General features: G+C 44.5%; 3 protein-coding genes and 1 pseudogene across 3 annotated transcripts; 2 read left to right on the top strand and 2 right to left on the bottom strand.

The window, feature by feature from the left end:
• Positions 1–18,645: 18,645 nt before the first annotated feature.
• LOC142433248 (melanoma-associated antigen B1-like) lies at positions 18,646–19,347 on the bottom strand. Its single transcript, XM_075538333.1, has one exon. It carries the CDS (start codon positions 19,345–19,347, stop codon positions 18,646–18,648), a length of 702 nt encoding a protein of 233 aa, XP_075394448.1.
• Positions 19,348–29,438: 10,091 nt separating this feature from the next.
• LOC142433247 (melanoma-associated antigen B4-like) lies at positions 29,439–30,140 on the top strand. Its single transcript, XM_075538332.1, has one exon. The coding sequence runs from the start codon at positions 29,439–29,441 to the stop codon at positions 30,138–30,140; it is 702 nt and encodes a 233-aa protein (XP_075394447.1).
• Positions 30,141–49,511: 19,371 nt separating this feature from the next.
• LOC142433246 (melanoma-associated antigen B1-like) lies at positions 49,512–50,510 on the bottom strand. The gene has a single exon (XM_075538331.1). It carries the CDS (start codon positions 50,508–50,510, stop codon positions 49,512–49,514), a length of 999 nt encoding a protein of 332 aa, XP_075394446.1.
• Positions 50,511–70,032: 19,522 nt separating this feature from the next.
• Positions 70,033–70,760, top strand: LOC142433245 (melanoma-associated antigen B3-like; annotated as a pseudogene).
• The last annotated feature ends 1,329 nt before the right edge of the window (positions 70,761–72,089 follow it).

Raw genomic sequence — 72,089 nt, 5'->3', positions numbered from 1 at the left:
ATGTAAGGTAGACTTGGGATCATGACAGTGGAGGAGAGGAATCATTCAACAATTAGAGGAAAATTGTATATTTTATCGTTGCTACACCGCATCCTGACTGGCTCATCTCCTCCCAGGAGCCCTTCTGCAAGAGGATGTCCAATTTCTCAGATGGGAAACCTATTACTTTTAGAGATCTCGATGTCACCTTTGCCTGTGAACTGGCTGTCATAGTGCTAAGACCTCTGAGAAGCTAAGGTGTGCTGGCCTACACAACAGACATCCGGGGACAGATTCTTCAGAGTCGCATTTCACGGAGGTATATTCCTCTGACATTATAAAAGGGCTGTCCTACATGCCGCACATCCGGGAAAATATTTTTCCATGCCCTATTTCTAGCAGGTACAGGCTGTCTTCTATGTCCACCTACTCTTCCGCTAAACGGGTGGCCTTTGTCCCCCGGGGCTCTTCTAGTAAATGAGTGGCCTTGACACTGTATCCCTTCTGGCGTACTTCTGGATACCATCCTTCTTTCAGGCCGAGTCCTGCCGGGTCTGTTTCCAGCTATCCCATTGGCATAGTACTTTGGTGCCCGGGTTGCCTGATGTCTATGCTCAAGTGCTGCTGGTTCTAGGGCCTTAAAGGTAACTGTTGGCCTCGCAGTCCAGCTCGCACACTCCATGATGTGATCCTGAATTGGCAATGGGAACCAGGCAAATATTCCAAAGAGCAGCCTGAGTGAGAACTCAAGTTCTGGCTGCATTTGTGGTACCCAGCTGGCAGGAGGTCCCCACCACAAATCAGGGGTTCTTAACACAGCCTGCTGTCATCCCCCAATAGACAGCAGGCAGGCTGGGGTGAAAGTGCAGGCCTGGGGCTGTGAGAAGAGAGTCCAAAGGCCAACAGCCATTTTCTGGGATGATTTGGTGGCCAGAAATTTTGGTCCACCCTTCATTGACAGTCATAACCCTTCCCTCCGCCCCCCTCCCGCCCCACCGTCAGAGCCATCTCAAGCAACCACTTCCAAAAGTTCCCGCATAGCCATAGGGACCTTAAGAGATCTACATGAAGGGGGCCATTGTCTCACAGGCCTTTGTTGATCAGTGTACTCCTGCGTGCATCTGGAGGCTCCTTTGAAGTTTGTGAGCCTGTGCCTACCATCCAACTGATGGTCCTTTGCATAAAAGGACCTACAGCCAGGAGGGGACCCGAGTAAAATAAAGGAAGAAAACCCCGCCCTCTGGCCACACCTCACCGAAAGGCCCCACCAAACACTCCCAGGCCCCAGCCAGTCCCTTTATCAATGTCCAGAAGGCGTCCAGTGTGCAGGCACCATGCAGCAACCATCTGACACCCTCAGTGACACCTCTGGGCCTCCTTGGGGCCACCATGCACATGGACTATTGCCCTCCAGAGGCTCTTCTTTTTCACCTGGTTCTGCCTGACAGCTGGTGAGCCCCAGGGCAGCTTCCGGGTGGCTTGACATGCCTTCCAGAAATTGCATGTAACACGTTGAGAAGGGGAAACTTGAACTTTTCCCTTTCCTACATATAAACTCACCTGAGTTACATAATGCGGTATGGAGTGCATTCTTTAAAAATTGCCAATTAAAGAACTCCAGAAACGTAACAGGCCTTCCCCATACTCTGTCCAATGCTCCTGCCTTGACCCTGTCCCAGGAATGCTCCCTGTACTTTCCTCAGAAAACGCTTGCCAAGGCTGCTCCTTCAGGCACTTCCCCCACCAGCCTGACACACCTTTGGCTCCTGCAACCAGTGGCTGACTGACTGGGTTGCTCTGAGCAGGACCCTGTACCCAATAGGAAAGCCTCTTGCACAGTCACTCCCTGGCTGACACCAACCCTTTCCACATGACCCTTGGCAGCCTGTGCACTCCTTGGCAGCTCCCTCTAGGATCCTACCTATCCATAAAGTGGAGCACCAAGGGATCCTTGACCCACCTCCTTGTCTTCATGCATAAGAAATGAAGTCCGTAACAACCTACTGGCCAGTCCATCAATCAACGTGGGGGCATAATACAACACAATAGCCCCAATCCCCAAAGCTTTCAAATATGGAGTAAGCTTTCAAATATCTAATGGCCAGCACGATTTTGTATGATATTGAATTGAGCAAACATGGAACATCCCCGCATTTGCAAAATGTAGCAGAAGGGGTCTGTTGTGTGTGTGGGTGTGGTGGTGGAGTGGGTGGTGGGTGGGAGTCCAGGAACACAGCTTTCACACCCAGGGGATCTGCCTTTGATGGGTCAGGAGTAGCTTGTCCAAGAAGCCTAAAAGAGCAGGGCTTGATGGGGGCCAGGGTAATGAAGAGCACTGATATTACAATATGCATAGAAAAAGAGGTATACATATATCACAGCATGAATAGATAGTAGCCAAAGGCAGTTAAAAAGAACCAAACCAAACTCAACTCTCAAATCACTAATACGTCCCATTTCATGGCAATTGTATAGGATAGCTTAGAACCGCACGCATGGATTTCAGAGACTATGAAACTCTTCGGTGGTATAGAAAGTGTCATGGTCCTCCAGCTCAGTCACTCGAGGTGGGGAACTCCTGACATTTAAGTTGACCATGCAAAGCACAATGACCAGGGTTGCGACATTATGTTATTAAAGGAGGGCGATGAGGCAGGAAATAAAAGGAAGGAAGGAATGAAAAGAGAGAGAGGGATAGAGAGAGAGAGAGAGAAAGAGAGAGAGAGAGAGAAAGAGAGAGAGAGAGAGAGAGAGAGAGAGAGAGAGAGAGAGAGAGAGAGAGAGAGAGAGAGAGAGAGAGAGAGAGAAAATGAATCATCTGTTTCATTTATTTTTTTTTCTGCTGGGGATCCTATGCTCAATTGGGCATCAGCAGGTTCATCAGTCAATGTAATTCCTCATTGGGGCAACAGGAGATCCTGGCTCCTTCCGAGCCTTTTATTTGAGGCATCCCCCCAGTTCCTTCAGAGTACTGGGTTATTGGTTGGCCTTAGTACATGGTGAATATTTTTTGAAACCTATTATTTTTAAATCATTTTATTAGGGGCTCATCCAACTCTTATCACAGTTCATACATGCATCCATTGTATCAAGCACATTTGTACATATGTTGCCATCATTATTCTAAAAACACCTGCTTCTACTTGAGCCCTTGGTATGAGCTTCTCATTTTCCCCTTCCCTCCCATATGTCCCCTCCCCCTGAACCCTTGATAATTTGCAAATTATTATTATTATTTTGTCATATTTTACAGCTTGTGACATCTCCCTCACCTACTTTTCCGCTGTCCGTCCCCCAGAGAGGAGGTCACATGTAGACCTTGTAATCTGTTCCACCTTTCTCCCTCACCTTCCCTCCTGCCTGCCGGTATCGCCACTCTCACCCCTGGTCCTGATGGGTTCATCTATCCTGGTATTCCTGTATTTCCAGTTCCCATCTGTGCGAGTGTACATTCTCAGTTCCAGCCGGATATGTAAGGTAGAATTGGGATCATAACAGTGGGGGTGAGGAAGCATTCAAGAACTAGATGAAAATTGTATATTTCACCGTTGCTACACTGCATCCTGACTGGCTCATCTCCTCCCAAGAGCCCTTCTTCAAGGGGATGTCAAATTTCCCACAGATTGGAAACCTATTACTTTTAATGCTATTGATGTCACTTTTTCCTGTGAACTAGTTGTCTTAGAGCTAAGACCTCTGAGAATCTAAGGTGTGCTGTCCTACACGCCAGACATCCGGGGACAGATTTATCAGAGTCACATTTGACGCAGGTACAGTCCTGTGACGTCATAAATTGGTGGGCCTTCCCGCCGGACCTCCAGGGACATATTTTTTAGAGATCCATTGTGCTCAGGTATAGTCTGTCTTCTATGTCCACCCGTTCCACCACCACCCCCAACCCCCACACACACCAGGGATCTTCCCGTAAAGGGTGGCCTTGACACTGTATCCCTCCGGGGCATTTCTAGATACCATGCTACTCTCAAGCCGAGTCCTGTCATTTCTGTTTTCAGCTATCTCATTGCATCCTACTTTGGTGCCTGGGCTGCCTGTCGCTTGAGCTCAAGTGCTGCTGGTTCTAGGGCTTAAAGGCAACTGTCGTCCTCCCATTCCATCTCATATACCCCAGGAATTGCTTCTGGACAGGCAGTAGGAACCGGGCAAACTTCCCATAGGCAGGCTGAATGAGAACTAAAGGTCCGGGTGTATTCATCGTGCCCAGCCGTCGGGGAGGCCCCGGCACAGATAATGAGTTCTTCACACAACCTGCTGCCACCCCCCTGTAGAAAGCAGGCAGGCTTGGTTGAAAATGCAGGCCCAGGGCTGTGAGGGGAGATCCCAAAGGCTGACAGCCATTTCCCAGGCTGTTTTGGCCCCTAGCACCTTTAGGCCACCCTCCATTCACAATTGTAACCCTGCTCTCAGCTGCCAGGGCAGTCTCGTTCAGCACTTCCAAAGGTTCCTGCATAGCCATAGGGACCTCAAGAGATCTACATGAAGCAGACCATTGTCTTATAGGTCCTTGTTGATCAGTGTGCTCATGATCAGATGGCTGCTTTGAACTTTATGAGCCTGTGCCTACTATCCACCTGAGTCTTTTCCATCAGGGGACCCACAGCCAGGATGGGTCCAGTGCAAAATAAAGGTGGGCAGCCCCGCCCTCTGGGAAAACCCCTCTGACAAACAAGGCCTCACATGCCCAAGCCGCAGCCAGTCCTTTTATTCTCTGCCCAGGTTCTCTGGTATGATGTCCAGAGGGCACCTAATGTGCTGGACCCACGCAACACCCACCTGAAGCCCTCAGTACCATCTCTGGGCCTCCTTGGTGCCCCCATGCACTTTGCCTGTAGCACTCCCATGGTTCTTCTTATCCACCTGCTTCTGCCTGCCCGCTGGTGAAGCCTAGTATGGCTTATGGGTGACTTGGCATGCTTTCCAGAAATAGCATGTACTGCTTTAAGAAGGGGAAACTTGAACATCTGCTGTTCCTTCATGTAAACTCACTGAGTTACATAGTGCATTACGGTGTTTATTCTTAAAGCTTGGCAAACAAAGAACTCCAGAAACCTAACAGGCATTCCTAGTACTCTGTCTGATTCTCCCTCCTTGGCCTTGTCACCGGAATGATCCCCATGCCAGCTTCAGACTGTGCTCGCCAAGGGTGCACTTTCAGGCTTTCTCCCCCAACAGCTTGACAACCTTGGCCTCCTGTAGCCCGTGGCTGACCGACCGGATTGCTCTGAGTGGACCCCTGTCCCCATTTGGCAACCCTGTTGTGGTCACTCCCTGGCTGACACCACCCCTTCCCACATGACTCCTGACTGCCTGTGGACTTCAGGTTGGCAACTCCTTCTAGGATCCTACCTATCCACCAAGTAGAGAACCAAAGGCTCCTTGACCCACCTCCCTGTCCTCCTGTGTGAGAAAGGCAGTTCATAACAACCTACTGGCCAGTCCGTGGTAGAGTATATCAATCGACATGGGAGCATACATACAACACAATAGCCCACATCCCCAAAACATAAGGAGCAACATTTCACATTCCCGTTGGACTGAACGATTTTGCATGATTTCCAAATGCGCAGCCTTGGAATATCCCCACATGTGCACAATGTAGTAGAAGGGGTCTGGTGTGTGTGTGTGTGTGTGTGTGTGTGTGTGTGTGTGTGTGCAGGTGTTGATTGAGGGGTGGGTGGGATTCCATAAACACAACTTTCACACCAAAGGGAAGTGTCTTTGATGGTTTGGGGGAAGCTCCTCCAAGAAGCTAAAAAGGGCAGGAGTTGGTGGGGGTCTGGACAATAAAGTTCACTGATATTACAATACGCATAGAAAAAGGGATACAAATATATCATAGCATGGTTGCCTAAGTCAGTTAAAAAGGACCAAACCCAACCAAACTCACTGATCTCCAATGCATTCTCTTTCAAGATAATTGGGTAGGATACCTTAGAACCGCATCTGTGGGTTTCAGAGACTGTGAAACTTTTCGGGGTATACAAAGTGTCATTTTCCTCCAGCTCAGTTTCTGAAGGTTGGGAAATCCTGACTTTTAGGGTGGCCATGCAATGAGCAACCACCAGGGTTCTGAACCTATGTTATAAAAGGAAGACAAAGAAGCGGGAAATGAGAGAGAGAGAAGAAGAAGAAGAAGAAGAAGAAGAAGAAGAAGAAGAAGAAGAAGAAGAAGAAGAAGAAGAAGAAGAAGAAGAAGAAGAAGAAGAAAGAGAGAGAGAGAGAAATCATCCAATTCTTTTTTCTGCTCCCTGCCTCACACTCAGCTGGGCTTCAGCGGGTTCATCATTCAAGGAAATAGCTTATTGGGGCAACAGGAAATTCTGGCGTATCACTAGCCTTCTCCTTTCTTTGAGGCATCTTCCCATGTCCTTCAGACTACTGGATTATTGGGGGACCTTAGCTGTCCACAGCATGGGCGAAGTTCCTGAAGATTTTATTGTATGGAAACCTATTATTTTTATTGCTGTCGATGGCATGTTTGCGTTTACAATGCTGTTTTGATGCTAAGACATCTGAGAAGCTAAGGTGCGCTGTGGTGCTTGCCAGACATCCGGAGACAAATTTATCAGGATCACATTTCACTCAGGTACAGCCTTCTGGAATCATAAAGGGGCGGTCCTACACACCCGACATCCGGTGACATATTTTTCAGGGACCTATTTCGTACAGGTACAGACTGTCCTCTATGTCCACCCATCCTTCCTCCTTTCCCTTTCTTTTTGGTGGATTCACCTGTACCTCCCTGGGTTTGGTCTGACCTACCGACTGCCTATTTTTCCACAAGTACATTGTGAGATAAGTGTCTTTTCTTCTACTCCTGCTGTTCTGATTCTACTTAGCTCAGGGGACCCATGCCATACTTGTCCATTTTGGATTGGGTTACCTCACTTAACATAATTCCTTCCCATTCTTCCCATGAACGACGTTTTTCATGTGATCATCCATGCTTTTTAGTACTGAGTAGTACTCCATTGTATGTACCAGAGTTTGCCAATCCACTCGCCTATCAATGGAAATTTAGTTTGTTTCCAATCCTTTGCAATTGTGAATAGCGCCACAATTAACATTGGAGCGCAGATGACTGGTCTTGTTTTATTTCTTACCTCCTCTGTGTATATGCTTAGTAGAGGGCGGGCTGGATCATAAGGTAGATCAATTTCCATTTTGTGTATGTATCGCTAGATCGCATTCCACAGTGGGTGTACATATCTACATGACCACCAGCAGTGGATGGGGTGTTCTTATTTCACCACATCCCCTGCAGCATGGGTTGATCTCTGATTTTGTGGGTTTGGCTAACATTAGGGGTGTTAGGTGATAATCCATGGTTGTTTTAATTTGCCTTTCTCTTTAGGCTAATGAACTGAAACAGTTTCTCATGTGCTTATTGGCCATACGAGTCTCCTCCCTAGTGAAATTCCTTTTCACTTCTTTTGCCCACTTCTTTGGGGCTTAACTGTTTTCCTCTTTTTGCCGACCATGAGGGTATTGTGGATTTTAGTAATATGCTCATTGTCTCATGTGTCATTACTAAATATCCTCTCCGATCAGTGGGTTGCCTTGTTACTCTCTTGGTGAAGTCTTTCGAGGCACACAGGGGTTTAATTCTTGATAAATCCCATTGGTCGATTTCCAGTTCACCTGTGTATATACCTTAACCCATTGCAGTGAGCCTATGAATTCCCTGGGCCAATGATCTTAAGTTTGTCCTGATTCCTTCCTTGATGGTCCTGATTGTTCGGGGTTTTACTTCTAGGTCTGTGATCCACCGTGAGTTTGTTCTTGCGCATGGGGTGAGGTAAGCATCTTGTTTCATTTTTCTACATGTGGATATCCATTGTTTCCAGCACCACTTGTTAAAAAGAGCATCCACTTCCCAATTGATGTTTTTTGGAACCTTACCGAAGATCAGTCGTCTATATGCTGATGATTTTACTGCTGGCCTTTCTATTCTTTTCCACTGGTCTGAGGACCTGTCATTGTGCCAGTACCATGCTCTTTTGACGAGTGTAGCTGTGTAGTAGGTGTTAAAATCAGGTAAAGCCAGTCTTCCATCTGACTTGTTTCTTCAGTTATCTGTTATTTCTGGGCTTCTTCCCTCTCCATATGAAATTGGTGGTCAGCTATTTCAATCCTCTGGAGACGGTTGTTGGTATTTGAATGAGAATAGCGTTAAACTTATAAAGTGTTTTGGCGAAGATTGACATTTTTACTATGTCGGGCCTTCCTAACTACCAGCATGGTATGTTCTTCCATTTGAGGAGGTCGCTTTTGATTTCCTGTAGTAGGGTCTTGTAATTTTCCATGTATTGGTCTTTAGGTTTTTTTGCTTAAATATATTCCTAGGTATTTCATTTTGTTTGGCTTCAGTGAAGGGTACTTCCTTCTTGATCTCCTCTTCCATGGTCCTGTCTGATGTGTATAGCAAAGCTCTCAACTTGAGTTTATTGAACTTCTAGCCTGCCACTGTTCCATATTCTTCTATTGCTCTAAGTATCCCACTGAGGAACTTTTGGGATCCATAATGCACAGGAGCATGTCATCTGCAAATAATGATAGTTTCACCTCCTTCACTCCCATTTGGATATCTTTTTTTTCCCCTAATCATTTTCTTTTTTTTCCTTTTCTTTTTTTTACATTTTATTAGGGGCTCATACAACTCTTATCACAATCCATACATATACATACATCAATTGTATAAAGCACATCCGCACATTCCCTGCCCCAATCATTCTCAAAGCATTTGCTCTCCACTTAAGCCCTTTGCATCAGGTCCTCTTTTTTCCCCCTCCCAGAAATGAATAATTGATCATTCCAAATATTTAATTGTGACATTCACTCAGATTTCCAAGGCAATCTCAATTTCAAAGTGATGTTTTATTGTTCTGGACCCCTTGCCACATCAAAATAAAGATCCCAAGTTTTTCAAGTTGCCTTAAGGAGAGACTAACTTTAGGTAAAGAGATAAATGTGGGTTCCAAGTCAGTGATAGCTTGAGACCCTAAGTTAATGATAGACTGGATAGTTAGACTGGATAGAATAATATTTGAAAACTATCAAACTGGATTTATCAAAATGAAACAGTAAAAAACAAAACAAAAAACTTATGTAGAATAAACTATTACATACCTTCCAACCATCCCTTCCACCACTTGAATGCTAAATTCTCTTTTGAATCACAGAGTGAAAAATCTCCCTCAGACTTGACTAGGGGTGGGAGGAGCTGCCGATGTGGACCCAGAACATGTCCTAGCATGACAAGCTATGGCTGCATCTCTGGCTGTGGCTCGAAATTCCTGATCTCTCAAAGCTGCTTCATAAAGAAACGGGAAGTCAGCAGGGACTGTACTAGTGAGCTTGGCAAAAACCTGCAAGGCTTGCATTTTGCTGTTTATAACAAGGGCCCTGGGGCCCCATAGGGATTCCTAGAGTGGAGGATCACTATTGGGCACCTGCACGTACTCCAAGTACCTTTCCTCAGTCAAATCTTTGGTAATAAAAACTTCCTAGGCTCCGCAAAAAAGAAGTGCTTCTCCCCATCACACCCTGAAACTACTCAAGTATTTCCACATCTCTTCCTCAGTGGCCCGGTCGCCCTTTATGTAGATCAAGGCCAGGAGAGTCATCAGGAGCCCATTTCTGGGAAGCTCCGTGTCGCCAACACTCCCCACATTTTCTTTGTCTTCAGGGAGGTAGAGATTCCGCAGAAGGACATAGGATTGTTTGCGGGTGTCCATTTCCTGAGGTCAAGACAAAGTACCAGCTCCAGCACTTCAGTGGTAATCTTCACGGTCTCAGGGAAGGACTCCTTGCAATTTCTACTAAGAACCTTCATTTCTGCCTTCATAAGGGGCTCTTTCATTTTATACTTCTCCAGCAGGAACTGTAACAGCATACCCACCATCGTGGAAATGAGAGCTTTTTGAGAGCTGACAGTGGGGGGTGGTGCCCCAGAAGAATTTGGTCTTCCCTCCTCTTGGCCCATGGCAGATCTTGTGCATGCATCACCCTGGGCCAATCAATCTCTGTGAGTATTTTCCACTTTTTCAAGCCCTCTCTGCTCTTCCAAGCATAGGATCCATGTCTAGGGACTGCTCTCTTTTAATATCATGTGTCCAAAGTATGTCAGGTGAATACTTGCATTCCTCACTGCTAAAGAACATTCTGGTTATACTTCTTGCAGGACCATCACCATTAGGCATGCTAAATTAACAGCATTTCCTCAGGGAAGATAGAGATAAGACTTGGAGTAAAGGTTGTGGATTGTTTTCCTTACCTTTTCTTTTGTTATTTTTCAAAGCCAGCATGTTTTAAATCTAACTGCTCTTTATGTATGTTTGCTTTTTTTTAATCACCTAGAAGGATCCAAAATTTTATAAAATTTCATTTCCTGTCAATGTTTGCTTTCATATGTATAATCTCTTCTCATTTTCCCCTTATAAAAGATGGTGTGTTAGTGGGATTAGCCTAGAGGAACAAGTTCACCTTCAGTACTTTTACCATATTCTCAGAGTGCCTTTACCATATTTTCTCGTTTCCAAATGGATTTGCGAGTCAAATCTGCTGGCCAAGCCCATAAGTCTTACATTTTTCCATAGGTCCATCATTGATCTACAGAGTTTTCCTCAATGTCACCAAAAACTTGTAATGACACCGAATGCAGGAGGAAAGCCGAATCAGTGAGGGTGTAAGCATCTCAGCGCTGGCAGGAGTCTCCCCTCGGCTTGTCAAGCTCCCAGGGCTGCATCAGGGAAACTCCATGTGGCTTCTCTTCAGGGATGTCTCCCCGGAAGTGAGCCTTGCAGCCGAGGTAGAGAAGTAGCTAAGGCAGTAGCATTCTGCTCCAGCAATCAGAGTAAAAAAAAACAAACCAAACAAGTGAGGCTCTCTGAGCCACTATCTCTCCACTCTTCAGTTAAACTGCCCTTTAAGTGATCCCACATGTGTTCATTGGCCAGGTTGATACAATAAACCTTAACTATTATACTTGCTCAGCACCAGACTTTTTCTGGGTAGTATTTCCATACTTTCAGAAGGAGAAATGGAGGTGGAGGATAACGCTTCAGATGCAGTTTCCATGGCCTGAGGACCTCTGAGGATCTGGGTCTCATCTTGTGCCCTCTGGCACTTCTCAGCTGCACAGAGATTACTCTTCCCACCTCCAGGCATACTGGCTCTGATCAAATAATGTAGCAGCACTGGGAGGTGGACCATAGGTGATGTGGGCACCGTGGAAAAGGGGGATATATTAGCACAATGCATGAGTAAAAATACATTAAGCTTTAAGAAGGCACCCTCTAAAGGTTTCCTTGAATCCACAGATCTAGAAACATACAGGGCTCCTGCGAATGTTCAGCATGTTCCATGAGCAACCTGCAGAAGTTGTTAGAGCGTGTCTTAAGCTACTCTAAGGTGTGGGGCTCACTGGAGCTGGGAGAAGAAAATGAGAGGTGTAGCCTTTGGGGGACTCCCTCTGCTCTGGGTCATCTCAGTTCCCCTTTATGACCATTGTATCAATTCTTGGTAGAGTTTTGCCCTCCTCACACACCCCAACCTATCCCCCTGCTTCTCTAAGTGCAATACTCTGAATCAATGCCTCCAACTTCCGGGGACACCCTAAGAGAGCGCAGAGTCCACCTGATGTGCACCACCTCTATCAGGGAGTCCTCGGCGCTCATGGTTCGATTGGGCTCTTTCTGTCTGGGCTGCTTTGGAAAGCTCAGTGCTCATTCAGAGCCCTCAGTTTGATTCTAAGTGGGAATGAGGGCTTGAGTCTCCGCCGAAGTCCTTGCACAATTGAATCTGCTGATCTGAAGCCCCTGCTCTCACATCAGGGCTCTAACCAACCTGTCGGCATCCAAAAGAAAAAGGAGAGTCCACAGATGCCTGACTCCCATGCCTGAGTGCCTAAGGGCCACAAATAGGAACTGCTGGTTCCTTCTACATTTCTCTACTGGGTGATAACCTCAGTCCTTCCACGCAGCTTCATTGTAACTCCTGTTAGGCCTTGGATCTCCTCCTTCTCTAGAAGAGGGACTTGTTCGTTCAACAAAAGTACTGTATCCCTAAGGCCAGCAGTGGGATTTAGCCAGTAGGGACAGGTTTGGCAGAACTGGTAGGTAATTTAAAAAAATCATTTTAGTAGGGGCTCATACAACTATTACTACAATCCATACATACACCAACTGTGTAAAGCACATTTGTACATTCATTGCCCTCATCATTCTCAAAATAGTTGCTCTCCATTTAAACCTCTGGCGCCAACTCCCAATTTCCCCCTCCCTCCTGGCTACATCCTCCCTCCTTAAGCCTTGCTGCTTTGTAAATTAATATTTTGTCATATCATGCACTGTCCAACGGCTCCCTTCACCCACTTTTCTATTGTCCATCCCCCCAGGCAGGAGTTTATATGTACATCCTTATTATCGGTTCCCCCTTTCCAACCACCCCCCTCCACCTTCCCAGTATCTCCACTCACACCACTGGTCCTGAAGGAATCATCCACCCTGGATTCAGTGTGATTCCATTTCTTATAAGTTCCAGTGTACATCCTCTGGTCTAGCCAGATATGTAAGTTAGAATTGAGATTATGGTAGTGGGGGGAGGGTGAAGGAAGCATTGAGGTACTAGAGGAAAGTTGCATGTTTCATCGTTGCTAGATTGCACCCTTACTGACTCATCTCTTCCCCGAGACCCTACTATAAGGGGATATCCAGTGGCCTACAACTGGGCTTTGGGTCTCCACTCCACGTCTCCCTCCTCATTCACAAGGATATTATTGTTTGTTCTGATGATGCCTGATACCTGATCCCTTTGACCCCTCGTAATCTCACAGGCTGGTGTGCTTCCTGCATGTGGGCTTTGTTCCTTCTGAGCTAGATGACCGCTTGTTTACCTTCAAGCCTTTAAGACCCCAGACTCTACATCTTTTGATATCCCGACACCATTAGCTTTATTCACCACATTTGCTTATGCATCCATTTGTCTTCAGCAATCATATCAGGGAGGTGAGCACACAATGATAAGATTTTTTTGTTCTTTGATTCCTGATAACTGATCCCTTCGGCACCTTGAGATCACGCAGTCTGGTGTGCTTCTTCCTTGTGGGCTGTTGCTTCTAAGCTAGATGGCTACTTGTTCACCTTCAAGCCTTTAAGACCACAGATGCTATATCTTTTGATAACCGGGCACCACCAGCTTTCTTTACCACATTTGCTTATTTCCTGCTTTGTCTTCAGCGATTGTGTTGGGAAGTTGAGCATCATAGAATATCAGTTTAATAGAACAAAGTATTCTTGCATTGAGGGAGTAATTGACTGGAGGCCCAATGTCCATCTGCTACCTTAATACGAAACCTATAAATATATGCACATAGATCTATTTCCCCATCCTCATAAAGAAATATATTTACATATGTACATGCCTTTATTTAGACCTATATAAATGCCCTTTTCCTCCCAGCTCTTTCCTCTCTTTCCTTTTACTTTCCTCTTGTGCCAGTATCATGCTCAGTCTTCATTTGGGTTTCATTAATTCCTCTTAGTGACATGAACCTTTATCTCGCCCTACCAGGCCTCCTACACCCTCCTCACCACCGATTTGGATCACTTGTTGTTCACTTGTCTCTGGGCTTATTAAAACCACTGCCTGTCCCCACACATCCCCCACTCCCATGTCCCCCCGTAACTGTGGATCCTGTTGTTTTCTCTTCTAGATTTTTCATCCAGGCTATCTTATATAGACAGAGCTGTGCGTGGAAAAAATAACATGTACAAAACTGAGACAGAGCAAAACTAAGCAACAAACTAAAACAAAACAAAGCAACGACAACTAACCAATGACAAAAAAAAAACCTAAACAAAACACAATAAGGAAGAAAAGTTTGTAGTTAATACAAGGATTGTTCCTTGGCCTTTAGGAGTGTTTTCCAGTCCAATCTGTTGGGCACCAAGACCTGACACCAAAGTCTATTTTCCGCATTCCCCGGGGACTTCGTTGCTCTGTTCCCTTGCTGTTCTGTTGCACCGCCTTAGTGTTCTGCCTCGGTGTGGTGGGATCAGATCGGGCAGAAGTCTCACAGTGTGTTCCAGTGTTGTCCCCTGTAGGGCTATGGGTCAGTGAGGGGTGTCGAGTCTCATAGTGGAACCGGCCATGTGGTATTCTCTGTGGATTTGCTGCTCTGAGCGGGAATATCATCCTCAAGACTTGGTGGGCCAGGATATGCTACACTCTCTCTTCCTCCCCCTTCATTTGCTCCCATGTGCTCTGATCAGACATGTCCCTCTCCTGGAGCTGCATAGTCAGTGCTGTCCTCTGAAATAAATTCTTCTGGGGGGAGGGAGAGGTGTGAACATATTTGGGATTGGCCCAGGCCCCTCAGACCTGTCCACTGGTTCCCTACTCCACCTCCACCCTGGCATTTTGCATTCACATCTTGGGGCACTAGGTTGAAACCTGGTTCCTCTTTCCCTGTGGAGATGTAAACATGAGTCCACTGAGGTAAGCTATTAAAGAATGCAAAAGGAGCATGGGGAAATAGAGACTGTATACAGACATTCCTGACTTGAGGAAGAGGTAGTATGGCAGAGACCAGACCAAATCCAGGGAAACATATGGTAGGCAACTAAAAAGGATGTGGGGAAAGGAAAACAACAACAACAAAGACTTGGTAGCAGGGCACAGGGCACTAAGCCACCAAAGGGGAGGATATTGTTTATATTTGCACAGGGAGGTCCATTTTTTGTTGAGTTTAGCAAACTGGTTGTGGAAATGTCACTTGTATTCCAGATTCTCTCTAAGGTGGGTGGCTGCTAAATGTGGAAATCACAAATTTATATGCCTTACTCTATTCTCACGTTCACCTTCAAAACAGTCCATTCTAAGCATCCACAAATGTTTATTCCGTCCATAGGAGTAAAAAATTAGACACAACAATGCCTGCATACTAATTTATTCTTTCATAAAACTGGGTTTGCTTTTGATGAAACATGACATTCTAATGGCCTGCAGTTGTCACTTCAGTCAACAAACATATAAGGTCAAGAGGAACAATGTCAAACAACCAGAGGGGGACACGCTGCCAATTCATGTCATCATTTTGTGATACTGAAATCCCACAAGATATTAGGAGAGAAATGGGCAATTCCTGAAAGTACCCAAAGAGCTAAAAATATAGTCAGAACAATGACTTTAAGTTTAGCAGAAGCAGAACACTGTTTTTAGAAGGTGAATCTAATACATTCAGAGCAGTGAAGTTGCCTACCTGTTTTGAATATATCAAACACAATGAAGATAGTCTAATGGGCCACCCTCTAAAGGAATGAGATGCCTCTCCTACATTGAAAAGGTGTTTAAAGAGACATCACACTGTTCAAGGTGCTAATGTAAAAGTGAAGGATGTTGAAAGCAAAAATGGGAGTCCAAAAGAAATATGGAAACATCGTAAATTTGTTCCATTTGTGCTGCTCAGTAACTATTTAATAATTTTCATTCATGTGGTAAACTCTTTCTAATTATCTAGTTCCCCATATCTCTTTTACTGTTCTAACTTAAGTTTAAAATATATGGAATAATAAACTATGAGTACAACTTGTGTTGTCTATACTTAAAACAGTCTATGGGGAAGCAAACTGGTTGTTATATTATTTGAATCACATCACTGTCTAAGACTCTACGGGAGGAGACAAGGCCCCAAGGTCCCAAATGCCTGCCTCGCATAGATTCTCAATAAATTCTGGGTAAATGCTCTTTGGGGAACATCGACAGCTCAGATCAACTAAGGCCTTCACTTCCCTGAGGTATTTGAGTACCACTGTCAGCTGGAGAACTTTGCGGAGCTCCTCCTGTAGATGCATTCGCCTTCAAGGTCCTCATCTAGACACTAGCAGGTAAGCCCCTGACGTAAGTGTCCTATAAAGAGGAGGAGTATTACCTGAGACCATATGCTAACTTCCTGGAGACTCTAGACAGGAGGTATTCCAGGTCGTCTTGCTAGGTTCTTCTAGGGCAAGCAACAGAAGGGAGTCCCGGGGATGATTCACCCAGGAGTGTGTGCTGCTCCCAGACTACCTTCAGGGTCCTCACCTTGATTCGTGACCAGGTTGGGATTTCAACATTCCATGAGCAGAAAATGAATTTCTCAAATCACAGAACTTATGGTTCTGAAGTTCTGTCCTCACAAAGGCAGCTATGGGTAGCATCACGTCCAGATAATGCAGCTGGTGGGTCTCGAGGATCAAAGGACATTGGGGATTCTACAAGGGACGTCAGCGGGGCTGGGCTCTTGTACAACACTTTTGGAGGTGGTGGTCCATTAAGACATTGCTCAGGTTCTGCATCCTGGTACTTATCAGAGACTGAGTGAGGTTGCTTCCTATAAAGACCTCCGTCACCAGTTAAGAACGAGACCACTGCATTCTGGAAAGGCAGGGCCTGAATCCTGGAGAGCTTGCCTGGGGCCTCCCTGGAGTAACAGCTAGAGCGATGCCCTGATTTAAGTCTATTTAGGGAATAATTTTGCCCCTGACTTCCCCTCCCGTACACCTTACTCCATTTAGAGCTAAAACTCCTCTGTCTGCAGAACGTAAACTCCCAATCCCTTCTTGTTAAATCCAAGACTTACCTGCCTGTTAACTTGTGTGCCCAAATTAAGAGGGCATTATTTCTGCCTAAAAACTCTGCTGGTGGCTTGTTGGGGCAAATGTTCTTCTGCGCCCTGTGCAATCTGCTCTATTTAAAATTGGAGCTTTTCTCACTAGACAGCGAGTCCTCACTTGGACTCCTGTTAGTGTCCTTTTCCCTGTGCACCTCCGGGGCAAGCCCTCACTAGACTAGGGCCCACTTTCTAGCTGGAACAGAAGGGAGTCCTTATCCTGAGGATTCTGTCACCGACAGCTCCCACAAGGGCTGGAGGACAGGATAGGGAGGGACTTCCTGGAGTCTCCTCTCTTCTGCAGTGAGTGGTTCTCTCATTTCTTTTCAGGGCCCTCAACTTGCCAGTCAGAGAAGAACCCACTTCCCTTTCTGGGCCCAACCATCATCCTCATTCAGGGTAATCGCCTTGATTTCAATCAACTACTAAAACTACTCTATCAACTACCTTCAAGTGCTGCTCTTAGGCCAAGATGCTCAGGTTCTTGAGATTTCTGAAGGATAGGCGAGGGAATACTCAGCGCCCCCTCCCGGGAATCTTCTACATTTTACAACAGGCACCAGCTAGTCTTTGTGTGATTCCTGTAGCGGTCTTCCTCTTAACTCCTAGGATCTTGAATGGAAATCTTAAGCAGTTTTGCCACGTGGCACCTTGTAAAGAATATTTAGTCCCTGCTCAAGGAAAAACAGCAGAGGACACGTGGTAGGCTTCCCGTGCGAGGATAAAAACGAAGACACAGCTCTTGTTTTCAAACTCGTGACCTTGCCGTAGCAGCTTAACACAGATTCACATCACCAGGGTTCCCAACTGATGCTCATGGGCACCTAATTCTAATGTTCTTTGATGAATTATACTCTGGAACCCTAGCCCATGGCAAAAGATGAGAATTGGCTTCTAGACATCTCACCTTAGAGGGTATATTTTTCTTTCCCATCCTCTCCACAGACATGCTCTGCATTACATACCCAGTCAGAGCATGGCTTCCAGTGCACAGGGATAAAAACAGAGACAAAGTCCAATCGTTGCTGTGCTGGAGATTTCTCTCTGGTTTACCCACAATGCTACAGTTACAGTAAGAACCATCCTTGATTCTAGGGTCAGGGTTTTAATGTTGAGCACATCATGGCAGTTTGTGCCCATGAACACGTCACCCAGAGTCCCCTCCTCCACGTACTTCACATTGACACTTTCATCACCCATCTTTCCCTGCACCATCGGACTAAATTCAAAATGACATGATTTTCAGCCCCACAAATTCTCTATATCATGGTGTGTATACTAGACTGCTCCCATCTGGTACTTCACTGATCTCCACCCCATATTTATCCTTGACCCTTTTGTTCACAGAGTTGCTGACCTTCATCCTTAAGTGACAGCAACTTCTAGATGCTCAGCATGTATGGATAGGGCTGGCTTTTCTCGCTCAACGTCAGAGCGCTTCAAAAAGCCAATTCTCTGTGAATTATTGGGATGTGAGGAGTCATCTAACAAAGGTGTCATTAATCATTCTCTAATGTCATCTATATACTTGATTAACTGATGTATCTCCAGATATGTATATGCGTTTAAATTCTCAAAAATAGAAATGGAGACAGAAATCAACAAGGAAACATAAGGAGTATTTTAATGTGGGGTTCACTCCCATTTCCTGAAACAATCTAAGTTCCAAAGAGAGGTCTCCATCTTCTAGAAATCTCACAAAACCAAAGAAAGATTGAAAGTTTTTCAAGTTGCCTTAGCAAGAGACCAACCCTCTTACTCATACTTTATACAAAGAAAAATAAATGTACAAGGCAGCTCATTAATAAGCTGAGATCTTAGCCTAATGAACATGTGACTTAACAGAATATTTAACAGTTACCAAACAATAAAGGACAAATGAAAAAAACACGGAATTTTAAGCATAAACTCCAACAATCCTTGAGCCCAGCCCTTCCACAACTTGAATTCTAAGTTCTATTTTGAAGCGCAGAGTGAGTGATCTGCCTCAGACTTGCCTAAGGCTTGGAGGAGCTGCTGGGTGTGGCACTGGGACACGCCCTGGACTTCATGGCACGACTGGCTCTGGCTGCAACTCGGGCTCTAACCCTCATTTCCTCCTCTCTCAAAGCTGCTTCATACTGAAGCGGGAAGGCAGCCGGGTTTGTACCAGTGAGCTTGGCATAAAACTCCAGGGCTTGCAACTTGCTGGTTACAGCATGGGCCCTGGGGCCCCACAGCAATTCAAAGCATGGGGGATAACTATAGGGCACCAGCACGTACTCCAGGTACATTTCCTGAACCATATCTTTGGTTATGAATTTTCTGGGGTCCCCAAAGATAATGTGCTTCTCCCCATCATACACGGCCAACCTATGCAAGTATTCCCACATCTCGTCCTCAGTGGCCCGGCCGCCCTTTACATAGATAAAGGACAGGAGAGCCATCAGGAGACCGTACCTGGGAAACCCCCTCTCACCATCACCATCCAGAATTCCTCTGTCTTCAGTGAAGCAGAGTTTGCGCAGGAGCATATAGGAATGGGTGAACGGGTCCATTTCCTTCAGGTTGAGACAAAATACCATGTCCAACATTTTCGATGCAAAATTCATGATCCCACGGTAGGTGCCCTTGTTCCTTCTTCCAATAACTTTCATTATTTCCGTCTTCATAACGGGCTCTTTCTCCTTATATTTATTTAACAGGAACAGTAGCAACATGGCCAAATTCACACTTCTCAGGGCTTTTCCGGTGCTCTCATGGGGGAGTGGTGCCCCAGAAGAACGTGGCCTTCCCTTATGGTGGCCCTTGGCAGCATAGCCTGCAGCAGCAGTGGTGGAGGCCTGGCCTCCCAGGGGCCCCTGGGAAACAGGAACACCAGGAGAGCTCTGGGCAGTTTCCCCAAGAGCAGCAGAGGAGGAGAGGGCAAACCCTTCCCCCTGTGCTTCACAAGTGTCATCACGGACTTGGCGACGTTTCTCACGGGCACGAAGCTTACTCTTCTGACCACGAGGCATGGTGACTATCTTCAAAGGCACCAGGGAGGAGTGTGGTTGGGCAGGTGACAGCACCCACGAAAGAGGGAGGCTGAGAGAGCTTCGGCCTCCAGGAGGCAAGCACCAGCCTCCTGTGCTGCTTGATTTGTTGCCTGAGAAACCTGGTGGGGGGGGAGGGGTGAACATTAGGCTGAGTGTGTCAGTCCTGCCCAGTGATCACTGGGGGGATAGCAGGAGATAAGAGGAGATGTGGATTTCCTCCCTCCTCTTCCCAGAGACTGCTTGGATTCAATGCTGGTGCTCTCTGCGCCAGAATGAAGGCCGCAGCTAATTTAGTCAGTCATGGGGTTACACATGTGCCTTAAGGCTTCAGATTAGAGAGCAGGGCGGCTTGTGTTTGTCTACACTCGGAGCAGAGCCGCCTGTTGCAGGAGCACGATGGGCCCTCTCTAACCCCAAAGAAACCCTGTTTCGCCTCCCTCCTTAGGATCCGGGCCGCCCCTTTAGACCAGGTCTGAAGACCCAGCTCAGGAGATGTCCCGGGTCTCTGAGACCTGGGAACTGGGAACCTGCGAGTGGGGCAGGGGCATATTAAGACCTACAGGAGGTCTGGATTACGTAGATGGTCCCTCCGGGTCCCATGTGGGCCACTTACCAGGTCTCCTGAGCACCACTGATACTCCTGCGTGGAACCTCGCTGCGTCTCCAACCCGGAATTGGCAAATTTCCGGTTATTACGTGGTAAGGTTGCTTTTGAAGAGCGTCACTTACGGCTAATGAAGGTAGGGTCCTCCAACGGTTACGCATTAGAGGGATTTCTAAGGGCCGATGTCAGGGACGTATCTCTTGGGACCCCAATCATTTAGACCCAGTGTGCCCTTTGGGTTTCAGAGGTTCACCACGTCAATCTCAATCAGACCCTGGGGGTCTTGAGTAGAGCCCAGAATCTGACTCAAGTTCCCCTCCCATCGTGGAGAACCTAGAAGGGCTTTCAGGTGTGCGTGGCCCCGTGCACCATGGGAGCGCCTGCTGATTGCATTCTGGGTACAGCCTCCCTGAGGGCTAGACTGTCTGAGTCCACCCCAAAACACACCTTTTGCACCTGGAGCCTGGTCTCCCGTCACTTAGCAATGAGACAAGCCCCTATATGCAACCGGGGAGCGGAGGTTTTTTGGATGGAGCTCTTTCTTTTGTGATAGAAATGAGGGCCGTCTTTAGCTGATAACCCTGCCGCGTTCCTCCTGGTATTTAATCAGAATCCTTTCATTTGTTGGCACTGAGACTAGAGAAGAGATAACCGAAGCCCTGTTTGCATAATAGTTTTCCATTGTGCTTGGACCCGCAGGGTTCACCGTTCGAAACCACTGTTAGGCTTTGAGCAAGATAGACATGGCTTTCAAATCTCGTCAACAATTGTGGTCTCTGAATCTCACAGCTGGGATACTTCTAAAATGACCCATAGCGTCGCTATGATTCTTTGTGTCGCGTGCAGGTACATTTTTTTGTGTTCTGTTTTCTTTCATTTTGTTCTTGTCTGGTTAGTGGGGGTTCACTCAAGTGGCATTCCTCACTTTGACACCTGTGATGTGTTAACAGTGGAGGAACCAGGGCTGCTCCATCCATCCCCCACCCTACAACTGCCTCTCCTGTTAGACTAAAGTGCTTGCCTCTCAGAAACCCGACAAAAGGAAATAAAGGTGAACCTCAGGCTAAATGGGAGCCCTGGTGGACTGTGAGTGGCTGTGGTATAGGGACTTCAAGGCTGTGGTTCACACCCACCAGCAATTCTTTCGCTCAAAGGACTGTCTTTGTGGTAAAAGTTTTACTTTCTCAGAAATGCTATCGAGGGTTTTATGAGTCCCAAATGACTGACTGAATGTGCAATCCGACCGCAAACATTGCTGGGACCTCCCAGGACTGAGAAAAGAGCTGGTGCACTGTGAGGGACCACTTCTTTTGCTTAACCCCAAGAAAAATCTTGAGGGAGACTCTTCACGTTGTCTTCTGCATACTAGGATCTGAGGGTCCAAGGAGGGGCCTGCTTATCCTGACAGCTCTGAGCTTTCCTCACCATGACATCAGGATTCCCACACTGAAATCTATCCCTCTGGCGAATGTATTCTGCTCTTCCGGAAGAGGGTCTTCAGAGAGCCTGCACTGGGAACAGGGCGCTCTATATTTGTCCCCAGTTCTTCAGGTCTCATAGGAATGACAACAGTGATGAGTGTCCTGGGCCACAAAAGACCTATCTGCCTTCTGACTCCTTCTTATTTAGAGTTAACACCCTGATATCTAGCTATTTGTGCAAATAAAAGGCATGTTGTACTTATTTTATTAAGCTTGGTCATGAACTCACAATATATATTTCCTCTGGTGAGACGAAAGGTATTTCCTCATGCTCAATGTCTGCTCAAATAGGATGGTTGATATCAGAATCTGAGAGTCCTATATGTGCTTAACAGAGGTGTCCCATATTGTCAAGTCTTCATGTCACTAAGTGATCTGTTTTATCAAGGAAAACACTAGACTGGAAACCTTGCTTGTCTTTCTAGTTCTAAAAGTCTGTGCCAGTGGTCTATTTGTGTCACTCCTCCGTTCTAGTATGGTTACCTTCCGAGTCCCCATTGAGGGCCTTATCTTGGCCCCCTTCACTTAGGTAAATGGCTTCCTGAGAAATGTCCCATTCCTCCAACTCATGAGAAATTTCTCTCTTGGCATCATTGCCAAGAATGTGTCCTTGTGGCACGTGCAATATGACATAAATTGGGAAAGCTGAAGCACAAGACAAGTGCTCCAACATATCTACTAACTTGAAACAGACAAACACCGAAAAATGCCAAAGACACAAATAGAGAAATAAAAGATCAGCTGTTCATTGATGCCACTTAGAGACATTTAGACGCTTCCATGTGTAGGTCTGCTAGCATGATTTATACTGTGTCCAACCCTGAAGATGAACTGCCGCATATTCAATATCATCCGAGATATCTGGACGGAAGGAAATATGCAGGGTGGAAGAAAGGGCATGTTATATCCCAGTGTGGGGAAGGAAAATTCGCGTTAGTCTTGCCACATGATCCAAATTATGCTATCAGAAAGGTAGAAGATGTTCAAGAACTTGTCGGTAATGAATTGGAATTCCAACAAATTGTTCCCAATTTTCCAAACAGCCCCAAAATTTTCTCTTTATATCTCACTAAAAGAAAGTAATCAGATGTTGAATTGCAGAGTTATCTGAACCAAGTGACCCTGAGTCCTCAAACTCTAAAAAATGTCCCAGCACTTAGCAGTGGTCAGATGTATCACAACGTGCAGCGTGTAGGTTTGGTAGATTCTAGGTCTTCACGATGAAAAGAAGAAAGCTCATTGCAAGACAATTAATTGATAGATTCAACAATTGCTTCTTGTTTGGCTGTTTGCTTGGGACTGATGAAACTGCATTTTCTTTCTTTAAAAATCTTTTTATTGTGGCCTCTTAAAACATTTATCACAATCCAGCATACATCCATTGTGTCAAGCACATTTCTACATTTGTTGCCATCATCAATCTCAAAACACAAGCTTGAGCCCTTGATATCAGCTCCTCATTTCCCCGCTCCATTCCTGATACCCCCTCCCTCATGAACCCTTGATAATTTATAAATTATTAAAATTTTGCCATATCTTCTTCTGTCTGATATCTCCTTTGACCCACGTTTCTGTTTTCCGTTCCCTAGGGAGGAGGTTATATGTAGATCCTTGTAATCGGTTTCCTCTGTCTACCCCACCTTCCATGCACCCTCCCTGAGTTACTTACCACCACTGCCTTTCCCCCATCTTCACCTTGTCCATGTCCCCCCGGAACTGATGTGCTTGTTGCTTTCTCCTCTAGATGGTTTATCCAGGCATGGGCCCTACTTGATACACCCTGATTTGGGGGTTCAGACTGCGCTGCTTCCCCACACTAGAAAGTTCTATGGATGGCAAATTATTTGCAACAAATATTGCAACAAATTTTCTTGTGAACAATTTTAATAGCTAAGGCGAATTCTCATATGAAAGAGTTGTCATGTGGATTAGTACAGAGAGGTCTTTGTCACAAAATAGGAACCATTTAAACAATATTAAAGCAAACTAATAACTGTTGTAATTATACACTCATTCATCAATTTCAGAGGCTTAAGAATTAAGGGGTGAAGCCTAGTCTTTCAGTCAGATCATAACCAGTTAGGCCTCTGTGTGGACATGTCCTCTCCTGAGGATTCTGGGACATCCTGTATTCCTTCTTGGAGGCAGGAGACACTCCCTCTTTGCCCACTCTCTGCAAGACGTGTCTCACATGAAGCCACATGAAAAATATTTTGATGCAGTTAGAGCCCTGGGTGCTAAAGAAGCCATATGGAGAGCCCTACCTTCTCTGAGATGCTTAACTTGCACGTGGATCTAAAAAACTTCCCACCCACTGGCTTGTGAGCTTCCTCCGTTAGCATTCAGCATCATTGCATGTTTTTCCTGAGTCTGAAGAGGACTTTATAGATTGGTTTCTACATATGAGATAATATCATACTTAAGGACTTGAGCTGGTCTGGGTTGGAATATTTTCTCAATAGTCAATTGTTCTTGTATATAACTCTTTCTTGTAGACATATGAGTGTCTCCCTGCATTTGTTTCTCTAGTCTACTCAGATTAATACACTAACACATAGCTCTCTCCCATACAACGTTGAATTGAGAAGTCACATTTGTCAAAAATTGTCTGGCGCCCCAAGGAAAGGAAAAGTACTGTGGTTATAGATATTGATAAGCAGCCTGAGCCCTTAATTAGGGTAGCTATAATGGAAAAATTTACTTGTTCCTTGAAAAACAGTTTTTTCTTACAAAATATGACCATTTGTTTTTCCCAAAGTCCACTTCGAATGAGGACTGTTCATGCTGCCAAAGTCATAACGGCAGATTAAAACCCAGAGAAGTACTTTTCAAGCCCAGATTTAATAGGAATTCCGGAATATTATATGTACATTTTTTAGTTTAACTTGGCTGCAGGAACTAAACTTGAATGTATTTTGAGAAAGTGTTTGGTAAGAAATGAGAAATATACCTAAAAATCAAACATACAAAAAAACCAATTTGCATAAAGGAGAAAATGAGTCGCACATACATCAACCAATCAAAGAATGTTTTTTGGTATTTCTGTAGGATTTTTATATGAGTGTACACTGTTGCCTTTGTCTATGCTTATAGTTTAGTACTTTGATTTCTACGGGAATGAGCTTGTTTTTTTATGATCCATATGATGTTATATTATAACATATATCTAAAGTTTATTATGTTATGTATGTGAAGTTATATTAATAAAGTTATTTACTCTGATATTTCGGTCTCATATTTGCTGTCATGATCCCTCTTTAATATACATTACTCCAAGTTCATTGACCATTGCCCTGCTAACCCTTACCAGTAACTAGATCCTTATCAGTGCTGATTACTGCATCCATTTTAGACATTTGGGATCTAGGGGGCAGCTCAAGATTCCCATTACATACAAAGGAAAGGGTTGGAAGCAACCATGGCCCCAGGTCCCCGACAGACTGGGCTCCAGGATACCTTCTCTATCTAACATGGTGTGACGTGTGACAGAGTCTCAAGATTTCATGGAGAGGTCTCTACTTGCAGGCGATACACCCCTGAGGAATCCAATCTATGAACATTTGAGCGGCCGTGCAGTCAGGTAAATGCGGACTGCAAGCTCAGCGCCTGTCCATTCAGTACCTGTGTTTGCTCTTTGGGGCAGTGAGCGCTTGTGTCCTCCCACACCTCTCTATACTTCTTTGTGAGAACTTCTGGGAAAGCTTGGTTTGAAGGCCCTCCATCTCACACCCTGACTTCCCCGTGTTCCAACGTAGGTCCCTAGCACAACACGGAGTATCCGGGGTTGTTGCTTAACTTTCAGCCTAGCCAACATATGTGCTGCTACCTCTGTGTTCGCAACATATGCAGGAATCCCACTGCTTGTCTTCCTCGCTCCTCAAGCCCCACCACGTGCCCACGAGGACATTAATAAACACACATGTATGTCTTCCTCTCCTGTTCTCTACTCTCTCACTTCAGCACAGCTCAGATGTTGGAAACCATTATGGTTGAACACAGGAGAAACAAAGGCGCACTCCTCTTTCCTGTCCTGCTCTTTGGGCTACTTTCACATATCCAACACCACCTGCATTGGTATAATTTTAGATTATAGAGTCTTTTTATTCTCAAGACATTGAAATAATTTTGCAAATACTTCAAAAAGGGGGATCTGATGTTTACCCAAGTAATTACCACTAGTGGTACTCTTCAAGTTGTTATGTAAATCTAGATATCCACTTTGTATGCTATGTCCTCTTAGGCATCAGGCTTAGCACCTGAGGCAAAGATGCTCAGAGGCAAACCACCCATCAGAAGTCCTGGGGGTGCAGCCAAAGTATTATCCTTGGGATACCATAGGGAGCTGTGTATGATTTCAATAAAATTACTCACTCCAAATGGTTGCCAGTGATGTGTAGACCTTAACATGAGTAAGAAGGCCTGGAATTAAGAGAAAGAAGGGCCCCAGACCCTACCCAGAGTCAAACTGATAATTCTCATGGAGGGTGAAGGGAACTGCCTACTGCTGAATGAAGGGGAATGGCAAAGTTCAACCCTACCCTTGCTCACTAACCCCACAGCCTTACATGACTATCAGATGGAGACTCTGAATTTTCATATATTATTGTTTTTGTTGTTGGTAGGACATGGAAAATGTGCTATCACTGCTGATGTCAGCTGGATCTTTTCTTAAAACAGACATTAGAAGAAAGTTTTGTACATACTTGGGTTATATTTTATACACCAAATTATTTAACAGTGATGATCGTATGAAACTGTGTATAGCTTTGAAAAAGGCGAAAAGTCCAGAGCACTTGATTGTGCCCCAGGGCAACTTGTTCATGGGTCAAGAAGCAACTGTGTGAATGGAAAAATAGAAGACTTGCTTTCCCACAAGAGAGTTGTAGATCAGGCTTATACCGTCTACCATACTTATTCAAACTGTATGCTGAGTACATCATCAGAAAAGGTGGATTGCATGAAGAAGAATGTGGAATCAGGATTAGAAGAAGGTTTATCGACACCCTGCTGCATGCAGGTGGCACAACCTGACTTGCTGAAAGTGGGAAAGATAGGAAGCCATTGCTGAGGAAGATCAAAACTTGCAGCCTTTCAAGTTCACAGACATCATGGGGGTTGTTCTGCCAGTATGTACAGGACATGTACTTCTGGGGCATTTTTTTTAGGCATCAGGGTATTGTTCTATCTTGTTGTCTGGTTATATGAGGGATGGTTTCATGAGGATGAGAACGATAGCTGTGCACTCTCTTGCTCTTTGTGTCTCAAATGAGAAGAGGCTGCTTTGTGCCTGCTACAAATCTTAGGGACTAGGGTTTTGTCCCTGCCTTTGCTGTCTCTTACTGACTAAGAGTAGAGACTAAGATTTGTTTCATGTGGCTTTTATTGTAGGGTATCCAATATAAGTTGGTGAATTCTGAAAAGCTAAGTGCCTTAGTTGTCCTGAAGCTGTAGTCCCAAGACACGTAGCATAGCAAACTAGTGCAGCCGATTGTCTGGCTATGATCTCAATCCTGCAGAGCGGTGATCCTAGGCTTGTTAAATACTAGGAGGCCAATGGAAAGTTTTGTTGTGTTTTAATTTTGGGTTTTTTTTTTTCATGAATTTTTGAAGGCCCTTCTTATGTGGATGGAGGAGCAACCACAGAAATATATAGAGAGGAACATGAGCATTTCCTTACAACAGGCGTCAGATGGTCTTTGTGTGATTCCTGTAGCGTTCTGCCTCTTAACTCCTATGATTTTTAATGCAAACTTTGAGCATTTTTGACACAGGTAACCTTGGGAAAAATGAGTCTGCGCCCAAGGAATAGAAGCATAGAACACTTGGTGGCCTGCCAGTGCAAGAATAAAAAAGAAGATATGGGTATTGTTTTGGAGCAGATGACCTTGCAGTAAGTACCCCAGCACATATTCACTATAACACCCGGGTTCCCAACTGATACTCACTGGCACCTAAGTCTGCTGTTCTTTGATGGAATGCACTCTGGCACCCGAGCCCGTGTCAAATGAGGAGAACTGGTTTCTTGACATCTCACCTTAGAGGATATCTTCTTCTTTCCAAGGTTCTCCACAGACATGTTGTGCATTACATACCCAGTTACAGCAGGGCTTCCAGTGCACAGGGAGCAAACTTCAGACAAAGTCCAATTTTGTACCTGCTGGGGATTTCTCCCTGGTTTACCCACGGTTATCAGCTGAAGAGCGCCCTCATTTCTATCGCCAAAGAAAGAGCTCCATCCAAAACACCTCCGCTCCCCAGTTACACATAGGGGCTTGTCTCATTGCTAAGTGACGTGAGACCAGGCTCCAGGTGCAAAAGGTGTGTGTTGGGGTGGACTCAGACAGTCTAGCCCTCAGGGAGGCTGTACCCAGAATGCAATCAGCAGGCGCTCCCAGGGTGCCCGGGCCACGCACGCCTGAAAGCCCTTCTAGGGTCTCCACGATGGGAGGGGAACTTGAGTCAGATCCTGGGCTCTACTCAAGACCCCCAGTGTCTGATAGAGATTGAAGTGATGAACCTCAAAAACCGAAGGGCACACTGGGTCTAAATGATTGGGGTCCCAAGAGATACGTCCCTGATGTCGGCCCTCAGAAGTCCCCCTAATGCGTAACCCTTGGAGGACCCCCCACGTTCATTAGCCGTAAGTGACATTCTTCAAAAGGAACGTTACCACCTAAGAACCGGAAATTTGCCAATTCCGGGTTGGTGACGCAGCGAGGTTCCACCCGGGAGTATCAGTGGTGCTCAGGAGACCTGGTAAGTGGCCCACATGGGACCCGGAGGGACCATCTACGTAATCCAGATCTCCTGTAGGTCTTAATATGCCCCTGCCCCACTCGCAGGTTCCCAGTTCCCAGGCCTCAGAGACCCGGGACATCTCCTGAGCTGGGTCTTCAGTACTGGTCTAAGGAGGCGGCCCGGATCATGAGGATATAGTCGAACTAGGGTTTCCTGGGGGTTAGAGAGGTCCGATGGCGCTCCTGCGCCAGGTGGCTCTGCACCCAATGTAGACAAATACAAGCCGCCCTGCTCTCTAATCTGAAGCCCTAAGATACATGTGTAACCCCATGACTCTGACTAAATTAGCTGCGGCCTTCATTCTGCCGCATAGAGCATCAGCCCTGAATCCAAGCAGTCTCTAGGAAGAGGAGGGAGGAAATCCACATCTCCTCTTATCCCCTGCTATCCCCCCAGTGATCACTGGGCAGGACTGACACACTCAGCCTAATGTTCACCCCTCCCCCCCCACCAGGTTTCTCAGGCAACAAATCAAGCAGAACAGGAAGCTGGTGCTTGCCTCCTGGAGGCCGAAGCTCTCTCAGCCTCCCTCCTTCGTGGGTGCTGTCACCTGCCCAACCACACTCCTCCCTGGTGCCTTTGAAGATAGTCACCATGCCTCGTGGTCAGAAGAGTAAGCTTCGTGCCCGTGAGAAACGTCGCCAAGTCCGTGATGACACTTGTGAAGCACGGGGGAAGGGTTTGCCCTCTCCTCCTCTGCTGCTCTTGGGGAAACTGCCCAGAGCTCTCCTGGTGTTCCTGTTTCCCAGGGGCCCCTGGGAGGCCAGGCCTCCACCACTGCTGCTGCAGGCTATGCTGCGAAGGGCCACCATAAGGGAAGGTCACGTTCTTCTGGGGCACCACGCCCCAATGAGAGCACTGGAAAAGCCCTGAGAAGGGTGAATTTGGCCATGCTGCTACTGTTCCTGTTAAATAAATATAAGAAGAAAGAGCCTTTTATGAAGGCGGAAATAATGAAAGTTATTGGAAGAAGGAACAAGGACGCCTACCCTGGGATCATGAATTTTGCATCGAAAATGTTGGACCTGGTATTTTGTCTGGACCTGAAGGAAATGGACCCGTTCACCCAATCCTATATCCTCTTGCGCAAACTCTACTTCACTGAAGACGAAAGAATTCTGGATGGTGATGGTGACAGGGGGTTTCCCAAGTACGGTCTCCTGATGGCTCTCCTGTCCTTGATCTACGTAAATGGTGGCCGGGCCACTGAGGACGAGATGTGGGAATACTTGCATAGGTTGGCCGTGTATGATGGGGAGAAGCACATTATCTTTGGGGAGCCTAGGAAATTCATAACCAAAGATATGGTTCAGGAAATGTACCTGGAGTACGTGCTGGTGCCCTATAGTTATCCCCCATGCTTTGAATTGCTGTGGGGCCCCAGGGCCCATGCTGTAACCAGCAAGTTGCAAGCCCTGGAGTTTTATGCCAAGCTCACTGGTACAAACCCGGCTGCCTTCCCGCTTCAGTATGAAGCAGCTTTGAGAGAGGAGGAAATGAGAGTCAGAGCCCAAGTTGCCGCCAGAGCCAGTCATGCTATGAAGTCCAGGGCGTGTCCCAGTGCCACATCCAGCAGCTCCTCCAAGCCTTAGTCAAGTCTGAGGCAGATCACTCACTCTGCGCTTCAAAATAGAACTTAGAATTCAAGTTGTGGAAGGGCTGGGCTCAAGGATTGTTGGAGTTTATGCTTAATATCCCGTGTTTTTTTTATTTGTTGTTTGGTAGCTGTCAAATATTCTGTTAAGTCGCATGTTCATTTAGCTTAGGATCTCAGTTTATGAGTGAGCTACATTGCACATTTATTTCTCTTTGTATAAAGTATGAGTAAGAGTGTTGGTCTCTTACAATCGCAACTTGAAAAACTTTGAATCTTTCTTTGGATTGGTGAGAGTTCTAGAAGAAGAGAACCTCACTTTGTAACTTAGATTGTTTTTGGAAATGTGAGTCAACCCCACATTAAAATAATCTTTTTGTTTCCTCGTTGATTTCTGTGTACCTTTCTATTTTTAAGTATTTAAACGCCCAAACATATCTGGAGATTTATCGGTTAATTACGTATGTAGATGACATTAAAGAATGGTTGATAATTAAATACTCCTTTGTTAGATGCCTCCTTCCATACCAATTATTCATGGAGATTTGGCTTTTTGAAGCGCTCTGACGTTGAGCGAGAAAATCCAGCCCTATCCATAGATGCTGAGCATCTAGAAGTTGCTGTCACTTAAGGATGAGGGTGAGAACCCCTCTGTTACTAAAAGTTCAAGTAAAAATATTGGGTGGAGATCAGTGAAGTACCAGATGGGAGCAGTCTAGTATACACACCATTATACAGAGAATTTGGTGGCCTGAATTCATATCATTTTGAATTTAGCCCGATAGTGCAGGGAAAGTTGGGAGATGAAAGGGTCAATGTGAAGTATGTGGAGGAGGGGACTATGTTTGGGGCACACACTGCCATGGTGTGCTCAGCATCAAGACCCTGACCCTGAACTCAAGAATGCTACTTACTGTAACTATAGCATTGTAGGTAAACCAGGGAGAAATCCCCATAACAGCCACGATTGGATTTTTTTTCTCTGATTTTATCCCTGTGCACTGGAAGCCATGCTCTGACTGGGTATTTAATGCAGAGCATGTCTGTGGAGAGGCTGGGAAAGAAGAAGATACTCTCTAAGGTGAGATGTCTAGAAGCCAGTTCTCATCTTTTATCGTGGGCTGGGGTGCCGGAGTGTAATACATCAAAGAACATTAGAATTAGGTGCTCATGAGTATCAGTAGGGAACGCTGGTTACGTAGTGAATATGTGTTAAGCTGCTACGGCAAGGTCACGAATTTGAAAACAACAGCTGTGTCTTCATTTTTATTCTTGCACTGGAAGTCTACCAAGTGTCCTCTGCTGTTATTCCTTGAGCAGGGACTCATTCTTCTTTCGAAGGTGCCACGTGGCAAAAGTGCTCAAGATTTCCATTCAAGATCGTAGCAGTTAAGAGGAAGACCGCTACAGGAATCACACAAATACTAGCTGGCGCGTATTGTAAAACGTAGAATGTTCCCGTGAGGGCTTCTGAGTATTCCCTCCCCTATCCTTCAGAAATCTCAAGGACCTGAGCATCTTAGCCTAAGAGTAACACTACAAAGTAGTTGATAGAGTAGTTTTAGTAGTTGATTGAAATCAAGGTGATTTCCCTGAATGAGGATGATGGTTGGGCCCAGAAAGGGAAGTGGGTTCCTCTCTGACTGTCAAGTTGAGGGCCCTGAAAAGAAATGAGAGAACCACTCACTGCAGAAGAGAGGAGACTCCACGAAGCCCCACCCTATCCTGTCCTCCAGCCCTTGTGGGAGCAGTCAGGAACAGAATCCTCAGGTTAAAGACTCCCTTCAGTTCCTGCTGGAGAGTGGGCCCTAGTCTAGTGAGGGATTGCTGCGGGGGTGCACAGGGAAAAGGACACTAACTGGAGTCCAAGTGAGGACTCGCTGTCTTGTGAGAAAAGCTCCAATTTTAACTAGAGCGAATTGCACGGGGCACAACAGAACATTTGCCCCAAGAAGCCACCAGCAGAGATTTTAGGCAGATGTAGTGTCCTCTAATCTTGGGCACATAAGGTATCATGCAGGTAAGACTGGGATTTAACAGGAGGGGAGTGGGAGTGTAAGTTCTACAGACGGAGGAGACTTAACTCTAAATGGAGTAAGGTGTACGGGAGGGGAAGTCAGGGGCGAAATTATTCCCTAAATAGACTTTAATCAGAGCATCGCTCTAGCTGTTACTCCAGGGAGGCCCCAGGCAAGCTCTCCAGGCTTCAGGCCCTGCCTTTCCAGAATGCAGTGGTCTCATTCTTAACTGGTGATGGAGGTCTTTATAGGAAGGAACCTCACTCAGTCTCTGATAAGTACCAGGATGCAGAACCTGAGCAATGTGTTAATGGACCACCACCTCCAAAAGTGTAGTACTAGAGCCCAGCCCCCGCTGACATCCCTTGTAGAATCCCCAATGTCCTTTGATCCTCGAGACTCACCAGCTGCATTATCTGGATGTGATGCTATCAGTACCTACCTTTGTGAGGACAGAATGTCAGAACCATGAGTTCTGTGATTTGAGAAATTCGTTTTCTGCTCATGGAATGTTGAAATGCCAACCTGGTCAGGAATCAAGGTGAGGACTCTGAAGGTAGACTGGGAGCAGCACACTCCTGGGCAAAACATCCCCGGGACTCGCTTCTGTTGCTTGCCCTAAAAGAACCTAGCAAGACGATCTGGAATACCTCCTGTCTAGAGAGTCTCCAGGAAGTTAGCATATGGTCTCAGATAATACTCCTCCTCTTTATAGGACACTTACGTCAGGGGCTTACCTGCTAGTGTCTAGATGAGGACCTTGAAGGCTAATGTATCTACAGGAGGAGCTCCTAAAGTTTCTCCAGCTGACATTGGCACTGGAAGGACTTCGGGGAGGTAAAGGCTTTAGTTGAGCCGTGGTCTCGCTGTTCCCCAAAGAGCATTTACCCAGGTCTTTTGGGGAATCTATGTGAGATAGGGCTTTGGGGTCTTGGGGCCTACTCTCTTCCTGGACCGTCCTAGACAGTGATGGGATTCAAATAATATAACAACCAGTTCACTTCCCCATTGACTGTTTTAAGTATAGACAACACAATTTGTACTGATACATACTTTATTATTCCATATACTTAAAACTTCAGTTAGAATAGTAAAAGAGTTACGGGGAACTAGATGATAAGAAAGAGTTTTACCACATGAATGAAAAATATTAAATAATACCTGACCAGCAAAAATAGAACAAATTTAAGATTTGTTCATACTTCTTTTTGACTGCCATTTTTGCTTTCAACATCCTTTGCTTTTACGTGAGTACCATGAACATTCTGACGTATCTTTAACCAGCTTTTCAGTGTAGGAGAGGCATCCCATTCCTTCAGAGAGAGGCTCATTAGACGACCATCATTGTGTTTGATGTATTCAAAACAGATAGGCGCCTTCACTGCTCTGAATGTATATATTCATCTTTGAAAAGCTTCTGCTAAGTTTAAGTAATTGTTCTGACATTTTAGCCCATTGAACACTTTCAGGAATTGCCCATTTCACTCCTAATATCACAAAATGCTGACATGAATGGCAGCATGTCCCCCTCCATTTGTTTGCCATTGTTCCACTTGACCTTATATTTTTTTTTCCTGAAGTGACAACTGCAGGACATTAGAATGCAGTGTTTCATAAAACGCAAAACCAGTTTTATGAAAGAATAAGTTAATATGCAGGCATCGTGTTGTATCTAATTTTTTACTCCTTCCTATGCATAGAATAAACATTGCTATGGGGGCTTGGAACATACTGCTTTGAAGATGAACGTGAAAAAGAGTAAGGAATATGAATTTGTGATTACCACATTGGGTAGCCACCCACCTTAAAAAGAATATGGATTACAAGGGCCATTTCCACAACCAGTTCACCAAAATCAACAACAAATGTACCTCTCTGTGGATATATAAACAATACCCTCCCCTTTGTTAGTGCCCAGTGAGCCCTCTACCAATTTCCTGTTGTTGTTTTTTTTCCTTTGTATACATCCTTTCTATTTGTCTACTATATGTATCCCAGGATTTGGTCTGGTCGCTGCCATACTACCTGGTCCTCATCCCAGGAATGTTTGTATACAGTAGCTTTTTCCCCATGCTCCTTCTGCATTTTTAATAGCTTACCTCAGTGCACTCATGTTTAGATCTCCACAGGAAAAGAGGAACAAGACTTCAACCTAGTGCTCCAAGATGTGAATACAACATGCCAGTGTGCAGTAGGGAACCAGTGGAGAGGTCAGAGGGGCCGGCCCGAATCCCAAATACTTGTACACCTGTCCCTCCCCCCAGAAGAAATTATTTCAGAGGACAGCACTGACTATGCAGCTCAGAGAGAGGGACCTGTCTGATCAGAGCACACAGGAACAAATGAAGGTGGGGGGGGGGGGAAAGAGAGTGGGACACATCCTGTCCCACCAGGCCTTGAGGACAATATTCCCAGTCTGAGCAGCCAATCCACAGAAAAGACTACATGGCGGGTCCCACTATGAGATAGGCCATCCCTGACTAACCCATTGCCCCACAGGGGATAACACAGAAGACATACTCTGGAAATTCCGCACGATTTGATCCCACCACGCCGAGGCAAAACACTAAGGGTGTGCAGTAGAACAGCAAGCGAACAGACCAAGGAAGTTCCCAGGGAATACGAAAAATAAACTTTGGGGCCAGGGCTTGGTGCCCCAACAGACTGGACTGGAAAACACTCCTAAAGGCCAAGTTACAGTCCTTGAATTAACTACAAGCTTTTCTTTCTTGTTGTGTTTTGTTTGTTTGTTGTTGGGTTCTTTTGTCATAGTAGGCACATGCTTGCAAAGTTTATAGGAACCTCCCGATGCACGAGCACACTGATCAGCCAGGGCCTATGAGTCAATGGCTCCCTTCAAGATGATCTCTTGATGTCCCTATGGCTAAGCGGGAATCTTTGGACGTGCCTGCAGGAGACTTCCCTGGCGCCTTGGGCTGTGTAATGGCGCTGAGTGGACAGTGACCCAAATGTTCTGGGAACCAAAGTAGCCCGGGAAATAACTGTCGATCTTTGGGCAATCCCCTCACAATGCCAGGCCTGCCCTTTTACCCCAGTCTGTCTGCTTTCTGCAAGGGTACGTCACCAGGGTGTGTGAAGAACCCGTGATCTGTGCCGCGGAGCCACCTCGTTGGCTAGACCCCACAAATTTGCCTGCAACTTTAGTTCTCATTTTGGCTGCTAATGCGAAGGTTTGCCCGGTTCCCACTGTCATTCCACGACCAATTCCTGGGGTGTTCGGGCCAAACTGCATGGCCAACTGTGGCCTTTACGGCCCTAGAACCAGGATCGCTTGAACTCAAACGTAAAGCAGCCCAGGCACCAAAGTAGAAGGTCAATGGAATAGCTGAAAACAGACCCGGCAGGACTCAGGTTGAGGGTAAGATGGTATCTGGAAGTGACTGGGGGGTATACAGTTTCAGGGTCATCCCTTGCCTGGAAGAGCCCTGTGGGAGGAGGCCAGGGCAGATGGACATAAAAGGCAGCCTGTACCTGCTGCAAAATAGGTCTCTGAAAAATATGTCCCCTGATGTGCGGCATGTAGGACCGCCCATTTTTGATGTTAAAGGACTGTCCCTGCATGAAATGCGACTGATAAATCTGTCCCAGGATTTCTGGCTTGTAAGACAGCACACTTTAAGTTCTCAGAGGTCTTCACTTCTTCCATGTGAGCTTTTTGCTTCACTGTTGGAAGGCCACTTGTTTAACTTCAACCCTTTAAGATCCCAGACACTGTATCTGCTAATAGCCGTGTACCTTCTCTGTCTTCATCAAATCTGCTTATTGCTTATGTATCCCTTTTGTATGGGAGTGGGGGTTGAGCATTGCAAAATGCCAACTTGTTAGAACAAAGTTTTAAGGGAAGATATGGCCTAAGGCCAAGGCCATCTACAGCTTCAGTGTATTGCCTTATAAATATATGTACACAGGCCAATACCACGATTGTTATGGATTTGCATAAGTGCACACCTCTGTTAATCTCCCTATCTATGTCTTTGATTCCTAGAGGATGCCTCTGTTTACTGTTGCCTCCTCCTGCCCCACCACCTCTTTTCCCCTTTTCCACCTCTTAGCGCTTCCTCTCCAATAGCTTGATGTTGCTTTAATACTCACAGGATCTCTAACCTCTCCTAGATGCTATTTCTTCTTCTCTACTTGTCCCTCTGTCCCTGAAGCCGCCCACTTACCACACACTTCTCCCCACCTCAATCTCCCCCCTCTACCTTCTTGGGCCATTGGCCCCATTGCCTTCTCCCTGGGATTCTATCACATGGTCCTACCCATATACTTAGGCAGACCATCCATGCCCTAATCTGACCAATAACAAAACAAAAGGTTGAAGAAATTAAAGGAAAGAGAAAAAGATGAGAGAAAAAAAACCATACTGAAGTCCAAGTCTGTTTTCTGGTCCCCAAGAAACGCTCCCCACTGGTCCTGAGGGAGATCGGGGGCTTCCCCTCCTCGCTTGAAGTCCATTTTTGGGACCTATCAGGAGCTCTATTGATTGGCTTTTACTCCAATTGCTGATCTGATATGCTCCATTCCCCCACTGTCGCCCCACCGTTTGTCCCCATTATTGTCCCATGTCTTCCTAGGTTCCAGTAGTGGAAAACATGCCGTGAGCTTTGGGGAGTCCCAGAGCCCTCTCTGGGTCCCAGTAGCTCCATGCAGGTACGTCATCCTCTAAACTTGGTGAGTCCATATGGAGTCTAGGCCGACTGCCCCTTTCTCTTTTTCCTTCTTTGTTTGCTTCCTTCTGGGTGTGGTAGGTTGGCTCCTTTTCCCGAACAGAGATTCTAGTGTCATTCTCTGTGACACACACTTCCACGGTGGAGGTCAGGCTGGTTCTGGTTGTGGCCGACCCTATTGTCCAGTCTTTTAATGGATTCCTCCACGTGTTATGTTACCCTGCCGGTTTGGTGCATCATGGTGGGTTCTGTATGCACTCTCCAATTCAGTGGAGACGTGATCAATATTGTCCCCCTGGGTGGGTTAGTACACTCTTCCCTCCATGTCATCAGCTCAGTTTTGCTCCAACCCCATTCTCCCTCATCTTTTCTCCTTTCCCCATCATTATGTTGGATTCACCTGTACCTCCCTGGGTTGGGTCTGGCCTACTATACTGCCTATGCTTCCACCAGTATATGGTGAGATAAGTGTCTTTTCTGCTACTCCTGCTGTTCTGATTGTACTTAGCTCAGGGGACCCATGTTATACTTGTCCATTTGAGATTGGCTTACCTCGCTTAATATAATCCCTTCCCACTATTCCCATGAACGACATTTTTCATGTGATCATCCATGCTTTTTGGTGTTAAGTAGTACTACTCCATTGTGTGTATGTGCCAGAGTTCACTAATCCACTCGTCTATCAATGGAAATTTAGATTGTTTCCAACCCTTTGTAATTTTGAATAGCGCCACAATTAACATTGGAGCGCAGATGACTGGTTCTCTTTTATTTCTTACCTCCTGTGCGTATATGCTTAGTAGAGGGCTGGCTGGATCATAAGGTAGATTAATTTCCATTTTGTGTATGTATCACTAGATCGCGTTCCACAGTGGGTGTACATATCTACATGACCTCCAGCAGTGGAGGGGTGTTCCTATTTCACCACATCCCCTGCAACCTGGATTGATCTCTGTCTTTCTGATTTGGGCTAGCCTTAGGGGTGTTAGGTGATATCTCATGGTTGTTTTAATTTGCCTTTCTCTTATGGCTAATGAAATAGAACAATTTCTCATGTATTTATTGGCCATACGGGTCTCCTGACAGGTGAAATTTCTTTTCAGTTCTTTTTTCCCACTTTTGAGGGGCTAACTGTTTTCCTCTTTTTGCAGACCATGAAGGTGTTGTAGATTTTAGTAATAAGCCCTTTGTCTGATGTGTCATTAGTAAAAATCCTCTCCCAATCGGTTAGTTGCCTTGTTACCCCCTTGGTGAAGTTTTTCGAGGCACACAGGGGTTTAATTCTTGATAAATCTCACTTGTCGACTTCCAGTTCACCTGTCTGTGTCCCCTACCTTATTGCAGTGAGTCTAGGAATTCCCTGGGCCAATGATCGTAGGTTTGTCCCGATACCTTCCTTGATGGTCCTGATTGTTTGGGGTTTTACTTCTAGGTCTGTGATCCACCGTGAGTTTGTTTTGTATATGGGTTGAGGTAAACATCTTGTTTCATTTTTCTACGTGTGGATATCCATTTTTTCCAGCACCACTTGTTAAAAAGGGGTCCACTTCCCAATTGATGTTTTTGGGATCCATACCGAAGATCAGTCGTTTATATGCTGATGGTTTTATGGCTGGCCTTTGTTTTCCTTTCCACTGGTCTGAGGATCTGTCATTGTGCCAGTACCTGCTCTTTTGACTAGTGTAGCTGTTAAAATCAGGTAAAGTGAGTTCTCCTACTTTGTCTTTCTTCTTCCGTTATCAGCTAATTCTGGGCTTCTTTGCTCTCCATATGAAATTGGTGGTCAGCTTTGAAGAAGGTTGTTGGTATTTTAATCGGAATAGAATTAAACTTATAAATGTTATGGGGTAGATTGACATTTTTACTCTGTCGTGCCTTCCTCACCACCAGCATGGTATGTTCTTCCATTTTAGGATGTTGCTTTTCATTTCCTGTAGTAGGGGCTTGAAATATTCCTTGTACAGGTCTTTTTAAAATTAAATATATTCCTAGTTATTACATATTGTTTGGCTTCTGTGAAGGGTACTTCCTTCTTGCTCTCCTCTTCCACGCTCCTGTCTGATGTGTATAGTAAACCTCTCGACTTCAGTTTGTTGATCCACTAACCTGCCACTGTGCCATAGTCTTCTATTGCTCTAAGTATCCCATTGAGGTACTTTTGGGGCTTGTATTGCACAGGAGCATGTCATCTTCAAATAATGATAGTTTCACCTCCTTCACTCCCATTTTTATATCTTTTACGTCCTTTTGATCGCTTATGTTTTAACTAGGAACTCCAGTACAATGTTGAATAGAAGTAGGGACACCGGGCATGCTTTTCATGTACCCTTTTTGCGGGATTGTTTTTGTCTTTTCTTCATTGACTATGATATATGCTGTTGGCTTTTGGTATACAGTTTGTATTATCTTGAGGATTTTACCTTCCATTCCTATCTTTGTGAGTTTCTTAATTAGGAATGGGTGTTGGATATTGTCAAATGCTTCTTCTGTGGCTATGCATATTATCATGTGTTTCTTATCCTTTATTATCGATGTGGTGTATAATATAGATAGATTTGTATTATATTGGCCAATATACTGTTAATTATTTTTGCATCTATATTCATTAGAACTATTTGTCTGTAGTTCTCTATGTCTGTGGGGTCTTTGCCCTGTTTGAGTATCAAATTTATGCTGTCTTCCTAGAATGAGTTTGGGAGATTGCCTTCTTTTTTTGCTCTGGAGTAGTCTGTGGAGGATGTGTGTCAACCGTTACCGGAATGTTTGCTAAATTCTGCTATAGAGCTATTTTGCCCGGAGGCTTTCTTTGTTGGTAACATCTTGATAATCCTCTGTTGCATCCCATAAATTCTGAAATGTGGTATTCTTGTTCTCATTAGTTACTGGAAACGTCTAAATATCTTACCTAATCTGGGCCTGTACCCATTCATGTCCCAGAAGACTGTTGCCCATCCTCCCATTGATTGTCCTTGCTGTTCTGGTTGTCCTTTTATTAGTCTCCAGCTTCAGGCCACCGTGATCCCAGAAAGACAGCTGAGAAATCCCTGTGTCCTTGAATTTAATCAGCCTTGACTTGTGTCTCAGCATGTGATAGATCCTTGAAATGAAGCCACGTGGACCTGAGAAGAAAGTGAATTTCTTTGCATTTGGGTGGAAAACTATCAGGTCCCGTTTCCAAATTGTCTTATTTAGCTCTATAGCCTCTTTGCTGAGCTTCTTTCCCAGTGATCTGTCTTTCTCTGATACCAGAGTATGAAAGTCACCTACTATGATTGTTGAATTCGTGATTTCTTTTTTCCTCATTTTAATAGTTTTTTGAACAAATTCACCACTCCATTTTTGTGCACGTAAATATTCAATATGCTAATTAATTCCGGGTTTACTGGTGCGTTGAGCATTATATACTGCCCCTGCTTTTGTCGTTCTATGGTTTTAATCTTGAGGTCCATTTTATAGGAAATTAGGATTGCCACCGCTGCTTTATTAAAGTTATCATTCGTCTCATATTCTTTCCGCCAACCTTTTATTCTTAGTTTAATTTTGTACGTGTACTTCAGATGTGTCTCTTGTAGATTACAGATTTTGGGGTGATGTTTTCAGAGGCAGTACTCAAGCCATTTTTTTTCAATGTATGAATCCAGGCCATTGCTTTTCAGAGTTATTATCACAATCTGTGGATTCGTTGCTGTCATATCACGTCTTGGGTTTTGGATGTTTCCCCATCTCCCTTCATATCAGTGTGCTATGTTGGTGTGTGTGGCTTTTCTCTTGTCTTCTTTTCCTTCTGAGGCCCGTACTGTTGTTGGTACTTTTGGCTTCTGGATGCAGTTGGGCTACATGGGGGTCTCCTTCTTGTGCTTGGTGGAGGCTGATCCTCTGGCTATAGTGAGTCAGCCAGTTTCTTCCGCAGGGTCAGTTGTCTTGCAGCATATTCTTTGAGTCTTTCCTTGTCCTGGAAAACCCTTATTTCTCCATCTATCTTAATGAATAATTTGGCAGAGGAAAGGATTCTTGAGAGGCGTTTGTTTTTCTTTTAGCTTTTGGAAGATGTTGCTCCACTTTCTCCTCCTCGTCATGGGGTCTTCTGATAGGTCAGGACATACTCTTGCCTTAGCTCCTTTGTATGTGGTGGTTTTCCTTTTCCTTGGGTCACTTAAAATTTTCTTTTCCCCCCAAAGTTGGATATTTATAAAATTATATTTCTTGTTGAGTTCTTCTTATGGTTTAGTCTGGTTGGTATCCAGTCTCCTTCCTGTATGAGTGCCTGATACTCAGTTATAAAAGTTGGAATTTTCTTCAGAACTTCTTTGGCTAACGTGGCTGTGGATGTGTGTGTTGTGTCATGCTCCGGTACACTAATTATTCCAATATTACTCCAATTCATAGCATCTGTCATTGATCTCAGGTCATCTTCTGGTTCTTTAATTTCCTATCTGACTGTCTTTTTCGCTTGCTGAGCTCTGTTTGAGTGTCTTCAAAATCACTTATATGGTTCTTGCCTCCTTAAGCCTTATTGTAAATTCCGTAACCTTGTGTGTGGCTTCAGCTATCTCATGTGTTACCATCTGCATTTCCCTTTGGTGTATGCACTTCATCCCATCTCTTGGGGACTTCATCTCCTCTATCATTGCATGCTTATTCTGAGTTGCTTCCCTCAGCTCCTGTATTACTCCACACAGACTTCTGAAGATTTCTTTCTGTGACAAACCCTTGTCTGATTCTTCTGTTAGCATCATTAACTGTGCCACTGTGTTTATCTGTCGTCTGTTGTTGTTGTTGTTTTCGTTCAGTATGATGTAGTATGTTGATTTTTCCTCCATCCTTTTGTAGGCCTCATGTTTCTGGGAGACCAGGGGGCCCTTAGGTCTTTCTCTGTGTTACTGTTATGGAAGCTTTCAGGTGGCTGCCTGTGACCTACTAAAAAGGTGAGTGAGAGCGCTGTGTAGGCAGAGTTCCTCGATGGTCAAGTGACCAAGAGTTGTGAGGAGTATCAGTTACTGGAGTTCAGATTGGAGTCTATGTGTATGTCTGTGGAATACTTTGACTTAGTCTGTCAGGGCACGTTTAGCTGCCATTTTTCTTCTTTAATTAATAAAAATATTTTTTTCTTTTCCCTCCAATTGTTTAAGTTGCCTAATAGAAAATACAGTTGGAGGCGGCATTGCTTCCACGGGAAATGGTTCTAATCTAGTGTTCCGAAGCCAGGCTATGTGTGGTGAACCTATGCTCCTATAAAGCATGCATTCCTCTGCTCTCTGCAGGCCTGGAGGGATGAGCCAGTAGGCAGAAGTTGGTCAATCAGGAGGAACACAGCAGAAGAGCCTCTGGCACCTCCAAGAATGACCCGGGCCAACAAGGTGGTTCACTCAGTGCCATCTCAGGTGCTGTGAGTATGCCACAGGGCCCTCCAGTGGAGTGGCATAGCTCAGAACCTGGCAGAAGCTGTATGGTCTCAGGAAGTGGTCCTATAGCCAATGGGAGTGGAGGGAAGTGCCCAGAAATGCTGGCTCAGAGAGTGCTGCAAGGAAGCATTCAAGGCGGGAGCAAGTGGGCAGGCAGGGCGTTGGTGGTGGTGTTCCAGGTTAAAATTGGGGTGGATCGCCCCCTGTCGCCAGTCAGCTAAGAAGACACAAGTAGATTGCAGGTCAGGTTCCAGGGCCTCGGGTGAATGGAAGTAGGGATCTGAGCCCAAGAGTGCATCACTGCCACTTGGGGAGAGTGGAGCTGCAGGAAATGGCAACTGCTCTCTGAGAGGAGCACCAGGGGTGGGCAGCTGCTACAAGCGATCACACAAGCACTGCAATCTGCAAGTGCCTTGGCAGGGAAGGCAAATATCTCCTAGCATAGAGACCTGGCCTTGGGATGGGGTGGGTCCATTGCTACCTCCAGCAGCTTTGTCTGTACACTGGGGCAGCTCAGCCTGTTGAGTGGTGATTGCTCAAGGAACAGATCGCAGATCTCAGGAATTCTGGCTCAGGACAGATGCATAGGGGTGGGGGGCAACTGGATACTAGGCAACCTGGACACTAGGCCCACCTTTCACGAAAGAGCTCTAAGTATTTGCTGCTCAACTATACTGCATCTTGAACCAAATCCAAATATTTCTTTTTTTAAGTTCTCTGTTGGGACTATGCTGTCCTGCCCAGTATATTGGGCAACAACTTTCTTTTTATCCTTGGGATACATTTGGAACAGTGAGCTGTAAAGTGAATTAGGAGACACTAGATATGCCACTTAGCTGCTCTATGAGAAGAAGAAAATAGATTCACGCCCACCCTAAAGTTCTAGAGCAGTGACTTCTTCATGCCATACTTTCAGGACTATCTCCTTTATTTTCTAGGAACTCCCATAAGCCTGCTGGGCAGCCCACCCTAAGTCAGAGCATAATTCCAAGAGAACTGGGACTAGAGCACAGGACATCTTCCAGTCCTGCCCCTGAAAATTGTGTGGAACATGTATTAGCACATCACCTTGAAAGACTATGAATAAGTTTTAGCACTGCATCGTTCACACGTTCACACAGTTCATGCTTACGTAATGCTACAGGCATTCATGACTAAGTGAAGAGGGGCCCATTTCATTCAAACTGATATTTGCTACAGTATTAAATGAGTGAAGCACAGAAAGTCAAGCATCTCAAATTCATTTAATGGCAAAAGGAATAGTTTGGTAAAGGCTAATACAGGCCATGCTATATTATATTTCTATTCTTTGACTCCAGGTTTTTTGTATTTTTCTTCAATCACTGTGGTCTTCACTTTCAAAGAAGCAGTTTTCACTTCCATGTTATCTTGCTTCAGGTCATCAAAATAGCAGGTTTTCCTTCTCCCCATCCTTTCTTTACTTATTTTTTAAATAGCAAAGCTTATCATGATATACTGGAGGGAAAAAATTCTGGACATGACTCATAAGTGTATATGATAGTGCTAATACAGCCTTCCCTCAAAAGGATCAACATCTAATGACTAACCACATCCAGGTAAATATCTCTTTTACCTAGAGAGAAGAGAACCAAACTAAAGTATTAAACGCTGGGTTCCCTCTAGCCCCACCCAGTCGGCCCGCACTGAGAGTGCTGACTGCCCTCCTCCAACACAAAGAGCCGGCCTTACACTTCACTAAGCTTGAGAGGAATTGCATGATGCTGGATGCCCCCTTTAAAACTACAAATTCTCATTTCATTTTTTTCTTACTTCAAAGCCTTGTAGTAGCAGAATGGGAAAGTCGTGTCTTCAGTGGAATTGATCTTGGCCAAAATCTCTAGGACTTTCAAATTGTTGGTTAAGGGTAGGCTCTGGAGCACCACAGGAATTCCTAGCTAGGAGGATTACTGTTGGGCCCCTGCCAGTTTTCCAGGTAATTTAGTTTCACAAAATCTTCAGTGATGACTTATCTAGGTTTTACATGAATGAAGTGCCTTTTCCCATCATAATTTCTCATCATCTGTAGGAATTCCCAGATACTCTCCCCACTGGCATAGTGGCCATTCATGAAAATCACACCCAGGAGAGTCATCAGGAGACCAGTTTTGGAAACCCCGTCCAGGGAGCATCCCATTGTTAGGGAGGTCCATTTTGCTGAGAAAGGCATTGGACTGTTTGGGTGGAGTCAACTTCCTTTTAGTCAATGCAAACACTAGCAGCGCTGAAAGAAGCTCTCTTGAAGATCTAAGGAAAGAGACATTTTTTAATTTCTTGTCGACAATCTTCAACATGTTTCTCTTCGTAATGTTCGACTTTTCTTTTATGCATTTGAATCAGGAACTTCACCAAAATTAGTGCTTTCTGAATTAAAGTATTAATGCTGGACTGAAGACTGATGGGTATACTCTGGGAGGAATTATCATTCTTTATATATGTGTTCTTGGGTTCCCCATAACCCCTTTAGCCGCACAAAACTGGAATATTGGCAGTGGATATGGCTCTCTGAGTACCCTGGAAATTGCTACCTTGCTGTGTTAATTCATAGCCCTCAGTTTGCTTCTAAGTGGAACTGAGGGCTTCAGGCTTCAGTGACGACCTGGCACAGCTGCCTCTGCTGATCTGAAGCTCCTGCTCTCACATCAGGGCTCTCACCAACCTGTCGGCATCCAAAAGGAAAAGGAGAGTCCACAGATGCCTGACTTCCATGTCTGAGTGCCCAAGGACCACAAGCAGGAACTCCTGGTTGCTTCTCCATTTCTTTGCTGGGTGATAACCACATTCCTTCCACACAGGCTTCACTGAAACTCCTGTTAGGTCTTGTGTCTCCTCCTTTTGTAGAATAGGAGCTGGTTCATTAAACCAAGATACCGCATCCCTAAGACCAACGGTGGGATTTGGAAAAACTGGGAGATAATTTTTTGGTTGAGTTTGGCTAACCGATTGTGGAAATGGCACTTGTAGTCCAGATTCTCTCTAAGGTGGCTGGCTGCCCAATGTGGAAACCACAAATTTACATTTCTTACTTGTTTTTAATGTTCATCTTCAAAACAGTCCATTCTGAGCACCCATAGCAATGTTCATTCTGTCTGTAGGAGTGAAGAATTAGATACAACAATGCCTGCATATTAATTTATTCTTTCATAAAACTGGGTTTGCTTTTGATGAAACAGTCCATTCTTCTTGCTTGCCCTTGTCCCTTCAGTAAGCAAACATATAAGGTCAAGAGGAACAGTGCCAAACAACCAGAGGGGGACACGCTGCCGATTCACTTCAGCATTTTATGACGCTGAATTCCCACAAGATATTAGGAGTGAAATTTGTAATTCCTGAAATTGATCAAAGAGCAGAAAAAGTAGTCAGAACAATTACTTTAAGTTTATCAGAAGAAGAAAGCTGTTTCTCAAAGATGAGCATACTATGTTCACCTATTTTGAATATATCAAACACAATGACAATAGTCTAATGAGCCTCCCTCTAAAGGAATGGGATGCCTCTCCTACACTGAAAAGGTGGGTAAAAATACACAACACTGTTCGTGGTGCTCACATAGAAACGAAGGAAGTTGCAAGGGAAGATGGCAGCTAAGAACCAATATGAAAAACAATCTTAAATCAGTTCCAATTTTGTTTGTCAGTTATTATTTAATACCTTTCATTCACGTGGTAAAATCTTTCTATAATGCAGTTTTGTAAGGTCTCTCCAGGCTGGATTTCAGCCTCCGTCCTTGGCTCTGTGCGAGAAAAATTTCACGCCGAAGACGGCTCGTAATCCAAGTGAATTTAATGAGAGTTAAAACAAGCTTCAGGTTTTACGCGGCACCCATAGGATTCCTTTGACCATGCGGCCTGGCAGAGACTGTTCCTGGTCACGCAAGGATCTCTCTCCTCCCATGAAGAGGACCAGACCAGCCAAGTCCCTCTCCCTTCAGGTCCCTGCCTTTTCAAGGGTTCCCGGGGAAGGCTTGGTGAACGACCCCAGGTCGCTCCCATTGGCTGAATTGCAATCACCTGGCCCAGGTGGGCTGCTCCAGGTGTTACGCCCATCTGAGCCCACCGACGGGGGAAAATCCAGTTTTGTCCTATGCTGGCTCTCCTGGGCATGCGTAAATGGACTTCCCAAATCCCTAGGCTAAGCTGCCTAACATTTTCTTGTGCCTCTTTTATTGTTTAAATTTAAGGATTAAGTGTGTGGAATAACAAACTTCACATTAGCACATCATTGTGTTTTCTTATACTTAAAATGGACAATGTGGAAGGGAAGTAGTTGTTAGATTATTTGAATCCCACCACTGCCTAGGATGCTCCAGGGGGAAACGAGGCCCCAAGGTCCAAAAGTCCCCTCTCACATAGATTCCCGATAAGGCCTGGGTAAATGTCCTTTGGAGAACACCGAGAGCTGGGCTCAACTAAGGCCTTCAACTCCCGAGGTCTTTCCAGGGGCAACGTCAGCTGGAGAACTTGCGGAGCTCCTCCTTTAGATACGTTAGTCCTCAAGGTTCTCATCTAGACACTAGCAGGTAAGCCCATGACTTAATCGTCCTCTAAAGAGTAGGAGTACTACCTGAGCCCACATGATAATATCCTGGAGACTCTAGACAGAAGTTAAGCCAGATCTTCTTGCTAGGTTCTCCTAGGACATGCAATGGAAGCAGGACAGGGGATGCTTTGCTCTGGCGTGGGTGTTGATTCCAGTCTAACTTCAAGGTCCTCACCTTGTTTCCTGACCAATCTGCCACTTTGCTAACCCACAAGCAGAAGACTAACTTCTCAAACAATAGAACTCCCAGATCTGCAATTCTGTCCCCACAAAGCCAGCTACCAGAAGCATCACATCGTGATAATGCAATTGGTGAGTGTCCAGGAGCACAGGAGATTGGTGATTGTCCAAAGGCCATCAGCGGGGGCAGGACTCTGAACCACACTTTTGGAGGTGGTAGTACATACACACTTTGCTTAGGTTCTGCATCCTGATACTTGTCAGAGATTGAGTGAAGTTCCTGCCAATAGAGACCTCCGTCACCAGTTAAGACTGAAAAGCCTGCATTATGGAAATGCGGGTCCTGAAGCCTCCCTGGAGTAAGTAATAGCTTGATCAGTGCTCTGATTAAAGCCTACTTAGGGAATAATTTTGCCCCCCCTCCCTCCCGTACACCTTACTCCATTTACAGTCAAGTCTCCTCTGTCTGCAGAACCCACAACCCCACTCCCTCCATATACATGCAAGTCTTACCTGCCTGATACCTTGTTTGCCCCAAATGAGAGGGCACAACTTCTGCCTAAAAACTCTGCAGGTGGCTTCTTGGGTAAAATGCTCTGTGGCGCCCCGTGTGATCCACTCCACTTTTAATTGGAGATTCCCTCATGAGACAGTGAATCCTCACCTGGATTCCTGTTAGTGTCCTTGTCCTTCTACAGCTCCTGGACAAGTCCCTACTACACCGGATCCCTCTCTCCTGTGGGAAAGGAAGGGAGTCTTTAACCTCAGGATTCTGTCTCTGACTGCTACACCCAGGGCTGGAGGACAGGATAGGACAGGGCTCCTTGGGGCCTCCTATCTTCTGCAGTAAGTGATTCATTTATTTTCAGGGTCCTCAGATTGACAGCCTGGGAGGACAGCCAGGAAGGGACCCAATTCTCTTGTAGGACCCTACCACCATCCTCATTAAGGGCAGTCACCTTGATTTTTATCAGCCACTAAAACTCCTATATCAACTACCTTGAAGTGCTCTTCTTAGGCCAAGATACTGAGGTTCGTGACATCTTTGAAGGATAAGGGAGGGAATGCTCAGAAGGCCTGCCCACAACCTTGTCCATGTGGCAGTAGGTGCAGGTGGTCTTTGTGTGATTCCTAGTCTGGGGTATCTTCCTGAGTATTCCAACCTGGAGGTCTCTCTCTCCCGTGGCCCCTGTTACGTTTCATGAAACCTTTGAGCACATTTTCCACAGGAAACCTCGCAATGAATGAGTCCCTGCTCAAAGAGGGACAGGGCGTTTGAGGTGGTGACCTTGCATTAGAAATCCTCACGCATATTCACTGCACCACCAGGGCTCCTGAGGGATACTCACGGGAACCCATTCTCATGTTCTTTGTCGGAGTGCGCTCTGGCACCCCAGCCCAAGCCAATGAATGAGAACTGGCTTCTTGACAACTCACCTTAGCGGGTATCTTCTTTCCCAGGCTCTCCACAGACATGCAGTGCATGACATGCCCAGTCACAGCATGGCTTCCAGTGCACAGGGAGAAAACCACAAACGGACTCCAGTCCTGTCCCTGCTGGGGATTTCTCCCTGGTTTACACACAATGCTGCAGTCACAGTAAGAACCAACCTTGAGTCCAGGGTCAGTGTCTTGATGTTGAGCGCATCATGGCAGTATCTGCCCCTGAATACCTCACCCCTTACCCCCTAATCTGTACCTCACACCGACCTTTTCATCTCCCATCTTTTCCAGCACCATAGGGCTAAATTGAAGATGACCTGCCTTTTGGGGATCACAGTGTATCAGCCCCCCAAAAAAAATTCGCTGCTTCAATTGTGTGTACTAGACTGCTCCCATCTGGAACGTCCCTGATTTTCACCCTTTAATTTTGCTTGCACCTTGGTTCACAGAGGTGTTCTCTCCCTCCTCTTCAAGTGACAGCTGCTTTTAGATCTAAAAGGAGAGGTCTGAGTCTTATTTCTCAACATCAGAGTGCTTCAAACAGACTATTCTCAGTGAACAATTGGGATTGGAGGAGTTACCTAACAACAGTGTTATTAATTAGTTTAATGTCTTCTATAATCTTGCATAATGATGAATTTCCAGATATGTGTGTGCATATTTGTTTTCTTACAAATAGAAAGGTAGACAGAAATGAACAAAGCAAAATAACAAGTATTTTATTGTGGGTTTCATTCACATTTCCAAAACAATCTCACTTTCAAACTGAGGTTTTCTTGTTCTAGAAATCTGTACACACCAAGAAAGATTCAAGGCTTTTCAAGTTGCGTTAGGAAGAGACCAAATCTCATAGTCATACTTCATATAAAGAGAAATAATTGAGATCATAACTGAGATCATAAGCTAAATTGACATTAAACTTAACACGATATTTGACAACTAGCAAACAACAAAGTACAAATGAAAACAAACACAAGATATTAAGTATAATCTAGTACAATCTCTTGAGCCCAGCCCTTCCACAACTTGAATTCTAAATTCTATTTTGAAGCGCAGAGTGAGTGATCTGCCTCAGACTTGACTAAGGCTTGGAGGAGCTGCTGGGTGTGGCACTGGGACACGCCCTGGACTTCATAGCACGACTGGCTCTGGCTGCAACTCGGGCTCTAACCCTCATTTCCTCCTCTCTCAAAGCTGCTTCATACTGAAGCGGGAAGGCAGCCGGTTTTGTACCAGTGAGCTTGGCATAAAACTCCAGGGCTTGCAACTTGCTGGTTACAGCATGGGCCCTGGGGCCCCACAGCAATTCAAAGCATGGGGGATCACTATAGGGTACCTGCACGTACTCCAGGTACATTTCCTGAACCAAATCTTTGGTTATGAATTTCCTGGGGTCCCCAAAGATAATGTGCTTCTCCCCATCATACACGGCCAACCTATGCAAGTATTCCCACATCTCGTCCTCAGTGGCCCGGCCGCCCTTTACGTAGATTAAGGACAGGAGAGCCATCAGGAGACCGTACCTGGGAAACTCCCTGTCACCATCACCATCCAGAATCCCTTCATCCTCGGTGAAGTAGAGTTTGCGGAGGAGGACATAGGTTTGGGTGACGGGGTCCATTTCCTTCAGGTCAAGACAAAATACCAGCTCCAACATTTTAGATGCAAAATTCATGATGTCAGAGAAAGATTCCCTGTTCTTTCTACCAATAACTTTCACTATTTCCGCCTTTGTGATGGGCTCTTTCTTTCTATATTTATTCAGCAGGAACAGTAACAGCAAAGCCACCAGCCCAGTCCTCAGGGCTTTTTGAATGCTGTCAGTGGGGGGTGGCACCACAGAAGAACGTGGCCTTCCTTTATGGTGGCCCTTGGCAGCATCGCCTGCAGCAGCAGTGGTGGAGGACTGGCCTCTCAGGGGCCCCTGGGAAACTGGAACACCAGGAGAGCTCTGGGCAGTTTCCCCAAGAGCAGCAGAGGAGGAGAGGGCAGACCCTTTCCCCTGTGCATGGCAGGTGTCACTTCGGACCTGGCGACGCTTCTCACGGGCACGGAGCTTACTCTTCTGACCACGAGGCATGGTGACTGTCTTCAAGGACACCAGGGAGGAGTGTGGGTGGGCACGTGACAGCACCCACTGAGGAGGGAGGCTGAGAGAGACTCGGCCTCCAGCAGGCAAGCACCAGCCTCCTGATCTGGTCAGCCCAGGGTCTGAGAAGCCTGTGGGGGGAGGGGGTGAATATTAGGCTGCGTGTGCCAGCCTTGCCCAGTGATCCCCGCGGGGAAGGCCGGGGATAGAAGGAGATGTGGGTTTCCGCCCTCCTCTCCTCAGAGACCATTTGGATTCAGGGCTGATGCTCTGTGCGCCAGACTGAAGGCCGCATCTAACTCGGGGTGAGTCAGGGGACCGTACATGCATGAGAGCTTCACACTGGAGAACAGGGCGGCTTCTGTTTGGATTCACTTGGTGCAGAGCCGCCTGGCTCAGGAGTGCGGTGGACCCTCTCTAAACCCCAGGAAACCCTGGTTCGCCTCCCTCCTCAGGACAAGGGCCGCTCCTTTAAACAACGTCTGAAGACCCAGCTCAGGAGACGTCCCATGTCACGGTGGGTTGGGGACTGGGAACCTGGCGGGGGGACAGTGACTTAGTAAGGCCTAGAGGAGGTCTGGATTACATAGATGGTCCCTCTGCGTGAGGTTGGGCCCCTTACCTGGCCTCCAGAGCACACCTGCGACTCCTAGTTTGAGACCAGACACGCCTCGAAGAAGAAACGGTCACCTCTCCTGCTCTTGGGCGGTAACGTTGCTTTTGAAGTGCGTCACTTCCGGCTAAAGGACGTGGGGGTCCTCAAAGGGCAACGCCTTAGAGGAACCTCCGAGGGCCGACATCAGGGGCGCGTCTCTTGGGACCGTGATCATTTGGACCCAGTTTTCCCTGAGGGTTTCCGAGGGTCATCTCCTCAATCTCTATCTCACCCTGGGAGTCCTATGTGCAGCCCGAAATCCGACTCAAGTGTCCCTCCCTTCGTGGAGACCCTAGAAGGGGCTTCAGGCCTGTGCGGCCCCGGGATCATGGGAGCGACTGCGGTTTACATTCCGGGCAGAGCCTCCCTGAGGGCTAGACCGTCTGACGCCGCCCCAACACACACCTTTTGCACTCGGAGTCTGGACTCACATAACTTGGGGATGAGACAAACCCCTCGATGGAACTGGGGAGCACCCTTTAGACAAAGCTCTTTCCTCTCTGATATAAATGAGGGTTACTTTAGATGAGAGCTCTCTGACTGCTTCCACCTGGGATTCAATCAGAGTCATTTCATTTGTTGGCCCTGAGGCTAGAGAAGAGTTAACAGAAATCCCATTTGCACAATAATTTTCCATTGTGTTGGGACTCTCAAGGTTGGCAGTTTCAAACCACTGCAAGACTCTCAAGAAGATAGACGTGACTTTCCAATCTCATCAACAATTGCAGCCTCTGAATCTCACAGGGGCACTTCTAATATGACCCAGCGCATCAATATGAGTCCTTAGTACCCTAATGGCAGTGATGTTTTTTGTTTTCTGCTTTCTCTTATTTTGTTCTGGTCAGGTGATTGAGCGTTCCGTCAAATGACAGTCCTCACTTTGACCCCTGTGAGGTCTATTCCTGTGGATGAACAAGGAGAGCTCCCTCCATCCCCCATCCTACCACTGCTCCTCCGTGTTAGACTAAAGTCCTTGCCCCTCAGGAACCGGACAAAAGGACATGAAGGTGAAGCTCAGGCTGACAGCAGCCCTGGTGGACTGTGAGTGGCTATGACATAGGGACTTCAAGGCTGTGGTTCAAACCTGCCAGAAACTCTTTCGGTCAAAGAGGCTGTCTGATGTGATAAAGTTTTACTTTCTCAGAAATCCTATAAAGGGTTTTATGAGTCACAAATGACTGGATGAAGGGACATTCTGACAGCAAATGCTGCTGGGACCTCCCAGGACTGAGAAAAGGGCTGGTGCACTGTGAGGGACCACTTGTTTGGCTTATCCCTAAAAAAAAAAAAAATACTGAGGGAGAATCTTCATATTCTCTCTGTGTAGCACCTAGGTATCTCTCTGCATACCAGAATCTGAGGGGCCTGCTTGTTCTGACGGCTCTGAGCTTTGCCTCACCATTCTGGCAGGATGGCAGCGTTGGAGGGATGGAAGCGTCCACTGGATGATGTTATCACTTTTTTCATTCAGGGTTCCCAAATTGAAACCTGACCATTCTTGGAATGCATTCTGTTCTTCCTGAGTAGGGTCCTCAGGGAGCATGCTCTGGAATCAGGATTGTTCTTTGAATATTTGTTCACAGTTCTTCGGGGCCTCACAGGAATGACAACAGTGATGAGTGTCTCTGGGCCACACATGATTTATCTGCCTTTTGACTCCTTCTCATTTAGGGTTATCACCTTGATATCTACCTATTTATGCAAATGATGGCATGTTGTCCTTTTTAAAATTAATCTTGGATATACATTCACAGTATATATGTCCTCTGGTGAGATGAAAGCTATTTACATATGATCAATGTCTGCCCATATAAGATGGTTGGTATCAGAGTCTGAGAATCCTGTATCTGCTTACCAGAGGGGCACCACTTAGGTAAGTCCTTCACGTTACTAAGTGATGGACATTTCCAAATGTCCAATCAAGCCCAAAACTTTTGTCTTTATATCTGATGAAAAGAAATATTCCAATGTTGAATTGCATAGTCTGTAAAACAGGCTTTCTCTGTCTATCTGAACCAAATGACCCAGAATCCTCAAGCTCCAAAGGATGCCACAGGGCTTTTCAGTGGTCAGATGTATCACAACCTGTAATCTGTGCGTTTGGTAGATTATAAGTCTTCAGGATGAAGAGAAGGTGCATTGCAAGACGATTAAATGATACTCTCAGGAACTGCTGCTTGTTTGCCTGTTTGCTCAGCTCTGATCAAATTGCATTTTCTGACCCTACATCTGAAGGCAAATTATTTGCAACTAAGTACTGCAGCACCCCTGATTTTCTCATGTACATTAAAAAAATCATTTTATTGCGACTTTTACAAGTCTTATCACAATCCATCCATCCATCCATTGTGTCAAGCACTTTGGTACATTTGTTGTCCTCATCATTCCCATATCATTTGCTTTCTACTTGAGCCCTTGGTACAGGCACTTCATTTTACCCACACTCCCCAGTACCCCTTTCCCCATAAACCCTTGATAATTTATAAATTATTATTATTTTGTCATATCCAATACCATCAGACATCTTCCTTCACCCACTTCTCCGCTGTCCTTACAATTTTAATAGGTAAGGCCAATTCTCATATGAAACAGCCGAAGTACCCCTCATTTATATCAGAGAGGAAAGAGCTTTGTCTAAAGGGTGCTCCCCAGTTCCATCGAGGGGTTTGTCTCATCCCCAAGTTATGTGAGTCCAGACTCCGAGTGCAAAAGGTGTGTGTTGGGGCGGCGTCAGACGGTCTAGCCCTCAGGGAGGCTCTGCCCGGAATGTAAACCGCAGTCGCTCCCATGATCCCGGGGCCGCACAGGCCTGAAGCCCCTTCTAGGGTCTCCACGAAGGGAGGGACACTTGAGTCGGATTTCGGGCTGCACATAGGACTCCCAGGGTGAGATAGAGATTGAGGAGATGACCCTCGGAAACCCTCAGGGAAAACTGGGTCCAAATGATCACGGTCCCAAGAGACGCGCCCCTGATGTCGGCCCTCGGAGGTCACCCTGAAGTATGGCCCTTGGAGGACCCCCCACATCCTTTAGCCGGAAGTGACGCTCTTCAAAATCAACGTTACCGCCCACCAGCAGAAGAGGTGACCGTTTCTTCTTCGAGGCGTGCCTGGTCTCAAAGTCGGAGTCGCAGGTGTGCGACTGTACTTAAGCAAATGTCATGTCCTTTTCCAGGGTCTGAACTCTTCTGACAATATATCCAAAGAATATATGATGAAGTTTTGCCAACATTGCCTCTAAGGAACACTCTGGTCTTACTTCTTCCAAGATGGATTGATTTTCCCTTTTAGCAGACCCTGTTACTTATATTCTTCTCCAGCTAGACAATTCAAAAGCATCCATTCTTCTATGGTCTTTCTTATTCAAAGGCCAACTTTCACAAATGTGCAAGTTTCGGGTGCCTAGAGAAACAAATCCAGAGCCATTGATATGTGTATAAGAAAGAACTTTACATGAAAGAGCACTTGTATATTGAGAAGAAAAAAAACAACTCAGGCCACTCCAGATCGTGTCCTAATATCTAATTTTAGCTCATATGTTGACACTAGTCCATAAATTTCTCTTTAGACTCATGAAACATATGCAATGATTCAGAATACACGAAGACTACATTCCAAGGGATAGAAGTTCCTGTGAATCCAGGGGAAAATACCTTTTCTCAACCACACAGAAGGTGAGCTCCCCAGATGGAATACACAGAAATCAAACTGACTACTTCTGTGAGAACAATGCCCAAGCTCATATCAGCAGCTAAAACTGGGCGGGAGGCTGACTGTGGAAAAGATTAGCAATTGTTCATATCGAAGTTCTGAAGAAACCTGGAGAAAATTAAAGCAAGTCCAGGAGAGTCAAAGGACAACTTGAATTTCAAGAACATCTCAAGAAAGTGATTTGATGTATTGAACACTAATGACAAAAGACCTAATCATCAGTGGGAAGATATCAAGATTACCATTCATCGAGAAAGCAAAAGGCCATGAAAGAGACAGCTAAGAAAGTTAAGGTCAAAATGTATATCAGAAAAGGCACTGAGAGGACTTACGGGAAGATGGCGACCAATTGACACGTACCAGAGGGACTCCACAGAATTCAGCCCAGGGGAGTTGCTTAGAGGGAAATTTAACGTTGCAGGAACGCAGGAGGAGCATCTTAAAGATAAGTAGGCACAGACACAAGGGGTTTTGAGGGACTCTGGGCTTTTGGCTTACCTCATTGTAAGACAGCTGAGGCTTGACCTTGGCCCCGACACTGTCTCTCCCGGGGCCGGGACCATTTGGAGGCCTTAGGGGGGCTTGGTATCAACACAGCTGCACTTTGCCCCCTTCTGCCTCGGGGCAGGGACAGGACCCTTGCAGCTCCACGGGCAGGGCTCAGGGTTCAGCTACATTGCTACTCTTGTTTCCATTTCTGCTCTCTGTCCCACCACAGTCTTGGAAGTTTGTGCAGGGGCTTTTTTCTTGGCTGTGCCACACCTTGCCACCGCCGCCTCAGTGCAGGGACTAAACTCTCGGAGCTCCGTGGACAATGGTGCAGAATGAAGGAAAATTAAAAGCCAATGGGTAGGTCTTGTGGATCCACTGGCAAATACTTTATCTCAACAACACAGAAGTTGAGTTCCGCAGATGTAATACACAGAAAACAATTTGACTACATCTGTGAGAAGAAACAATGCCTAAGCTCAATATCAGCAGCTAAGCCCGGGCCAGGGTCTGACTGTGGAAGAGACCATCAATTGCTCATATCTAAGTTCAGAAGAAAACTGGAGCAAACTAAAACAAGTCCAATAGAGTCAAAGGACAACTAGAATGTCAAGCATATCTCAAAATAGAGATTTGATGCATTGAACACTAATGACAAAAGACCCAAAGAACTATGGGAAGACATCACGACTACCATTCGTCAAGAAAGCAAAAGGTCATTAAAAAGAAATAAAAAAAAAGAAAAGATCAAAGTTGACGTAAGAAAAGGCACTGAAAATCGCTATTAATGGTACAATAGCTAAAGCAAATGGAAGAAAGGATTAAATAAAAAAGCTGTATAGAAAAATTCAAAGGGCAGCTACAGAAGATAAGGGAAAATATTACAAAGAAATGTGAAGAAAACACCCTAGAATTAGTAAACCTAAAGGGAAGAACATGCTAAGTATATCTTACACTGAAAGAGATCAAGAAAACAAATCTAAGCATTGAGTTACAATCTTGAAAGATTTTCTAGGCAAGGTATTGAGGGATGCAAGAAACCTCAATAAAAGATACTCAGAATAGAGAATCACTGCAGGAAAAAGAACCAGTCGACATTCTACCATTTCAGGAGGAATCATATGAGAAAGAACCGATAGTGAAGGAAGAAGTTCAAGCTGAACTGAATGCATGAGCCAAACTCAAGGCTCCAAGATTTTAGGGAATGCTAATTGAAATGTTTCAACAGGCCAATAAATCACTTAACGCGCTCACGTGTCTATACTTGGATATTTGGAAGATAACTACTGGGCTGACAGACTGCAAGAGATCCATATTGGTACCCATTCCAAAGGTGGATCACCCAATACAATGCTCACATAATAGAAAAACATTGACATCAAATTCTTGTAAGTGTTAGCTTAAGATCCAACTGCCTGAAGTTCAGGCTGGGTTCAGAATAGTATGTAGAACAAGTAATATGATTGCTGATGTTTACTTATGTTTTGTTGACTAAGCAATGGCATTCAAATATGTGGGCCATAATAAACTAAGAATAACTTTGAGATGAATAGGATGTTCAAAATATTTTAGTATGCTTCTGATGAAGATCAAGGATTGTAGTTTGGATTATGACAACATGTAAACAAGTCCAAACTACTCACTGCTGGACCAATAGCATCATGATAAATGGAGAAAAAGTTGAAATTCAAGCATTTATTACTTGCTTGGATCCACAAACAATTCTCATGGAAGGAGCAGTCAAGAAATCAAAAGACAATTTGTATTAGATAAATCTGTTGCACAAGACCTCTTTACAGTATTGAAAAGCAAGGTTATTACCTTCAGGATTAATGTTAGCTTGATACAAGGCATGGTATTTTATATTGCCTCTTATGTATAGGAATGTTGGGCATTGAATTAGGAAGAGAAAAATCACACTAATATTATGACATAGTAATCATGTGACATCAATGCAATATGGGGATACCACAGTGATATATTGCGACATATTATAAAACATGTGACATCATACTAGCATTGTGACACCATACTCACACTGTGAAATCACTCAAACATTGTGAAAGCATTGTAACCTTGTGACATCATAGTAGAACTGTGACATCACACTAATAGCATAACACCATAACCTAGTGAAATCACTCTAACATATTGTGACATCGTAAAATCATTGAGATATCACACTACCATTGTGATATGAAAATAACATCGTGAAATCATAGTAATATTTTGATATCATATTAATATAATCACAATTTGACATCATGTTAACTTGTGAAGTTATACTAAAATGTGACTTTATAACTATATTGTGAAATCACAATAATTCACTGTGATATCATACTAACAATGTGCTCTCACATTAACCATATGACATCATAGAAACTGTGTTATATCATACCAGGATTTTGACATCACAGAAACACTGGACATCATAGAAACATTGTGATATAACAATAAAATTGTTCCATCAAATTAACATTTTGATATGTGATCATCACTAAAACATCACAGAAACATGATAACATCATGCTCATATGGTATTATGACATCACAGTAGCAATATGATCTCATCCTCATTTTTGATATCATACTGTCACAGTGACAACATAGAAACATTGATGGCATCATACCAACGTTGGACCATCACAGTAACTCACTGTGACATCAGAGAAACTATGTGATACACCGTAACTTGGTGACATCCAACATAAACTGTGACCTCACACTTACATTATGACACAGTAGTAACTTGGGACTTCATACCAATGTTGTGAAATCACAGAAAAATAGTAGCAGTACACTAACACTGTGATCACATCCCACTAACTTGTGACATCACAGAGCACTGTGACATCACACTTGCTCACTGTGTCATCATTACAATGATGCGATACACCATTTTGGGTTATCAAGTTGCAGTTGTACCATCACATTAGTATTGTGACATCTCACTAACATTTAATATCAGACCAACAATAAAATATCACAGAAGCATGGTAACCTTACACTATTACTACTCTGACCTCACAATACTATGACAGCACACTAACATTGTGACTTCAAAGCAACATTGTAACATCAGAGAATAATTTGACATTCTACAAATATTGTGATTTCATACTAACATTGTGAGATCACAATGAAACTATAACATTAAACTAACATTGAAATATCATACTATCAGTGACATCATATTGTGATATCCTCACATTGTGACATCATGGTAACATTGTGACATCATAGACACTTTGTGACATCATACCACCATGGTGATATCACAGTAATGATGTGACATCTTACTAACATCATGCCATTAACACGAATACGGTGACATCACCCAAAGATTATGACATCATATTAACATGGTGACATCATGAAACACTGACATAACAATATTATGAGATCACAGTAACACATTTTAACGTAATACCAACAATTAGACATCGCGCTAACATGGTGAATTCATTCTAACATTGTGTAATCATGATTTCCAATGTGGGCATTTAAAATATTTACAGAACTGAAGGATGGCAGTTGTAGACCACCAGCCTCCTTGTAAGATAAAGATTAGTCTATCAGCTTGTGTACAGAGTCATAGTGGCATGATATAATATGAACTAGACTGCTAGTCATAAGGACAGTATTTAGAACACAATAGCCACTGAGTTGGAGAATGAAGATACTTTCTGCTTCAGTAAAGTTTTACAACCTTGGAAAAACCCATATTGGGTTGCTATGAGTCATAATTGACACGATGTCAGTAGATGACCTTCTGTAAAGTTTACAGCCTCCAAATCACTAGGAGGAAGTTATTATCAGCCCTATGGAATTGCTGAGATGGAAAAGACTATACAGAAATAGTTAATTGAGTAAGCAATATACAATTTCTGAAGACAAACTACCAAGACTTACATAGTCAGGGTGATTATTTGATTTAAAGATTGCCTTATTTGTAGATATTTAGGATCTATAAAAATATATTTTTGTCAGGTGACATCTGGACAATGCCAACTCATAGCAACTCTTTGTAAAACAGAACAAAACACGCACCAGTTCTACTCCATCCTCTCAATTTTTCTTATGTCTGAGTCGGTTGCTACAGTCATTCTGTTAGCCCGGATCACTAAGGAGCTACTTCTTTTCTGCTGCCTCTATACTTAAACAAACATCATGTCCTTATCCGGGGTCTACTCTCTTCTGAAAATGTTTCCAAACAATGCAAGATAAAGTCTTGCCATATTTGCCTCTAAGGAACACTCTGACCTTAGTTCTTCCAAGATGGATTGGTTTGTCCTTTTAGCAGTCCCTAGATCATGTATTCTTCTCCAACACCACAATTCAAAAGCAACTATTCTTCTTTGGTCTTACTTATTCAATGGCTAAATTTCACAGATATGGTAATCTAGGTCAACTAGAGAAACAAATCCACAGACAGTCACATGTGGATAAGAAGTAGCTTTACACAAAAGAGCAATTCTATACTGAGAAAAAAAAAATCCTAGCCCAGCCCAGATCAAGTCCAAGAGTCTAATATTAGCACACATGCCTGATACTAGTTCATAAAAATCTCATTAGACTCATGCAGCATGTGCAATTATGAAGGATGTGGTAAGATTACAGGCCAATTAGTGGAAGGTCTTGTGAATACAGTGACAAATATCTTTTCTGAAAATCACAGAAGTTGAGCTCCCCAGAGGGAATACACAGAAACCAAATTGACTACATCTGTGAAAAGAAACAATTCAGAAGCTCAATATCAGCAGCTAAACCTAGGTCAGGGGCTGACTGTGGAAAAAATCATCAATTGCTCATATCTAAGTTAAGAAGAAAACTGGAAAAATTAAAACCAGTCCAGTAGAGCCTATGTAGAACTTGAATTTTCACAACATCTCAAGAAAGGGATTAGTTGCATTGAAAATTAATGATAAAAGACCTAATTAGCCATGGTAAGGCATCAAGATAAGCATTCATCAAGAAAGCAAAAATTCATTAAAGGGACAGCTAAAAATGAAAAGATCAAAGCGAGTGTCAGAAAAGGAATTAAAAATCACTACTATTGGTACAATATCTAAAGCAAATGAAAGAAAGGTTGAAATCAAACAGCTGAATAGAAAGTTTCAAAGGGTAGCTTGAGAAGATAAAGCCAAATATTAAAATGAAATGTGGAAAAACACCCTAGAATTAGTAAAACTAAAGGGAAGAATATGCTCAATATAGCTTACAGTGAAAGAGATAAAAATAAATAAATCTAAACCTGGAGTCACAAGCTTCAAAGATTTTCTTAGCAAGGTATTGCGTGATGCACGAAGCTTCAATAAAAGAATCACTGCAGGAAAAAGAACAAGTCAAATTCTACCATTTCAGGAGGTAACATATGAGGAAGAACCGAGAGTGAAGGAAGAAGCTCAAGCTGCACTGAATGCATGAGCCAAACTCAAGGCTCCAAGAATTTACCGAATGCCAATTGAAATGTTTCAACAAGCCAAAAAATCACTTGAAGCACTCACTTATCTATTGAAGGATATTTGGAAGATAGCTACTGGTCCAACTGATAGGAAGAAATCCATATTGGTGTCCATTTCAAAGTTGGAAGACCCAACACGATGCTCGATTTACAGAAACTCATTGACATCACACTCAAGTAACTGTTTGCTTAAGATCCCAGTGTCAGAAGTTGAGGCCAGATTCAGAACAGAATGTAGAACAAGCGATATCATTGCTGATGGGTACTTATATTTTATTGACTAAGCAAAGGCATTCAACTATATGGATCATAATAAACTATGAATAACTTTGAGAAGAATAGGATATTCAAAACACCGTAGTATGCCAATGTGGAACTATTGCATGGATCAAGAGGCAGCTGTGCAAACAGGGAATACAGCATGGTTTAAAATCAGGAAAGGTGTGCATCAAGATGGTATTTTATCAGCAAATTGTTGCATCTATATGCTGAGAAAATAATCAGAGAAGCTGGATTTTATTAAGAAAAATGTGGAACCAAGATTGGAGGAAGATTTTAAAACCTGCAATATGTGATGACATAACATTGCTTGTTGAAATTGAGGAAGAACTGAAGCACTTGCTGATGAAGATCAAGGATTGTAGTATGGATTATGACAAAATATAAAGAAGACCAGAATACTCAGAGCTGGACCAATAGTATCATGATAAATGGGGGAAAGGTTGAAATTCAAGGAATTTGTTCTTGCTTGCATCCACAAACAATTCTCATGGAAGGAGCAGTCAAGAAATCAAAAGGCAATTTGCATTAGATAAACCAGTTGCACAAGACCTCTTTAGAATATTGAAAAGCAAGGGTGTTACCTTGCAAATTGATGTGTGTGAAACAAGGTATGGGATTTTAAATTGCCTCCTATGTATATGAAAGTTGGGCATAGAATTAGGAAGACAAAATTCACACTAACATTATGACATCATAGCAATAATATGATATCAATGTAACATTGTGACATCACAGTAACACATTGTGATATGATAAAAATGACAAAAAAAGAAAAAAATATGACACCACACTAGCATTGTGACATCTTACTTACACTGTAAAATCACCCTAATTTTGTGACAACATAGTAACCTTGTGATATCATAGTAGCAATGTGACATCACACCAATAACGTAACATCATAATATGGTGAAATCATTCTAGCATATTGTGTCATCATAACAACATTGACACATCACACCAGTATTGGGATATCAAAATAATCTTGTGACATCATAGTAATATTGAGGGTCACATTTTGATAACATGCAAGCTTGTGACATTATACAAATAATGTGACATCATACCAATATTGTGACATTACCATAATTCATTGTGAAATCATAATATCATATTTACATTACAACATCCTAGAATCTGTAATATCATACCAGTATTGTGACATCACAAAAAATACTGGGAGATCATAGTAACATTGTGACATGACAATAGCATTGTGTCATCATATACAAAGAATACAGAATCACTGTAGGAAAAAGAACCAGTCGACATTCTACCATTTCAGGAGGTATCATATGAGAAAGATCATATAGTGAAGAAACAGGCGAAAGCTGAACTGACTGCATGAGCCAAAATCAAGACTTCAAGAATCTATGGAATGCCAATTGAAATGTTTCAACAAGCCAATAAAGTACTTGAAGTACTCACTTGGCTATGCCAAGATACCTGGAAGACAACTACTGGGTCGACTGACTGGAAGAGATCCATATTGGTTCCCATTCCAAAGGTGGATGACCCAACACAATGCTCAAATAACAGAAAAAAAAAATTGACACCACATTCAAGTAAGTGTTTGCTTAAGATCCAACTGCCAGAAGTTCAGGCCAAATTCAGAAAAATATGCAGAACAGAGGATATATTTTACTTACGTTTTACTGACTAAGCAAAGTCATTCAACTATGTGAACCATAATAAACTACGAATAACTTTGAGAAGAATATTATGTTCAAAATACCTTAGTAAGCTCACGAGGAAATTTTACATGGATCAAGTGGAAGCTGTGCAAACAGGGAATACTGCATGGTTTAAAATCAGGAAAGGTGTGCAGCAGGATGGTTTTTCCTCACCAAATTGTCCCATTTATATGCTGAGAAAATAATCAGAAAAGCTGGATTTTATTAAGAAATATTTGGCACCACTGTGGAGGGTGCCTTAAAAACCTGCAATATAATATATAAGATACAACATTGCTTGTTGACATTGAGGAATAATTCAAGCACTTGCTGATGAAGATCAAAGTATGTAGTATGGATTATGACACAATGTAAAGAAGACCAGAATACTTACAGTTGGACCAGTTGCATCATGATAAACAGAGAAAAGGTTGAAATTCAAGGATTTTTTTCTTGATTGGATCCACAAATAATTTTCATGGAAGGAACAATCAAGAATACAAAAGACCTAGACAAATCTGCTGCACGAGATCCCTTTAGAGTATTGAAAAGCAAGGATGTTACTTCGAGGATTAATGTGAGCCTGATACAAGACATGGTATATTAAATTGCCACATAGGTATACGAAAGTTGGGCATTGAATTAGAAAGACAAAACCACACTAACAATATGACATCATAGTAAACGTGTGACATCAATGTAACACTGTGACATCACAGTAACACATTATGACATTAGAGAAGAAATGTGACTTCACCTTAACTTGGTCACATCCTACAAACACTGTGACCTCCCACTAATATTTTGAAATCATTGTATCATGGAGATATCATAGAAACTAGGTGACCTCATACTAATATTATGACATCACAGAAACATAGTAGCAGTACCCTAACACTGTGATAACAGCCACTACCTTATGACATCATAGCAAACTTGTAACATCACAATAACTCACTGTGACATCATAACAACAATGTGATACAACATTAACATTGTGATATCATGCTGCAATTATAACATCACAATAATATTGTGAAATCTCCCTAACATTTTGGTATCAGAACAACACTATAACATCACAGAAGCATGTAACATTAGAGTATTACTACTGTGACCTCACAATACTATGACACCACAATAACATTGTGACTTCATCTCCCCAATGTAATTTCCTAGAAACTTTTTGACTTCCTACAAATATTGTGACCTCACACTAACATTGTGATATCACAATGAAACTATAACATTAAACTAACATTGCAATATCATACTATCAGAGACATTGCATTTTGATGTCTTCACATTGTGACATCATGGTAACATTGTCACATCATAGACATTTTATGACATTCTACCAGCATGGTGACATCACAGTAACGATGTGACATTTTACAAACATTATGGCATTACACAAATGCTATGATATCACACAAAAATATGACATCATACCAACATTGTGACTCCATAAAACACGGTGTCATAACAATCTTGTGAGACCACAGTAGCACATTTTAACATTATACGAACAATTGAACATCACACTAGCATTGTGACTTCCTTCCAACTCTGTGCAATCCTGATGCCCAATGTGGTTTCTAAGGGATTTCCAGACGGAAGGATTGCTGCTGCAGCACACCGGCCTCCTTGACAGCGCTGATCTAGAAACGCACGGGGCTGCTGTGAACGTTCAGCACGGTCCATGAGAAACCTGCGGAAGTCATTAGAGCACTTCTTAGGCTGCTTTAACATGTGGGGCTCACTGTAGCTGGGACCAGAAACCGACAGGTGTAGCCTTTGGGGGACTCCCTCTGCTCTGGGTCCTCTCAGTTCCCCTTTATGGCCCTTGTATCAGTACTTGGCAGAGAATGCCCCCATCACATCCCCCACCCTGTTCCCCTGCTTCTCTAAGTATAATATTCTGAATCAATACCCCCATCTTCCTGGGACACCCTAAGACAAAGGGAAGTACCCCTGCAGTCCAAAACCCCTATTAGAGTCATCAATGTTGATGGTTCAGTTGGGCTCTTTCTGTCCGGGCTGCCTTGGAGAGGCCAGTGCTCATTCAGAGCCCTCAGTTTGATTCTAAGTGGGGTTGACGACTTCAGGCTTCTGCGAAGGCCTGGCACACCTGCCTCTGCTGATATGAAGCCCCTGCTCTCACATCAGGGCTCTAACCAACCCCCCAGCATCCAAAAGGAAAAGGAGAGTCCACAGATGCCTGACTCCCATGCCTGAGTGCCCAAGGACCACAAGCAGGAACTCCTGGTTGCTTCTCTATTTCTCTGATAATCACATTCCTTCCACACAGGCTTCACTGAAATTCCTGTTAGGTATTGGGTTTCCTCCTCTTGTAGAATAGGAACTGGTCCGTTAAACCAAGATACCAATCCCTAAGACAAGCAGTGGGATTTGGAAAACTGGGAGGTAAATTTTTGGTTGAGTTTTGCTAACCAGTTTTGGAAATGGCACTTGTAATCCAGATTCTCTCTAAGGTGGGTGGCTGCCCAATGTGGAAACCACATATTTACATTTCTTACTTGTTTTTAATGTTCATCTTCAAAACAGTCCATTCCAAGTTCCCATAGCAAAGTTCATTCTGTCCGTAGGAGTGAAGAATTAGATACAACAGTGCCTGCATATTAATTTATTCTTTCACAAAACTGGGTTTGCTTTTGATGAAACAGTCCATTCTTCTTGCCTGCCCTTGTCCCTTCAGTAAGCAAACATATAAGGTCAAGAGGAACAGTTCCAAACAACCAGAGGGGGACACACTGCCGATTCATGTATTAGGAGTGAAATGTGCAATTCCTGAAACTGATCAAAGAGCAAAAAATATAGTCAGCACAATTACTTTAAGTTTATCAGAAGAAGAAAGCTGTTTCTCAAAGATGAGCATACTATGTTCACCTATTTTGAATATATCAAACACAATGACGATTGTCTAATGAGCCTCCCTCTAAAGGAATGGGATGCCTCTCCTATACTAAAAGGTGGTTAAAAATACACAACACTGTTCGTGGTGCTCACATAGAAATGAAGGAAGTTGCAAGGGAAGATGGCAGCTAAGAAACAATATGAAAAAAAAATCTTAAATCAGTTCCAATTTTGTTTGTCAGTTCTTATTTAATACCTTTCATTCACGTGGTAAAATCTTTCTATAATGTAGTTCCATGTGCCTCTTTTATTATTCTAACTTAAGTATTATGTGTGTGGAATAACAAGCTTCACATTAGCATATCATTGTGTTTTCTTATACTTAAAACAGACAATATGGAAGGGAAGTAGTTGTTAGATTATTTGAATACCACCACTGCCTAGGATGCTCCAGGGGGAAACGAGGCCCCAAGGCCAAAAATTCCCCTCCCACAGAGATTGTCGATAAGGCCTGGGTAAATGCCCTTTGGAAAGCACCGAGAGCTGGGCTCAACTAAGGCCTTCACCTCCCGAGGTCTTTCGAGGGGCACCGTCAGTTGGAGAATTTTGCAGAGCTCCTCTTTTAGATACATGCGTCCTCAAGGTTCTCATCTAGATACTAGCAGGTAAGCCCATAACTTAAGCCTCCTCTAAAGACCAGGAGTACTACCTGAAGCCATATGCTCTCTGGTTTACCCACAATGCTACACTCACAGTAAGAACCGTCCTTGAGTCTAGGGTCAGCGTCTCGATGTTGAGCGTTGAGCGCACCATGGCAGTGTCTTCCACTGCACACCCCACTCATTTAGTTCTCCTCCATATCACACCCCCACGTCCTCATCGTCCTCATTTTCTGCACCATGGAGCCTAATTGAAAATGATGTCCCTTACAGGGATTGCAGTGTACCACCACCTCAAACTGCTCTGCTTCAGGGTGTGTATACTAGACTGCTCCCATATGGAACCTCCCTGATCTCCACCCTTTATTATTTCATGGTCCTTTATTCATAGAGGCTTTCTTACCCTCCTCCTAATGTGACAGCTGCTTCTAGATGCTCAGCATCTATGGATAGGGCTGGATGTACTTGCTTAACATGAGAGCATTTCAAGCAGCCAATACTCCCTAAATAATTGGGATTGGCCGAGCGACCAAATGATGATCTAATTTTTTTTCTCTCCTAATTTTATCTGCATTGTTCAATAACTGCTGATCTCAAGATGAGTATTGTTGAATTTTTACAAACAGAAAGGTAGACAGAAATGAATAATGCATCATAACAAATATTTTATTGTGGCATTCACTCACATTTCCAAGACAATCTCAATTCCAAAGTGATGGTTTATTGTTCTGGAACCCTTGCCACATCAAAATAAAGATTTCAAGTTTTTCAAGTGGCTTTGGGAAGAGACTAATAGTCTTACTCTTAATACTTTATGTAAAGAGAAATAAATGTGGGTTCCAAGTGAGTGATAACTTGAAATCCTAAGTTAATGAACATTAGAATAGATAGAATAATATTTGAAAACTATCAAACTGTGTCTTGCAAAATGAAACAATAGTAAAAAAAAGATATGTAGAATAAACTATTACAATGCCTTCCACCCATCCATTCCACTACTTGAAGTCTAAATTCTCTTTTGAACTACTGAGTGAATCATCTCCCTCAGACTTGACCAGGGGTGGGAGGAGCTGCCTGATGTGGGCCCAGAACATGACCTAACCTGATGAGCTATGGCTGTATCTCTGGTTCCAAATTCCCGATCCCTCAAAGCTGCTTCATACAGAAATGGGAAGTCAGTGGTTACTGTTTCAGTGAGCTTGGAAAAAACTCCAAGGCTTGCATTTTGCTGGTTACAGCAAGGGCCCTGGGACCCCACAGGAATTCGTAGTTCAGAGGATCACTATTGGGCACCTGCACATACCCCAGGTACTTTTCCTCAATCAAATAGTTGGTAATAAACTTCCTGGGCTCCCCAAAGAAGATGTGCTTCTCTCCATCACCCCCCCCACTCCAAGCTATTCAAGTATTTCCACTTCTCTTCCTCAGTGACCTGGTCGCCCTTTGTGTAGATCAAGGCCAAGAGAGCCATCAGGAGCACATTCCTGGGAAACAGGGTCACCAACACTCCCCAGATTTTCTTTGTCTTCAGTGAGGTAGAGATTCCAGAGGACATAGGCTTGTTTTCTGGTGTCCATTTCCTTCAGGTCAAGACAAAATACCAGCTCCAGCACTTCAGTGGTAATCTTCACGGTCTCATGGAAGGACTCCTTGAAATTTCTACCGAGAATCTTCATCATATCTTCCTTCATAATTGGCTCTTTCATTTTATACTTCTCCAGCAGGAACTGTAGCAGCATAGCCACCCTTGTGGAAATGAGGGCTTTTTGAGTGCTGTCAGTGGAGGGGGTGTGCCCCAGAAGAACTTGGCCTTCCCCCCTCATCACCTGCAGTAGCAGCGGTGGAGGACTGGGCTCCCAGGGGCCCCTGGGATACTGGAACCCTAGGAGAGTTCTGGAGAGATTTCCCAACAGGAGGAGAGGAGTAGAGGGGCAACCCTTCCTCCTGTGCACCGCCGCGGGTGTCACCTTGGAGCTGACCACGTTTCTGATGGTCACAACGCTTACACTTATGACCACCAGGCATGATGACAGTCGTCAAGGGTACAAGGAAACAGTGTGTGTGGACAGGTGACACGACCTACGGAGGAGGGAGGCTGAGAGAGATTCAGCCTCAGTAGGTAAGCACAGGCTTCCTGATCTGGTCGGGAACAGTGCCTGAGAAGCCTGTGGGGGAGAATAGGTGAACATTAGGCTGAGTGTGTCAGGTCTGCCCGGTGATCCTGAGGGCATGGCAGGGTCAGGCGAAAAGTAGGTTTGCTCCCTCCTCTCCCCAGAGACCACCTGGATCCAGGGCTGATGCTTTATGCCCCAGACTAAAGTCTGCAGCTAACTAGTGCAACTCAGAGCACACACATCTGCCTGAGGGCTTCAGACTAGACAGCAGGGCGTCTTGTGTTTGACTACACTCCGTGTGGAGCAGCCTGGCTCAGGAGCGCGATAGACCCTCTCTAACCCCCAGGAAACTCTGGTTCGCCTCACTCCTCAGAATCAGGGCTGCTCCTTTAGACCAGGTCTGAAGATCCAGCTCTGGAGACTTCCCAGGTCGCGCGGACTGGGAACCTGGCTGTGGGGCAGGGACTTAGTAAGGCCTAGAGGAGGTCTGGATTACACAGATGGTCCCTCTGTGTGAGGTTTGGGGCCCTTACCTGGACTCCTGAGCACACCTGTGACTCCTACTTTGAGACTCTGACGTGCCTTCAAGGTGACAAAGCTGTCACCTTTCCCCCTCGGGGGGCGGTAGGGATGCTTCTGAAGAGTGTCACTTCCGGCTAAAGAAGGTGGGGCTCCTCCAAGGGCCAGGTTTCAGGGGGACCTCTGAGGGACAACATCAGTGGTGGGTCTCTTGGGATCCTAATCATTTGGATGCAGAGGTCCCTGGACTGTTTCCCGAGGTTCCTCACAGTAATCTCTATCTGAACTGTGCTGCCCGGAATCTGACTCAATCAGACCTCCCTGAATGAAGTCCCTAGAAGGGGATTCAGACCTGACCAGCCCGGGGCCTCACTGGAGAGCCTACTGTTTACACTTGAGACAGCTCCTCCCTCAGGGCTAGACCCTCTGATCCCTCCCCAGAACACACACACTTTTTGGACACGAAGTGTAGGCTCACTCCATTTGTGGACCAGACAAGCCCCTCTACAGAACTGTGGAGCCCCCCCTTTGGAAGAGGCTCTTTCATCTCTGATAAAAATGAAGGGTTACTTCAACTGATAGATCTGCCCAGTTCCTTCTCTGGGTTTCATTAGAATCCTCTTGTTTGGTGGCTTACTGCAGCTGGGAGCAGGTACTGAGGGGGGTAGCCTTTGGGGGACTCCCTGTAGGCTTCTAAATCAGTACATTCAAATTAACCTTTAGAGGGCACCTTCTTAAAGCTTAATGGTATCTCTCCATGTATTGTGCTAATGCTTCTCTCTTTTCCAGGGTGCCTGCATCAACTGTTGTCTAGCTAACATTCCTGATACCCTATTTGATCAGAGCCATTATGCCTGGAGGTGGGAAGAGTAATCTCTGTGCAGCTGAGAAGAACCAGAGGGTACAAGATGAGACCCAAAGCCTCAGAGACCCTCAGGCCATGGAAACAGCATCTGAAGCGTTATCCTCCGCTTCCCTTTCTCCTTCTGGAATCAAGGTAGCACTTTCCAAGGGCCTTGGAGAGTGCATCCACTGCTACTACTCCAGGCATGTCCAGAAAAGGAGGTTATGGGGATCCCAAGAAAAAAATATGTAAAGGGCGAACATTCCTCCCAGTGCAAACCAGCCAGTCTGCAGTCCAGCACAAATACTTTAACCCTGAAGGTGCTAATTTCATTGAAATTCCTGATTCAAACGTATAAAAGAGAAAAGACCATTAGGAAGAGTGACCTTTTGTAGACTGTGCACACAAAATATAAATGTCACTTCCCTGAGATCTTCAAGAGAGCTTCTTTCAGCATTGAGTTGGTCTTTGGCATCTACTTAAAGGAAGTTGACTGCACTAAGCAGGCCTATGCCGTTGTCAGCATAATGGACCGCCTTAACAATGGGATGCTCTGTGGAAGGGGTTTACCCCAAACAGGTCTCCTATTGACTCTCCTGGGAGTGATCTTCATGAAGGGAAACTGCGTCAGTGAAGTGGGTATCTGGGAATTCCTAAATAAGGTGCGGATTTAGGATGAAAAAAAAGGCACTTCAGCCACGGGGAACCTAGGAAACTCATCACACAGGATTTTGTGAATCTAAAGCACCTGGGAGACTGGCAGCAGACCAACAGTCATCCTCCTTGCTAGGAATTCCTGTGGGGCCCCAGAGCCTACAGTGAAAGCACCAAGATGAAAGTCTCAGAGTTTGGGGCCAAGATCAAGTACGCTGAACCCACGACCTTCCCATACTGGTAAGAAGAGGCTTTGAAGGAAGAGGAAATGACAGGAGAAGCAAATTCCAAGCTATAAAGGAGAATGAGCCCCCAATAAAATGATTAAATAAACAACAACAACAACAAGGAGTTGACCAGCAACTCCTCTCAGCTTGGTGAAGTGTAAGGCCTGCTCTTTGTGCTGGAGGAGGGCAGTCAGCACTCTCAGTGGGGGCTGACTGGGTGGGGCTAGAGGGAACCCAGTGTCTACTACTTTGGTTCTGTTCTCTTCTCTATGCTAAATTAGATATTTGCCTGTATCTTGTTAGTCTTTAGATGTTGATACGTTGGAGGGAAGGCTGTTTTAGCACGGTTATGTAAACTTCTGAGTGTTATCCAGATTTCCCCCCCTGTGGGTTATGTTGAAAAGCTTTGCTATTCAAAAAGAAAAATACAGAAGTGGAGGAGGAAAACCTGCTATTTTGATGACCTGAAGCAAGATAGCATAATATGCAAAACTTCTTCTTTGAAAATAAAGAACACAGTTGTGAAAGAAATAATACCAAAAAAAAAACTGGACTCAAGCAATAGAAATAAAAAACAACATGGTCTGTGTTAGGCTTTGCCAAATTATTCCTTTTGCCATTAAATAAATTTGAGATGCTTGACCTTTTGTGCTTCACTCATTTAATACTCTAGTGAAATTGAATCTGAGTATAAGGGCCCCCATTCTGTAGCATTAAGTGGGCATGGATTGTATGAACCATGTGGTGCTAAAACTTCTTCATAGTTTTTCCTGGTGCCATGCTAGCACATGTTCCACACAATTTTCAGGGGCAGGACTGGAAGATGTCCTGTGATCTAGTCCCTGTTGCCTTGGAACCACGCTCTGACTGAGGGTTTGCTGCCCAGAAAATTTATAGGCGTTCGTATAAAATAAAAGACATAATCCTGACAGTGTGGCATTAAGAAGTCACTGCTCTGGCACTTTAGGTTGGGCGTGGAGCTATTTTCTTTTCACACGGCAGCTAAGTGGCAGATCTGGTGTCTCATAATTCACGTTACAGCTCACTGTTCCAAATGTATCCCAAGGATAAAAAGAAAGTCGCTATCCAATGTGCTGGATGGGACAATATAATCACAATAGAGACCTTAAGAAAAGAAGTATTTGAGTAGATTCTGATCAAACACAGAACACCTATATGATAGAGTCACTCTACCCTCGCGGGCTCCTGAGACTGTCCATCCTACTGGGCTAGAAAGCTTCTTCTTCCTCCCAAAGCAGCGGGCGATTTCAAACTGTGTATCTTGTGGTTATCAGCCCAAAGCATAACCCTCTACACCACCAGGTATCCTGAGTAAAGAAAAGAAGGTATCACTGGGAGACGTGATTGTCATCTACAAGTGCAATGTCAGATATATTGAA

The sequence above is a fragment of the Tenrec ecaudatus genome, chromosome X (assembly GCF_050624435.1).
Source record: "Tenrec ecaudatus isolate mTenEca1 chromosome X, mTenEca1.hap1, whole genome shotgun sequence".
Taxonomy (NCBI): Eukaryota; Metazoa; Chordata; class Mammalia; order Afrosoricida; family Tenrecidae; genus Tenrec; species Tenrec ecaudatus.
This window is presented reverse-complemented; position numbering and strand designations above follow the sequence as displayed.

What these genes read in the sequence shown, in the direction of transcription:
- LOC142433248 (XM_075538333.1), bottom strand. Translation starts at nt 19,347, where the DNA reads ATGTTGCTACTGTTCCTGTTAAATAAATATAAGGAGAAAGAGCCCGTT.
- LOC142433247 (XM_075538332.1), top strand. Translation starts at nt 29,439, where the DNA reads ATGCTGCTACTGTTCCTGTTAAATAAATATAAGAAGAAAGAGCCTTTT.
- LOC142433246 (XM_075538331.1), bottom strand. Translation starts at nt 50,510, where the DNA reads ATGCCTCGTGGTCAGAAGAGTAAGCTCCGTGCCCGTGAGAAGCGTCGC.